The sequence below is a fragment of the Chiloscyllium punctatum genome, chromosome 27, assembly GCF_047496795.1.
Source record: "Chiloscyllium punctatum isolate Juve2018m chromosome 27, sChiPun1.3, whole genome shotgun sequence".
Classification (NCBI taxonomy): Eukaryota; Metazoa; Chordata; class Chondrichthyes; order Orectolobiformes; family Hemiscylliidae; genus Chiloscyllium; species Chiloscyllium punctatum.
The window spans coordinates 38,651,846-38,723,934 of record NC_092765.1 but is presented as its reverse complement, the minus strand read 5'-3'; the positions used below and the strand labels follow the sequence as shown (position 1 = coordinate 38,723,934).

General features: G+C 40.6%; 1 protein-coding gene across 2 annotated transcripts; it reads left to right on the top strand.

The window, feature by feature from the left end:
• The first annotated feature begins 38,195 nt into the window (after nucleotides 1-38,195).
• zc3h12aa (zinc finger CCCH-type containing 12Aa) lies at nucleotides 38,196-65,540 on the top strand. Of its 2 annotated transcripts, none has more exons than XM_072548542.1 (6): nucleotides 38,196-38,326; nucleotides 44,648-45,252; nucleotides 54,404-54,543; nucleotides 56,745-56,979; nucleotides 59,069-59,175; nucleotides 61,599-65,540. In XM_072548542.1, exons 1-6 carry the CDS (start codon nucleotides 38,228-38,230, stop codon nucleotides 62,609-62,611), a joined length of 2,199 nt encoding a protein of 732 aa, XP_072404643.1. In that variant the 5' UTR covers nucleotides 38,196-38,227; the 3' UTR covers nucleotides 62,612-65,540. The 2 variants fall into 2 exon arrangements, with proteins under 2 accessions (XP_072404643.1, XP_072404644.1); XM_072548543.1 differs by lacking the exon at nucleotides 38,196-38,326 and adding an exon at nucleotides 38,454-38,567.
• Nucleotides 65,541-72,089: the final 6,549 nt, after the last annotated feature.

The window sequence follows — 72,089 nt, the reverse complement described above, 5'->3', positions numbered from 1 at the left end:
AAATAATAAGTAGAGAATTTGCTAAGGAAGGTAATTATCAACGGTTGAATCCCAAATCGGTACAGATCTATTAACCCTCTTATTATAAGCCACCAGCAAGTGTATTGACTACACCATTGAACCACACACACTGATGTACTGTGTAGTTTTCTATATTTTAGCCCATATAGCATATACCATATAGAGCTAGATTTCATTGAAACAATTGTCTTGAAGTTTATTAACAACACCATTTACATAACTGGTTTGGATTGGCTGCCAACAGACGTTTTACCTGATGCAGCCATGCCTGCATTATCAGGCATGGATGTTGCAGTGTTGAATAATCTAACAGACAGTTGGTACAGTTATTATGTCCAAACACTACATTTCTCTGGCAAGTAAGTGTCCAGACTAATATTACGCTTTTAGTTTACAACGGAGAAGCATACTTCTCACATAATGTGCTATTTCTGAAGATCCAAGATAAGAGGGAGTATGAGTTCTTCATACCCTCAGATCACGTGCTATGATTCCTAAAGGAACATGAGACATAGTAACAAGTGGCCTTGTTAATTGCTTGTCACATCAATATTCAGTTTTCCATCTTATTGATCTTAACAAAAAAGATCAATATCAGGAAAACTTGACAAGAAGCAAGCACCTGGTGGATTCAGTGCCATGTTGGAAACTGGGTGCCAATGTCTCAAGGAACACTCTAGGCGTACCAATCACACACACCCGACATCCACAGATATTGGCAGCTGATAAGTGCCAACCTATAACAACCCTCATCGTCATAGAAGCGTTCTGCATGGATACAGATCCTTCAGTCCAGTTTGTCCATGCCAATCAGATATCTTAAACTAATCTAATCTCATTTGCCAGCATTTGGCCCATATCCTTCTCAGCCCTTCCTATTCATGTAGTCATCCACATGCTTTTTAAATGTTGTAATCGTACCAGACTCCAACACTTCCTTTGGCAGCTCTTTCCATACACATCCCTGCCGCGTTAAAAAATTGCTGTTTAGGTCCCTTTCAAATCTCAAAACTATGCCCTCTAGTTTTGGACTCTGCTATCAAGGAGAAAAGACATTGGCTGTTCACCCTATTGATGCCCCTCATGATTTTATAAACTTTTATAAGGTCACCCTCAGCCTCCAGCGCTCCAGGGAAAACAGCCCCAGTCTAGTCAGACTCTCCCTATAGCTCAAACACTCCAACCCTGGCAACATCCTTGTAAATCTTTTCTGAATCCTTTCAAGTTTAACAAAATCTTTCCAATAGCAGAAAGACCAGAATTGAATGCTGTATTCCAAATGTGGCCTAACCAACATCTTGTGGTACATCTCTGATCCATGACAAGTCACTCCTGCACTTTAAAGATGCCTCTCAGGATGCTTTATAGGTAATTAATGAGGCAGATTTGGCAAGTTATAGTGCAAGAACTCATCAGGTCTCACTATGACAAGAAACATTACCATAACCCAAACTTAACTAAAACAACATGAGACTCATCCAATTGGTTCCTCTTACAACTTAGAGTGTAGCCTCACTCTGCAATGTGATATCCGTCATCATGGATAGGTATATATCATTTGGTATAGACATGTGGTAAATTCAGTATCCAAATTGCTACCCTTTATGGTTGTTGATGTGTAGTTCAGATATATTGTCTATTTTTTCACAGGTCCTAGCCATTGTTCATAAACACTAAAATAAAACAAAGAACGGTGGATGCTGGAGATCCGTACACCTTAGTCCTTTCATGATATGGGTTGATTTAGCACAGCCAATCCATTCTCACCCATCCTGAGGCCTATTATGACATTTCCTTTCAGCCTACCCATTCTCTCTTACCCCTAGCTCTCATCATCACTTCTCTTCATGGCCTACTATCAATAATCCCCTATTTGCCTAACCCTTTCATCTCTTTCTCTCTCTCTCTCTCTCTTTGTTTCTACCTGTCCACTCATTTCTCCCTCCATCCTCCCCTTCATAAGAACATAAGAACTAGGAGCAGGAGTAGGCCGTCTGGCCCTTCGAGCCTGCTCTGCCATTCAATAAGATCATGGCTGTTCTTTTTGTGGACTCAACTCCAATTACTCGCATTTTCACCATATCCCTTAATTCCTTTCTTTTATCGACCTTAGCTTTAAAAATGATTACTGAAGTAGCGTCAACCATTTCCCTGGACAAGGATTTCCACCCTCTAACCCCACTAACCTTGTCTTCAGCATAAATACCACTTTCTCCTAGCTGTTAATGAAGAGACAATGTTAACATTGTTTTCTCCTCACAGAGGCTGCCAGACCTTTTGAGTTTCAACAGTTTCTGGTTATGTTTCCCAAGACAAAATATGAGCGAGGCTGAACATAATGTGATTTCATCTGTCCATGAACTAGGTAATGGTGCAAAAATCTCTAACTCTGATATTTTGAGTTGGTTCAATATGGAACGATTACCTGCAGGCTCATTGACATGCTCTTGTGCCCTTTCCTCCCTTCTTTCCCAACAATGAGTTGGGCACATTTTGTTGATTGGTGAAAGTATGGGAAAAATGTCTGTGTGGATCTGTCTTCCAGACATGAGAATTAAAATAACTGGGGGATGGGCACCCATAAAAGTGCGGCGCTGGGAAAGTACAGTTGGCCAGGCAGCATCCGAGGAGCAGGAGAGTCGACTTATCGGGCATAAACCCTTCATCAGGAATGTGGGGGAGGGGGAAGGGAGATAAGAGATAAATAGGAGGGTGGGGATGGGCTTGGGATCAAGATAGGTGGGATGGGGATAGGTAGATGCAGGTAGGAGGTGATTGTGATAGGTGAGTGGGGAGGGTGGAGCAGACAAGTGGGAAAGAAGATCGACAGATAGGTCAAATCAAGAGAGCAGTGCCGAGTCGGAGGGTTGGATCTGGAATGAGGTGGGGGGGTTGGGCAGATTTGGAAACTGGTGCAGTCAACGTTGATGCCATGTGGTCATTGGGTCCCAAGGCAGAAGATGAGGTGTTCTTCCTCCAGATCATGGGTGGCTTTGATTTGGCAATGGAGGAGGTCTAGGACTTGCATGTCCTTGGGGGAGCACGAGGAGGAATTGGGCACAGAAAGGTGAGTTTGTTTGGTACGTGCAGACCAGAGATGTTCCCTGAACCACTCCACGAGTTGGCGCTCAGTCTCCCTGATGTAAAGGAGACCACATTGAGAGCAGTGGTTGCATAAAGGTGTCAAAGGTAAGGGAACAAGGGCAAGAACAAAAGGCAGAAAAGGGAATTTAAAAACAGCACGTAGAGAAACCAAGGGCCAGGATCAAACTGGTCCGATGTGGAAAATAATGAGAATCGGACAAGTGATGTTAAAAAGATAAACTTTAAGGTTTTGTACCTCACATATGGAGCATTCACAGCTAAGTGAATGAATTAATTGTGCAAATAGATGGAAGCATATGATATAATTGTGATTACAGAGACATGGCTGTAGGGTGACCAGGATTGGAACTGGATATCCAGGGTATATAGTATTTAAGAAGGATAGATTAAAATCAAGTCAGCAGACAGGAAACTGAATCAGAATAAATAGGTCTTTTTTTCTGAATGGCAGGCAGTGACTTGTAGGATACTGCAGGGTTCAGTGCTTGGACCTCAACAAATCACAGCATCTCTAATGATTTGGATGAAAGAAATGAATGTAATATTTCCACCTTTTCAGCTGACAAAGCTAGATAGGAGAGTGAGCTGTGACGAGGAGTGTAGAGATGCTTCATGTGATTTGGAGAAGCTGAGTGAGTGGGCAATTGCATGACAGATGCAATATAATGTAGGTACATGAAGTCATTCATTTTAAGAGCAAAAACAGAAAGGTAAATTTTTATCTGAATGGCTGTAAATTGAGAAAGGGAATTGTGCAATGAGATCTGGGTATCCTTGTACACTACTCACAGAAGGTACATCTGCAGGTGCAGCAGGTGATGAAGAAGGCAAATGGTATGTTGGCCTTTATAGCAAGAGATTTTGAGTACAAGAACAGTATGTCTTGCTGCAATTACATAGGGCCTTGGTGAGACCACGCCTGGAATACTGTGTGCAGTTTTGTTCTCCTTATCTGAGGAAGGATACTTTTGCTATAAAAGGAGCCCAGCAAAGTTTTACCAGACTGACTCCCAGGATGGCAGGACTAACATAAGAAGAGAGGCTGAATGAGTTAGGCTTATATTTGCTGGGGCTCAGAAGAATGACAGCTGGAGTCTCATTGAAAATTATTAGATTCTAACAGAAGTAGACCAGATAGATGCAGGAAGGACACTACTGATGTCAAGGGAGTCCAGAATCAGGGATCTCAGTCTCAGGTTAGAGAATAAACAAGTTAGGACCGAGATGAGGAGAAATGTCTTCACTCAGAGGGTGGTGAACCCTGCTACCACAGAAAGCAGTCAAGCTCAAAGCTTCATATGATTTCAAGAAGGAGTTAGATATAGCACTTGGGGCTAAAAAGATCAAAACATAAGGAGTCATAGATGTCTGCAGCGAGGAAACAGGCCCTTCAGCACAACTTGCCCATTATGGGAGAAAAGCAGAAATGGTTTGTTAAGTCAAGTGATTAGCCATGACCATAGTGAATAGTAGAGCAGGCTTAAAGGGCCAAATAGCCTACTCCTTTTATTTTCTATGTTTCTACATTAGTCAAGGGAATGTGAGGGCTAGTGGTGATGCAAGAAGTGCACCCACATTTCCCACATTTCCATGAATGTCTCTAGTAGAGTGTAAGAATCTGAGGGAAACTCCTGACAGTGGTATTTGACACCATTAGGCATAACCTCTGTGTATGTCAAGAAATTTGGTGCTGAAAAAGCACAGCCAGTCAGGCAGCATCTGAGGAGCAAGAGGGTCGTGTGTGTGTGTGGGGGGGGTGGGGGGTGGGGGGTGGGGAGTGCGGTTGCCAAGGGGGCTAATAGATGAATGGTAGGCGGTGGGGCTGTGGGGAAGATAGCTGAGAATGCGATTGGTGGATGAAGGTCGATGGCGTGGGGGGAGGGGGTGGGGGGGCCGTGATGGAAGTTGAAACAGGGCAACAGAAATATCAACATCAAAATGTGTGGTTAACTTTGAAAACCAGAAAATCCCAGATGCTGCTCAATCAGCTAGGAGTGTTGTAGTTTGAAATGAAGAGTCATGTTTGTCATTAACAAGCTGTTGCCATCAACCTAAAAAGTTGTTCTGCCTATAACACAAATGGGTAATGTGGCAGATGGATGTTAGTATTGATGACTTTGTACTTTATTCTTCCTAAAGACTGACAAATCATATCAATTAGTATATCCCTTCAGCTGTTTGCAATAAGCAAGGTACTATCTGTACCCTACCAGCCCACACTTGCAAATACTCACAACACATGTTTTTCATGTTTAATGTCTTAGTGTTTGTTAAATAATTCTAAAGGGGTGAAGAAATACACGGGCAAACAATTTAATATTGTCAGTTAGGCTTGCAGTATGATTCCACTTATATCTGCGGCAAGTTTCACATATTAGTACACAGTGGCATGTTCTTTGCCTATAGTTAAAGCACGTATACATATTACTCAACAAAATCATTGACAGCCAGTCACTGTTTCATTTATCAGGTCAATATCCTGATGGTCAGAATAAACTTGCCTGGTTTCACATTTACACAACGCTTGGCATTTAACTGTCAACTATTATTAACTGGTGCATTTTCTGTGCTAAATCTGTTTTCCTTTTACTTTGATACTTGTTGCAAATTGTCCTGATGAGTGCAAGATATAAAAAGCTTTGACAAAATGTACTTATACTGGAATATTCAAATTCAGTCCTACCAAATTATGATTTGAATTTGTTCCATTCAATGTAATGATTTGCTTCGCAAATTTAGCAGATGGACAGAAAGTGACAACTACAATTCTTTGGACACGTACTCAAAGAGAGAGAGAGCGAGAGAGAGAGACTAGAGTATCTGGTAATGACTGGTAAAATTGAAGGCAGCAGAGCAGGAAGAGTTCAATTAGGAAATACACTAAGAAGTTTGAAAGTAGAATGACTACACGTTTAGTGAACAGCATTGAGATATTTATTGCTATCAAGGAATGTGAAAGCTGGGAAACCATTGCTGACATTGCAAAACGTTGTTTCTTAAGAAAGACACACAGTAAGGAAGTTAAAAATGAAGCAATATTTCCTGTTTAACCACAGATATGCATTTAACACAGTCTACATTAAAATGAGCAAACAAAATTACTTACCACTAACACAAAAAGGCATATTTCCCACTTATTTGCATACTTTAATACAGGAAATAAATTGCATAAACTTAGTTCAAGACAACACCTTACTTTGTCGCGATTGCTCAGAGCGCAGGAGTCAGCTTGAGAACCTGTGATTGTGAACATTGAAATCAGTGTGATTGGTGGTTGATATAGGGGAACAGCTTCCGTCAATGTCAGGCTCTCAGTGAGGAACTTCTGCTGACAGACACCACTCCATCCTTGCCTCCAATCTGGAGCTGGAAATGGAGAACTGCCACAATTACACTGAACAGTCAAATAGGCCTGAGCAGCTGAAGAGGCCTATTGATGCTCTGATTTGTTAGTCTTAATACCTTTTATTAAATGAGTCTCCATTCTTTAATAAAATCCAAGGGTGAAAATATCTTTTTGGTTTATTTTCGACCTCAAAATAAGTGTGTTGTTCTGTGTCAAGGGTCACGAGGAAAGGGAAATGAGGAACATTGGTTCAGCTATGATCCTTTTGAAAGGCTTACCCTTGTTCCTCCTTCTTATAGTCTTAAAATTTAGAACCAATTCAGAACCAGGAGGCCCGGACCCATCTAAGGTTCAACCTTTGGCTTTATGATCATGACTCAGGTCTCAATCGGCAGCTCACTTATTTCATAAAGAGGAGTTTCAGACTTGGTGCCTCAGTGCTTTAGCATGTGCATTGACATGAATCCATGATTAAGGGCCAGGAACATGAAATTTGGTTATTATGAGGTCAAAGTGTATTCTTGCTCCCCCTGATTCCACAGGACATTTTGATTTTTTTTCAGAAGTAAATATTTGGTGATGATCAATGTATGGTCAAGAGACTACGGGTCTAAAATTGGACATTTGCAAATTACCCACAGCTGGAGAAATCAGGCCTTACAGAAAATTCAAAAACTAAATTAAACAGTTGCCAGCATCATTCGAATACAGAAAGCAGTGGAAACCTAAGGCAAAGAATTTTCACTTTATACATTAACGATCTAGTTGAAGGAATTGAGGGGATTCTGACTAAGTTTGCAGATGACACAAAGACAGGCAGAAGGACAGGTAGCATTGAGAAGGCAGGGAGGCTGCAGAAGGATTTGGATAGGTTAGGACAGTGGGCAAAGAAGTGGCAGATGGAGAACCATGTGGGAAACTGTTAGGTTGTGCACTTTGATAAGAAGAATAGAGGCATGGACTACTTTCTAAATGGGAAGAAAATTCAGAAGTCTGACATGCAAAGAGACTTGGGAGTTCCAGTCCAGGATTTTCTCAAGGTAACATACAAGTTGAGTCAGTAGTTAGAGCTGAAAATGTGTTGCTGGAAAAGCGCAGCAGGTCAGGCAGCATCCAAGGAACAGGAGAATCGGCGTTTCGGGCATAAGCCATTCTTCAGGAATGAAGAAAGTGTGTCCAGCAGGCTAAGATAAAAGGTAGGGAAGAGGGACTTGGAGGAGGGGCGTTGGAAATGCGATAGGTGGAAGGAGGTCAAGGTGAGGGTGATAGGCCGAAGTGGGGTGGGGGCGGAGAGGTCAGGAAGAAGATTGCAGGTTAGGAAGGCGGTGCTGAGTTCGAGGGATTTGACTGAGACAAGCATGTCCTTGTTGAGCTACGGGGTGGTTGAGTTGGTTGGTCCAGGTGTCCCAGAGGTGTTCTCTGAAACGTTCCGCAAGTTGGCCTACTTGCGGAACGTTTCAGAGAACACCTCTGGGACACCCGGACCAACCAACCCAACCACCCCATAGCTCAACACTTCAACTCCCCCTCCCACTCCACCAAGGACATGCAGGTCCTTGGACTCCTCCATCGCCAGACCATAGCAACACGACGGTTGGAGGAAGAGCGCCACATCTTCCGCCTAGGAACCCTCCAACCACAAGGGATGAACTCAGATTTTTCCAGTTTCCTCATTTCCCCTCCCCCCACCTTGTCTCAGTCAAATCCCTCGAACTCAGCACCGCCTTCCTAACTAGCAATCTTCTTCCTGACCTCTCCGCCCCCACCCCACTCCGGCCTATCACCCTCACCTTGACCTCCTTCCACCTATCGCATTTCCAACACCCCTCCCCCAAGTCCCTCCTCCCTACCTTTTATCTTAGCCTGCTAAATACACTTTCCTCATTCCTGAAGACGGGCTCATGCCTGAAACGTCGATTCTCCTGCTCCTTGGATGCTGCCTGACCTGCTGCGCTTTTCCAGCAACACATTTTCAGCTCTGATCTCCAGCATCTGCAGTCCTCACCTTCTCCCTGAGTCAGTAGTTAGGAAGGCAAATGCCATGATGGCATTTATTTTGAGAGGACCTGAATATAAAAACAGAGATGTACTTATGAGGCTCTACAAGGCTCTGGTCAGACCACATTTGGGATATTGTGCACAGGTTTGGGCCCAATATCTCAGGAAGGATGTACTGACTCTGGAGCATCTTCAGAGGAGGTTCACGAGGATGGTCCCAGGAATGAACAGCTTAACATACGAGGAATGTTTGAGGACTCTGAGTCTATACTCGATGGAGTTTAGAAGGATGAGGGGGGATGTAATTGAAACATAAAGAAACATACCTAATGGCCTGGACAGAGTGGATGTTGGAAAGATGTTTCCATTGGTAGGAGATACTAGTACCTGAAGACACAGCCTTAAAGTAAAGGGAAGACCTTATAGAATGAGGAGATAAGGAGATACTCCTTCAGCCAGAGAGTGGTGAATCTATCGAATTCATTACCACAGAAGGCTGTGGAGGCCAGGTCATTGAGTATATTTAATACTCAGATAGATTTGGTTCTTGAGTATCAAGGGGATCAAAGGTTACAGGGAGAAAGCCGGAGAATGGAGTTGAGAAACTCATCAGTCATGATTGAATGGTGGAGCAAACTCAACAGGCTGAATGGCCTAATTTCTGCTCCTGTGTCTTATAGTCTAAAAGTTTGGGGAAACCAATTACAGCCAGCCTGAGGGTTATGTATCGGAGAAGCATTGATCAGACTCTCTGATACCTTGACTTCCAGCCAGTGCCTGAGGCCGTGCCCTTTCACCTCAAAGCAAGGCAACAGTGAAGGGTATTGGCACAACCCCATTGGACATTTTGAAGACCCTCATGGCCCAAAAGACCACAGAACATTCAGGAAGGTCCGAGGTGAGGGAGGATAAAAGCACATACCTGGACACCGCCCACTCAGTGAAAACTCATGACAAGCCTCACGGCAGAATACCATGTGGCAACTCTAGAAGACCCAGGAGAAAATGCACTCTGACCTGTGAGACCCACCTTCATGGAAGAGAGATGGCCCTATGTCAGAGGTAAAGACAATTCCAATGGCCCAGCTCCAACTCATGAAGCATTGTGGGTAATATCCTTTCACAGAGAGAGCCAGGCAAACAGTACATATTGTGGGAATTTTGGAAATATTCTCAGGATATTTTGCATGACAAATATTTTGTCAATAAAATCAAGTTGAACGCAAATCTGAATTTTGTGTCCCTTTATTCACCGCACTAACAGGAGTGCTTGGGCAAAATATAGTCCAATAGGTTTATTTGGAAGTACAAGATTTTGGAGTGCCACTTCTTCCTCAGGTAGCTAGTGGGGCAGGATCATAGGGCACAGAATTTATAGTTAAATATCAAAGTGTCATACAACTGATGCAATGTATTGAACAAACCTCGATTGCTGTTAAGTCTTTAATCACTTAGAATGGGGATGCAGGTTTTGATCGATTAATAATTAAATCCCAGAACTTCTTTTAAGTCACATTCCCAAGATAAGTTAAGGTTTTATAAAAAAAGGTGACATCTCAGTTCAGACAATGCATTAAAGGTACGAAGTTAGAATCAGTATCCCAACTTTGAGTCAGACTGGTTCTATTTCCAAAGTAAGAAGTTATAAAATGTCACATAGACTCACTGCCTACAGACTGTGTGCTTTTTGAACAAAATAGAATGTATCTGCAAATACAAATCTGCAAATGCAAGCACCAGTCTGACTCAAGGTTGGGATACACACAGACTCTAACCTCACGCATTTAGTATATTGTCTGACCTAAGATATCACCTGTTTTTTTATATGGATAAATTCTCCCCAGAGACTAATATGTGTATGTTGCGTGTGTGTGTGTGTGAAGGAGAGAGAGAGAGAGTGTGTATGTGTGTGTGTGTGTGTGTGTGTGTGTGTGTGTGTGTGTGAGAGAGAGAGAGAGAGAGCGTGTATGAGAGGGTCTGTGTGAGTGTGATTGTCCATAAGAGTGTGCTTCTGTGTGAGAATATATAGTGTAGTGGGGTCACCTGTAGTGGAACATGAACCCAAAGTCCCAGATGAGGCCACTGTCATGGATACCGAACTTGGCTATCAGCCTCTGGTTGGCCGCTGTGCATTGTTGCATTTCACCAAGGACATCCTGGAGGACGGTCACCCAAAAATCCAAGGCTGAATGCCCTTGATCACTGAAGTCTTCCCCAACTGGGAGGGAACATCCCTGTCTGGTGATTGTTACGCTGTGCCCATTCATCTGCAAAGTTGCATTTGCAAATTTGTATTTGTAGGTACATTCCATTTTGTTCAAAAAGCACACAATCTATAGGTAGTCAGTCTCTGCGACATTTTATAAATTCCTACTTTGGAAATAGCACCAGTCCGACTCAAGGTTGGGATACAGACAGCCTCTAGCCTCACAACTTCAATGCATTGTCTGAGCTGAGATGTCACCTTTTTTTTATGCTGATAAAATCTTAAATTATCTTGGAACTGTGAATTGAAAGGAGTTCTGGGATTTACATATTAATCATTCAAAACCTGCTTTCCATTCTAAGTGATTAAAGACTTAACTGAAATCTAGGTTTGTTAAATCCATCACATCTTTTATGATAAATTCTGGAAAAGTTTGAAGTGATTCATTTTGGAAAGTTGAATTTGAATGCAGATTGCAGGGTTAAAGGCAGGATTCTTGGCAGTTTGGAGGAACAGAAGGATCTTGGGGTCCATTGTCCATAAATCCCTCAAAGTTGCCACCCAAGATGATAGCGTTGTTAAGGAGGCTTTCATTAGCAGGGGGATTGAGTTTAAGAGCTGAGTGGTTGCACTCCACCTCTATAGACCCCTAGTTAGACCACACTTGGAATATTGTGTTCTGGTTGCCTCATTATAGGAACTATGTGGAAACTTTAGAGAGGATGCAGAAAAGGTTTACCAAGAATCTGTTTGGACTGGAGGACATCACTTATGAAGAAAGGCTGAGGGAGCTGGGGCTTTCCTCACTGGAGCAAAGAAGGATGAGAGGTGACTTAATAGAGGTGGACAATATGATGAAAGATATAGATAAAGTGAATAGTCAGAGACTTTTTCTGAGGGCAGAAGTGTCTATCACAAAGGGGCATAATTTTAAGGTGATTGGTGGAAGATTTAGGGGAGTTGTTAGGTGGTAGGTTCTTTACACAGAGAGTGGTGGGTGTGTGGAATGCACTGCCATTGCTGGTAGTACAGTACATTCAAGGCATTTAAGGGACACCTGGAGAGGCATATGGATGATAGTAAACTGAAGGGTACATAGGTTAGTCTGATCTTAAAGTAGGATAAAAGTTGGCACAACATCAAGGGCTGAAGACCCTATACTGTGCTACTCTGTTCTGTGTCTTATAATCCTGTCCCATTAGTTATGAAGGACCAGTGCTCCAAAAGCTATTGCTTCCAAATAAACCTATAGGACTATAACCTAGTATTGTCTGATTTTTAACTTTGTCCACCCCAGTACAAAACCAGCACATCCAAAACTCGGGCAAAGTATGCTTAATATATAAACAGGTCAAAGTGTCCAAAGCACAGACAACACTGGCGTCAATTAGAAGCATAAGTTTGCATAACCCCCCAAGTCAAACCCCACCAACCTTGAACTCTCAAACATCCAGCCTGAGCCTGATTTAAGAGGGAAGCTACCCCATGTGATGGCCAGGGTTCAAGTGCGTAAAAGATGATGAAACATTCCAACCAGTGATTAAGCCATAATCCAAGGGCTTCTAATGAGAGGAGCACAACAACCCGAAGTTAGTGCAGGGTCAGGGACCACAGAACGGGAAATCTAGCACAGGCAAGGACAGGGTCAGAGACCTCAAAGGAAACAGAGGGAAGGAAGTTGAATACAGGTAGGGGGGCCTACAAGATGATGAGATGTCAGATATTGGGGTCGGGAACCATGAGGAAACAGAGTAGGGTCAGGGACACATGATGTAAGAGGTAGTGAAAAGGATTAGGGACCTAGAACAGAGAAGCAATGAAGTAGCTAATATAGGGTCAGGCACCCACAAGGAAGAGAGAGATATTGAAAAGTAAATTTAAAGAAAATAACAGGAAAAATGACACAGAGCCCAGAATGGGAGGGGACACTATGGAAGTACCTAAATAAGAAGTAATCCAGGTGGGTCTGCCATTGCATTGAGCAAATATCAGGTCCCGGGACCCTCAGAACAGGAATGCTGGGAGGTGGCACAAAAAGTAGAAGGGACGTGTGATTTAAACCTCAGGGAGTCTGTAGCAATAGCCAGCTGCATGGAGCAGCTGCGAGGTAGAGAATGGGAGGAGGTGAAGCAAAGTAAAGAACTGGAGGAGGTGAAGCAGGAACTGGAGAAAATAAGAGTCAAAACAGCAGAGCAGGACCAGAGGAACCAGATGAGCATGGTACACTGGGACAGTTTCAGATCCAGTGTGATAGAGTCTACCAAGAGGAGCAGCGCATGGCTAGTGATTGAAACGCAGCCAATAAAGCTGAGGCAACCTGACCACGAAATGCAAAAGCCTACAGTTTACATCAGAATTCTGCACCAGGCAAGCAAAAAAAAAACAGTGCCCATGCTGTGGACCATTCAAAATTTCAGTGTGAGATTGAAAAATTAAAGTGCCTACTTTCATGCAAAAGGGAAGGGCAAATGCATTTTTCAGCATCCCTGGAAAATCTCCCTTTCCAGTAGACAGACACACAGGCAACATGTATATCTGCAATACCTGACCTTCTGTAACTGTGGGAAACTAAAGGATCCATCTCTGCAGAGAGGAAGCATTACCTTCTGCAGCCCTTGCTCATATTGATTCTCCAAACAGCCCAAGGCTGTGAATGTGGCATCACTCTGGTTAGACCCCACCACTGATCTTCCTTAACTGGGAATATATGACTGAGCAGATAAGTTGGTGAAATAGGTTGCCCATGAAGGGGGACCATGGCAGTGCCCCATTCCAGAACAAATAGATACGTCACTGGGAGCCAAACCAAGATCAAAGTTCTGTTACAGGCTCAGAGCAGTGACACCAAGTTAAAGCAAATAAAGGAGGGAACCATCCCCGCTTCATACAGGTAGTTCTCCTATAACACCGTAGCTGCTTAATAGAAAATCGCTTGATAGAAATAATGGGGTTAATAGGAAAAGTGGAATTGGGGCAGACCAGCAACAAATATCACTCACAATCACTCAAAAATCATGTTGTGGCTGTACAGGACATTGGATAGGCCATTCTTAGAATACTGTGTTCAATTTTGGTCTCTCTGTGACAGGAAATATGTTGTTAAACTTTAAAGAGTTCAGAAAAGATTTAAAAGGATGTTGCCAGTTTGAGCTTTAGTGAGAGGCTGATTAGGCTGGGGCAATTTTCCCTGGATTGTCAGAGACTGAGGGGTGACCTTATATAGATTTATAAAATCATGAAGGGCATGGGTAGAATGAATAGCCAAGGTCTTTTCATCAGAGTAGACGAGTCCAATACTAGAGGGCATAGGCTTGAGGTGAGAGGAGAAAGATTTAAAAGGAACCTGAGGGGCCATTTTTTCCCACAGGGATGATGCATGTATGGACTGAGCTGCCAGAGAAAATAGAGTCAGAGAGTTATGGAGATGTACAGACCCTTTGGTCCAACTCATCCATGCCAACCAGATATCCTAACCCAAACTAAACCCAGTAGACCACACTTAGCCCATATCCCTCACAACCCTTCTTATTCATATGCCCATCCAGGTGCCTTTTAAATGTTGCAATTGTACCAGCTCCACCACTTCCTCTGGCAACTGATTCCATACACGCACCACCCTCTGCATGAAAGAGTTGCCCCTTATGTCCCTTTTATATCTTTCCCCTCTCAGCCTAAACCTGTGACCTCTTGTTCTGGACTCCTCCACCCCAGAGAAAAAACTTTGTCTATTTATCCTATCCATGCCCCTCATGATTTTATAAACCTCTATAAGGTCACCCCTCAGCCTCTGATGCTCCAAGGAAAAGAGCCCCAGTCTATTCAATTTCTCCCTATAGCTCAAACCCTCCAACCATAGCAACATCCTTGCAAATGTTTTCTGAACCCTTTCAAGTTTCACAACATCCTTCCAAAAGGAAGGAGACCAAAATTGTATTTTTAAATTGCATTTTTTTCAAAGGCTTGGAAAAGTGTTTTAAAGACAAATCATGTTTTTGAACCATAGTCACTGCAGTGTCAACATCTTGAAGCTCACTATCTAACAGCATCTCGGAGCATTGTCACTGTACAGACTCATTATTATCATCATCATCATCATCATCGTCACACAGACAATAGTAGTTTTAAAAAGCCTAACTACAATTTCAGGGCAACTAGGAATTGACAACAAATGCCACCCTTGTCCATAATATCAATATCCCAAGAATGGATGTTTAAAAGAACGTAAGTGACAGTTTCTCCATAGTCAGGTCAACAACAATGCAATAATGGTCAGCCAATCAGCTTTAGTGGTGTTGGTTCAGAAATTAATATTTACCAATTTAACAGAAGAACTTACACTCCTATTCTTAAGAATTCTCTTTTGCAGAGGGTTATGGACATTTCTTTAAGATATTTGAGAATGAGATTAATAGAACTTTGAATTCTAAGCAAATCGAGACATTCAGGGATAAGATGGGAAAGTGTATGCAAGGTCAGAGATCGTCCATGATGTTATCCAATATTTGAGCAGCAGTGAGAAGATGTCTGGTCTATACTTATTCACGTTTCATATGTTCTCTACTGGTCTTGCTTGAATAGTACCAAGAGATGTTTTATGACCATCTGAGAGGGTAAAATTCATCTGAATGAAAACACACCTAATGGTGCAGAAGGTATTCCATAGTCAGAACTGTCATTGTTCCTTTCAGAAGAAACTATTCAGAACTGTTAAAGACATATTTTGCACACCATAGACAAATGAATGTTTCAATACATTCAAACAATTACTGCCCACAAACATGCAAACAAATATGTCTCTGAGTCAGGGGGAGACAATTGCTGTTTTGTGTTTTTCAATTAATATGTCAGTAAACCTTTAAGAAACATGCTTATGATTCATTACTGTGTCGTAGACTGTGACGTAAGGATATAAGTATCCCAGTCAGGAAAAGGAACAGATGTCACAGGCTGTCATGCTGCTCTGAGCTACTGGGCCAAGCACAGCTGCCCTGCCCTAAACCAAGTGCAACAGGCCCCTTGGAGACCTGGGCTTTAGGTATTTGGTCCCTTGTGTACTCCCTGGCTGCAGGTGGCTCTGATCTCTGTCTCTGTCTTAACTCAGGCCACTTGGAGCATGACATGCTGAGAGCAGCACAGTACGCTTTGTCACTATATAGCCAGGCCCAGACACATTGCTGCCTCTAATTTAAAGTTGTATAGAACAGTGAGTTGTAATAAGGGTTTCATTACCTGTATACCCACATCTAATTTCTTATGTTACAGGAGATAATGTAAACATTGCTTTATGAGGAGAAGCAGCCCTGCTAGAAGCAAAATGCACAGTAATCACAGTGTTCACTCCTTAACCAGTTCATAATTTAAACTCCAAATCCTGCCAGCTTCCACTGTCTTTACTTTGTCAAACAATGAAAGGCTTGTTGTGTTTATAAACTTGGTGTACACTAATGAGACATCATTCTTAATCACTCTAGTGATTGGAGGATCAAGCCACTGAAGAGACTTTGCAAAAGAATAATAACTCTTCTGGGTAATGTTGCAGCAGCAGCTAGGATACACTTGGCTACCTGTTTAGCCAATAGATTTATCACAACTCCAATTGACAATATATAATTGTTGAATATGCAATGCCCTGCTGGGAAAATGATTCATTATCCAGAGAGGCTAAGGTGTCAAGGGGTATCAGATTTGGTTGTTCTTGAATAGTAATGCTGTGTGCAATTCCTTATCTGAATTTCCAGTGCTCGATATAATGCAGACAACAATCCTACTGTGAATAAGTAATTGGGAACTTAAGCAGGGGACTCTTGATGAAACAGATTACCAGTCTGACTGTTGCATCAATGTTTCATCCGGTCCTATCGCCCTGAAAATAATTAACCTCCATCATGTTCCATGCACTTGAAGAAATGGTCCTTCTGAATCCATAAGTTTGTATCCATCATCTGGATGACCCTCATAAGACATCGCAGCTCACTAAATGGAACAAACTGAACCTTCAGGAAGGATCATTTTAAAACCAGAAGACTATGATTATTTTGTCTGTGCAGTCACAAACCAAGGCTGAATCATTGAAGTTGTGAATTGATTAAAAGCTAAAGCATGATTGCTTTTAACCTTAGTTTAGATTAGTGTGGTGCTGGAAAAGCACAGCAGGTCAGGCAGCATCCGAGGAGCAGGAAAATCTATGTTTTGGGCAAAAGCCCTTCACTGCTTCACTATTTGTCTAATAGTAAGGATATATACGAGGATTTGTAAAACAAAAATGCCACATTCTAAATTTACTGTTTTCAATGTTCCCTGCCAGAATTCTAACTTCAAGTTATTTTCAGAGATAAAAACTGAAAGTACTGTGAATGTCGTAAATCACAAACAAAAACATAAATTGAGGAAGGATCACTGGACCTGAAACATTAACTCTGATTTTCCTGCACCTCGGATGTTGCCTGACCTGCTGTGCTCTGCCAGCACCACTCTGATCTAAACTCTGGTTTCCAGCATCTGCAGTCCTCACTTTTGCCGAGTTGCTTTTAACCTTATCAAACAGGAGAGAGAATGTACAAGGTAAATCTCACCTCACCCAGGATTGTCAACATTCATAGACGTACAGTATACACAAAAAGATGATCAAGGAAATGTGATTATTTGCATCGTTTTTGGAAACCGTGAAAATTTGACCATTAATACCCACAACAACTTGAGCCCCCCCAACATCCTGCCCTCAGCAGATTGTCCCACATTGCTCACTGGCCCCTGATATAATGTGATTGACTTAAATTGGCTGCCCATTACTTACTATTGAACAGCCAATCTGACCCCAGTCTCTGACAATGAATAAAAACAGAAATTGTTGGAAAAGTTCACCAGGTTTGGCAGCGTGCGTGGAGAAAAATCAGAGTTAATGTTTCAGGTCCAGTGAGCCTTCCTCAATTTATGTTTTTGTTTGTGATTTACAGCATTCACAGTACTTTCAGTTTTTATCTCTGAAAATAACTTGGAGTTAGGATCCTGGCAGGGAACGTTGAAAACAGTAGACTTAGAATGTGGCATTCTTGTTTTACAAATCCTCATATATACCCTTACAATTTGAAAAATAGTGAAGCAATGGAGCTGCTTTGTATTTGGTAGGCATCTATTTTCAGTTTGATAACTTAAAAAAAACATTTGAAGCAATAGAGGAGAAACATCATTAAAGTGCATCACACATGGGTTCTGCTTCAGTGACCCATGACAGAGCACATAGGTGAATTATGAGTCACATGAGCTAATGTAAAAATATTATGGCTTTCCCCCACAGATATAAACACTCAAAGGAAAACAGCATCTATTAAAAATCCCACATGCTGCCTTTGTAACAACGACTGTGGAAAAAGTTTCATTTTACTGCCTGCATTTTGCTAGAAGCATTCAATTGTCTGAGGTAGGGATTCCCTCCCCTTCCTCATGCAAATCAATGATTGATTAGCCAAGTTGTCACTTATGAAACTGGGGGATTTTGAACAATAACCAACACTTAGTTTGAGGCTCTGTAAATCCAGTCAGTCCTGAGAGCATAGACTACCCATGCTGGTTACTTTTAGTGCAGGCAGCATGCTCCTTCCTTGTTAGTTTTAATGATTTATGCTTGCTGTCGAGAGGGTTTTCCAGTTTGGGAGTATGATGATACATGTGGTTTATGGAAAATGTATTTTCTTTTTTGTGCATTGCCCACTTGCAATTAAAATCAGTTTGCGAACACTTTGAAGAGGGTTCATTTGTATCCTGACTGTCAGATCATTAGGCGCTAAGAATACCCATGTAACCTTGGTCTGGCAAGTAGAGGAACAGTACATAGTGTGTGCTGCCTGTTTGTAGAAAACACAAGAGAAATTGTGAAAGAGGAAGCAAGAAGGATTTTCACCAAATAGAACAGTTTTCTGCTTGGCAGCTTTTGTATAAATATTGATATTGAAGCAAGTCTCTCCAAATATTCGATTTGGAATTAGGTTTATTTCGCAAGTATTCAGCTACAGAGACACATGAGTGCAATGAAAAGTGTACAGATTCGCCATTTCCAGCACCATCTTACATACAAAGATATCTTGGTACAAAATCTTGAGTATAAATTAGAAAATGAAGAAATAAAGTCAAAAGTTCAGCATTACAGTCTTTATAAGGCTAGGCACAAAGATACTAGGTACAAAATCTTAGCTGCAAATTCAAAAAATGAAGCAATAAAGCTAAGAGTTCAGCATTACAGTCCTTCTAAAGCAAGGAGTCCATATTGGGCTTCACCTCAACTGGAAGTCCACGCTGGGCCTCCACAAGGCTGGGAGTCAATCGAGACCATCCAAGGAATGGAGGTAAATAGAGAGGGAAAATAAGTACAAATTTTTAAAAACATGAAGGAGGAGAAAGAAGAAATGGATGGAGCAAACCATCTCCAGCTTAGGAATTCTACTCCACTGACACCTCTCAGCCCAGCTCCACAGCTTATCCCTGTCCCTCTGTAACCTGCAACATCCTTCAACATTGTCCACAACTTTACCAACCTTAGTTTCATCCACAAATTTACGAACCCATCCTTCTATACCCTCATCCAGGTCATTTCTAAAAATGACAAACAGCAATGGACCCAAAAAAAATCCTTGCAGTACATCACTAGTAATTGAACTCCAGGATGAACATTTCCCATCAACCACTATTCACTGTCTTCTTTCAACTAGCCACTTTCTGATCCAAACTGCTAAATCATGCTCAATCGCATGTCTCCATATTTTGTGCAATAGCCTACCATGGGGAACGTTATCAAATGCCTTCCTGAAATCCATATGCACCACCTGAACTACTTTACCCTCATTCACCCGTTTGGTTACCTTCTCAAAAAATTCACTAAGGTTTGTGAGGCACAACCTACCCTTCACAAAACTGTGTTGACTATGCCTAATCAACTTATTTCTTTCCAGATGATTATAAACCTATCTGTTATAACCTTTTCCAATATTTTACCCACAACCAAAGTAAGGCTCACTGGTCTATAATTACCAGGGTTTTCTGTACTCCCCTTCTTGAACAAAAGAACAACATTTGCTATCCTCCAGTTTTCTGGCACTATTCCCATAGCAATGATGACATCAAGATCAAAGCCAATGGCTCTTCAATCTCCTCCCTGGCTTCCCAGAGAATCCTAGATTAAATCCCTTCCAGCCCAGGGAACTTATCTATTTTCACACTTTTCAGAATTGCTAACACGTCCTCCTTGTGAACCTCAATCCCATCTAATCTAGTAGCCTGTAGCTCAGTATTCTCCTCGACAACATTGCTTTTTTCAAGTGTGAATACTGATGAAAAATATTCATTTAGTGCTTCTCTTGTCTCCTCGGACTCTACGCACAACTTCCCACTACTGTCCTTGACTGGCACTAATCTTACTCTTGTCATTCTTTCATTCCTGATATACCTGTAGAAAGCCTTAGGGTTTTCCTTGATCCTATCTGCCAATGACTCTGTATGTCCCCTCCTGGCTCTTCTTAGTTCTCTCTGTAGGTCTTCCCTGGCTAGTTTGTAACTCTCAAGCACCTTAACTGAGCCTTCATTAGCTGCTGTTTTAGTGTGTTGGTGGGTTTGTGGGCTACCATGATGCCAAAGGGTCTGAGTAGTCTGGCAGTCATTTCCGAGATGTCTTTGATGTCAGGGAGAGTGGCTAGGGTTTCTGGACGTGTTTTGTCTGCTTGTTTGGGCTTGTTGCTGAGAAGTTGACAGACTGTGTTCATTGGGTACCTATTCTTTTTGAATACATGGTAAAGGTGATTTTCTTCTGCTTTGCAGCTAATGAACTTGAAAGACCCTATACAGACAACAAGCAAAACTAATGTCACTTACAAAATACCGCACAAGGAATGTAACAAACAATACATTGGACAAACAGGCAGAAAACTAGTCGCCAGGATACATGAGCATCAACTAGCCACAAAAAGACATGACCCTCTCTCACTAGTATCCTCACATACGAATGAGGAAGGACACCACTTCGACTGGGAGAACACATCCATCCTAGGACAAGCCAAACAAAGACATGCACAAGAATTCCTAGAAGCATGGCATTCCAACGGGAACTCTATTAACAAACACATCGAGTTCATCCCCATCTACCACCCCCCTGAGAAAAGGAACAGGAAGTGACTTCACCACAGGAAATAACATCACCACAGGAAATGACATTACCAACCCAAAGAAACCCAAACATATAAATAGAAAGCAGGAATTTTCAGCATTGCTTCGCCTGAAGCCCACTGAAAATGTTACCTAGTAGGGTAACGAAACATCTGGAATGAACCTTCCAGCTCAGCGAGCAAACCTACATCCAAAACCTCAACCTGAGCTACAAATCTTCTCAAAACTCGCTGAGCCTTCATGTCTCATCCTAACATAAGCTTTCTTCTTCTTGACAAGAGATTCAACTTCTTTAGTAAACCACGGCTCCCTTGCTCAACCACTTCCTCCCTGCCTTATCAAGGACGCACAGTAACTATTCCTTGAATAAGCTCCACATTTCAATTGTGCCCATCCCCTGTAATTTCCTGCCCCATCCTATGCATCCTAAATCTTGCCTAATCACATCATAATTGCTTTTCCCCCAGCTATAACTCTTGCCCTGCAGTATATACCTATCTCTTTCCATCTCTAAAGTAAACATAACCAAATTGTGTTCACTATTACCAAAGTGCTCACCTACCTCCAAATCTAACACCTGACCGGGTTCATTACCCAGTATCAAATCCACTGTGGCCTCACCTCTTCTTGACCTGTCTACATACTGTGTCAGGAAACCCTCCTGCAGACATTGGATGAAAACTGAGCCATCTAAATTACTCAAACGATACTATTTCCAGACAATATTTGGAAAGTTAAAGGCCCCATAACAACTACCCTATTAGTCTCGCTCCTATCTAGAATCATCTTTGCTCTCCTTTCCTCTATATCTGTGGAACTATTCAGACGCCTATAAAAAGCTCCCAACAGGGTGACATCTTCTTTCCTGTTTCTAACTTCAGCCAATGCTAACTCAGTAGACGTTTCCTCAAATGTTCTTTCTGCCACTGTAATACTGTCCTTGACTAACAATGCCACACCTCCCCCTCTTTTACTATCTTCTGTTTTTACTAAAACATTTAAATCCTGGAACTTGCAACAATGATTCATGTCCCTGCTCTATCTATTTCTCTGAAATGGCCACAACATTGAAGTCCAGGTACCAACCCATGCTACAAGTTCATCCCTTATTCTGGATGCTCCTGGCACTTCAAACCACCCTCTTGCTTGACGGTGCACTCTTGCGAGCTTGAAACCATATTTCTGACCTCACTACTCTCAGCCTCCTGGACACTAGAACTACAATTTAGGTTCCCATCGCCCTGCTGAATTAGTTTAAACCCTCCTGAAGAGAATTAGAAAACTCCCCAGGATATTGATACCCCACTGGTTCAAGTGTAGACCATTCTGTTTGTAGAGGTCCCACCTACCCCAGAATGAGGTCATGAAGGGTCAACCACTTAAATTATTCAAGTTTCAATCTTTAGTGAAGATATCAATCCTAATCATTTTTACAAATGCTGATGTGGTCAGAGTGCACTCAGAAACAGGATGACAGCAAATGCTATGTAATGTTCATTAGACATTGTATTTGGTGCATCTGATATTGTGATAGACTTGGATGTGTATGTCACTGAGATGATATTGATCAATGCTGTAGCAAATGGAAATATTGTCTGATAACGCAACTGTGGCCACAACACAGGTTGTTGTGCAATTAAAAAGATAAAAAAAGGACGTGTCTTCATACAATGACTCTAATGACCTAAGTCCCAAGAATGCTAAAGCTAATCAAATATTTTTAAAATGTTGTCTTTTATTCACTCTTTCGTGAGGCTTTGGGTACTGTTGTAATGGCCATAATTTGTTCTTATTCTATATTTTGTCCTTGAACCAAGTGGCAGTTAAGAGTCAACCACAATACTGTGGATGGTGCCGTTGAAATAATATCTTTGCACTCATAATTTGGCACCCAGATTAATGTTCAGAGACTAGAACCCTTACTGTGCAGAAAGAGGTCATTCAGCCCATCAAGTCTGCAATGACTCTCTGAAAAGCATCCCACACAGATGCACCACATCCCTGTAACCCACATTTCCCATGACAAATCCACATAACCTGCACATCTTTGGAGTGTGGCAGGAAACTGCAGGGAATATAATCTAAAATTAGTCTCTCAAAGCAGAGGGGAATGGGTCTGGTTACTCTTCGGAGGGTCAGTGTGGGCTTGTTGGGCTGAAGGGCCTGTTTCCACACTGTAGGGAATATATATAATCTAAACTGGAGCACCCAAAAGAAACCCATGCAGATACAGGGGAAATTGTGCAAACCCCACACAGATGGTGACCCAAAGTTGGAATTGAACCTGGGTCCCTGGTGCTGTAAGGCAGCAGTGCTAATCAATGAGCCACCATTTCTGTGGAGGCAGGTTTGAGATCCAGTATGGCAACTGGTGGAATTTAAATTCAATTAATACATCTGCAGTGTAAAACTAGTCTCAGTAATTGATGATTGATGCCATTATCATCATTTTGAGAATGAAATTTGCCATCCTTAACTGGTCTGACCAACATGTGACTCCTAATCCACTTGCTGTTTTCCCTAAAGTTATGTGACCATCTCCCACATATATGTTACAATGTATGAAAAATGGCAGGTAATTAACACAGGAACACAGTAAAATCTCATATATATCTGATCATGGAATTTTTTATTGTAACATCAAGTTCATTCTGCCTTCTTTTGGTGGCTTCAGTCCATTGGTTATGCTTATATGAGAATTGCCAATTGTGAAATTTTTATTTAAAGCCAGTTAGCGTTATTGGGTTCTGCTAATTATACCTCTATTGTTCTCCCACCCCCTCCCCGCCTTATTTGTTTACCATCATTGTCCAGCATCTGATGGGACACTTCATTTTTCTACTGCAGAACAAGGGAGCAGAACTGCATGTTTAATTGGAACCCATCTTGATGATAATTGCAATGGTCACCGTTACTGAGAACTCTAATTGAATTCCCCATTTCTAAAACTAAACCGGTTATTGTTAATTTTTTAGGCAAGTGAGTTTTACCAGAAATTTGTGCATAATTCTAGCTCAATAACTTATTACCAAAGTGGCACAGTTAGCAGAATGCCACCAGTCTTTGAGAAGTTGAAGATAATCCTAATAAATTGCAAGTGTTGGTCACTCCTCACTTTTCTAAATCTTTGACAATGGTAATAGATGCGAGTGACTTGTTGCAGTCTTGGAGATGAAAAATTGGAATCCAGTGGGATAGCTTTCTAAGAAACTAAACCAGTTTCATAGCAAATATTCTACTGTAGGGAAAGAGACTTTTGGATTATTGGCTGTTCAACACTTTGAAGACTTTTCCAACTGTACAAACGTATGAACAAGAAACAAGTGTAGGCCATTTGTCCTGCTCTGCCATTCAGTAAGATCACAGCTGATCTGAGTTTAACCTCAAGTTTAGATTCCTGCATATGCTGAAAATCTTCTATCCTCTTTGTAATTAAGAATCAATCTATCTCTACCTTAAAAAGCATTTAAAGATTCTGCATCCACTGCCTTTTGAGAATGGGAATTCCAAAGATTTACAAACTTCTGAGGGAATTTTATTTTTCTCATCTCTGTCTCAAATGGACAACCCCTTATTTTTAAACTATTTAGCTAAGAATCTGTGCATTTTTCAATAACAACAATAATAATAATAATAATAATAATCAATAATGATCAATAATAAGATTCTGGAAATCCAAAGCAAAAACAGAAAGTGCTGGAGAAGCTCAGCAGCATCAGTGGAGACAAAAATAGACTTAATGTTTTGTATCCGGTGACCCCTCTTCAGAACTGACAAAGAGTCATTGGACACAAAACATGCACTTTTCAGCACTGCCATAACTCTTTTGAATTTCCCTCTGCATTTATCCCACTAACATAAAGTCACAAAAAAAAAGTATTGGCTTTTAATGTGACCCTCTGTCGGTAAAGGCTGGGTAAATCCATGGTGATTTAGATTCACCAGCAAGAGGAAACATTCTTTCCACATCCACCCTGTCAAGTCCCTCCAGGGTCTTATATGTTTCAATGAAGTCACCTTTGACTCTTCTGAACTCCAGAAGATGCAGGCACAGCTGGTCTAGCCTGTCCTCATCAGACGATTTGCTCATTACAGGTGTCAGTTCAGTAAACATTCTCTGAACTGCTTCCAACACGTTAACATACTTCTGTGAGTACAGTGACCTGTCCTGTAACCAGTCTCACCAATGCCCTGTATAACTGAAGAATAACCTCACTATTCTTCCATTCACTTCTCTTTGCAATAAAACACAATATTTTATTAGCATTTATGATTACTTTCTATGCCTACATACCAACCCTCTATCAGGACACCCAGACCTCTCTGCATCTCAGAACTCTATAACCTCTCACCATTTAGATAAGATGCCTCCTTTTATTCTTTCTGCCAAAATGGAAAATGTAACATTTCCATCAAGTTCTATTTCAGATGTTGCTCACTCAATCTATCTGTATCTTTTTGCTCAAAACAGTAACAGAGAAACATTGAACTATACTGACCATAATCTATTGGGATTCACCAAAATTTTTATTTTTAAAATTCAAAGTAAAATTCAAAATTCAAATTCAGATTATTCAGATGGAATCTTTTGTTTCATACATTTGATATAAATGATGTTCACATTACTGAAAAAGATAATGTAATTACACATGCACTGCCCTCAGTGTAAAATGCTGGAATAAACTACATTTTTAAGGAATGATCGCATAAATATGTATAGGGAAAAGGAAAGGTAAGTGGATGTAAGTCTTGAGCTTTATTGTTTGTGCATGGCAAACCTTGTATGAAATGCATTTTTGATATGGTGTTTATTCTTATAAGAATGAGGCAGATAAAGACTGTATCTTGTTATTTTATTTTTAATTGTGGCATGCATTGAGAAATGACTCTTTTACAACAAAGGAAGGAATTGCTGTACTTTTAAAAAAACAGGTTACTGAAACTCATTGTAAATTGTGTTTGCACTCTTGCTTTGCAAGCAGTTGGAGAAGGTGTAAATAGATGGCACAGTAATCATGTGTATAAAGAGAGATTTTGCCAGCAACAAGTAACTGATTAGTTTGGGCAATTGTGACCAGTCATGGATGCCAATGGTCAGCAGCCTGACAGTGAATCTCTGATTGGATGCTGGATAGTTGAAAGCTTGTGGATGAGAAACCCTCAGACCTTAGGAGGTGCGATGCTGTTTCTTTCTCCCTAGTAAAATACTAGAAAGCTAGCTGTTTTTATGAATTGCTGTAAGGACTTGTTTTTAATGAATAAGTTAGAGACGTTATCACTTGTGACTCCTGGGAAGAAGACAAAGAACCCAAAGGACAGGCTCAAGGAAATAAAGGACTTGGGAAAGTAAAGGAACCTCTCCATCAAATCCTGAGGACTGGTGCTAATGTATAGCTTCCCCAGGTCATTTTGCTCTCCATTCAAAATACCGTTTTTATTGTCTAACTGTCCATCTGTCTGTGTGTGCAGCAGGGTTTTAAAAAGAGTAAGAGGTTTATTTTGTGGAGTTACATGCCAACAGTTCACAGTTAATCACCTGTGGTTAGAATCCATTTAGTTGAAACAAATATTAGCTCTTGTTAGGTCGAGAAATCTGGTTCATGTTTTCATAAAAACAGCTAGCTTTCTAGTATTTTACTATGGAGAAAGAAACAGCATCGCACCTCCTAAGGTCTGAGGGTTTCTCATCCACAAGTCTATAAAACAGGAAAATTGGGATTCTCCTTACTTTGATACTTTTTAAAAAAAATTTATGATGACTCTAGGAATAGCAAGGCTTGATTGGCAGAATGCGACAATAATGAGGCATAACACTTGCATGATGCATTACAGTACCTCACCAATGACAGCATCTTCCAAACCTGCAATATCTACCACCTAGAAAGAGAATGGCAGCAGACAGCAATACAACCACCTAAAATTTGCCCTCCAAGCCTCAGAACATTTTGTCTCAGAACTATGTCACCATTCCCTTACTGTCACTTGGTAAAATTGTGGAACAAACTCTCTAATAGCACTGTGGGTGTCTTTTTACCCTATAGACTGCAGTGGTTCAGGAAAATAGCTCACTGCCATCTTCCCCAAGGTATTGAAGAATGAGCAATGAATGCTGGCTGAGCCAGAAGCCCATCTAGTTAAAGAGCAAAAAGAATGTTTATGCCTTCCTTTTCTGCTAATACTGATGCAAAGAATTATTCAATATGTCTACCATTTACTTATTAGATCACAAGGTAAGGTATAGGACCAGAATTAGGCAAATCAGCCCATCAAGTCCACTCTACTATTCAATGATACCTGATTCTCTTGCTTTCTCTCCATACTTGTTGACACCCTTACCCATCAGCAATCCATCTATCTCCATCTTAAGTACACTCAATGACATGGCTTCCACAGCTCACTGTGACAATGTGTTCCACAGGTTAATCACCTTCTGGCTAAAATGTATTTCATTAATGATATCACCATGAGCAATTTTTACTGGGCTCAAATTGTTCTTAGATAGCTTTTCTTTTATTCATGATGTAATTGTGAAAATATGTTGTACTGCTTTTGACAGCACCTGTTCAGTCAATCAAGTGTCCTTTACAACTCCCTGTGCAGGAACTGATGTATCATCGTGTTTGTTAGTCATGCTTCATTTTGAATTCTCTCCCCAAGCTTCTCCACATCTCTATTTGTCTTTCCTCCTTAAAACCTACCTCTGACTGAGTTGCTCCCTAAAAGACTCCATGTCACCTCGACTTTTTAAAATCACATTGTAATGTTTCAGTAGATGAAGGATGTTGTGTAAGTACACATCTCTGTGATCAATCCACTCTACTCACCCACCCTTTATCCAATCTTGCAGATCTTTTTAAAATGTGTCTGTTTAAAAAAGTAACAGTCAAGTCAAGAAAGGCCAAAAGCATCTCTATCCATTAGCATGTGAAAGTGTTGCATACATAAAATATTGAAAGTATTGCCTGCTGTAGGTAAGAAAGTCTACAGTTCTGTTATAGGAAATATAGATAGAGTCATAGAGATGTACAGCATGGAAACAGACCCTTCAGTCCAACCCATCCATGCCGACCACATATCCCAACCCAACCTAGTCCCAACTGCCAGCACCAGGCCTATATCCCCCCAAACCCTTCCTATTCATATGCCCATCCAAATGTCTCTTAAATGTTGCAATTCTACCAGCCTTCACCATTTCCTTTGGCAGCTCATTCCATACACATACCACCCTCTATGTGGAAAAGTTGCCCTTAAGTCTCTTTTATATCTTTCCCCTCTAAACCTATACCATCTAGTTCTGGACTCCTCAACCCCAAGAAAAAGACTGTCTATTCATCCGATCCATGCCCCTCATGATTTTGTAAACCTCTATAAGATCATCCCTCAGCCTCTGACACTCCAGGGAAAACAGCCCCAGCCTGTTCAGCCTCCCCCTATAGCTCAAATCCTCCAACCCTGGCAACATCCTTGTAAATCTTTTCTGAACCCTTTCAAGTTTCACAACATCTTTCTGATAGGATGGAGACGTGAATTGCACGCAATATTCCAACAGTGGCCTAATCAATGTCCTGTACAGCCGCAACATGGCCTCCCAACTCCTGTACTCAGTGCTCTGACTAATAAAGGAAAGCATGCCAAACACCTTCTTCACTATCCTATCTAGCTGCGACGCCACTTTCAAGGAGCTATGAACCTGCATTCCAAGATCTCTTTGTTCAGCAACACTCCCTAGGATATTACCATTAAGTGTATAGGTCCTGCTAAGATTTGCTTTTCCAAAATGCAGCACCTCGCATTTATCTGAATTAAACTCCATCTGCCACTTCTTGGCCCATTGGCCCATTTGATCAAAATCCTGTTGTAATCTGAGGTAACCTTCTTCGCTGTCCACTACGTCTCCAATTTTGATGTCATCAGCAAACTTACTAACTGTACCTCTTATGCTCGCATCCAAATCATTTATGTAAATGACAATAAGTAGAGGATCCAGCACCGATCCTTGTGGCACTCCACTGGTCACAGGCCTCCAGTCTGAAATACAATCCTGGCACTACATTAGCCAACCTCCAGTCTTTCGGCACCTTACCTGTGACTATCGATGATACAAATATTTCAGCAAGAGGTCCAGCAATCACTTCTCTAGCTTCCCACAGTGTTCTAGGGTACACCTAATCAGGTCCTGAGGATTTATCCACCTTAATGCATTTCAAGACATCCAGCACTTTCTCCTCTGTAAATGGACATTTTGCAAGGTGTCACCATTTATTTCCCTACATTCTATACCTTCCATATCCTTTTTCACAGTAAATACTAATGCAAAATACTCGTTTAGTATCTCCCCCATTTTCTGCAGCTCCACACAAAGGCCACCTTGCTGAACTTTGAGGGGCCCTATTCTCTCCCTAGTTATCCTTTTGTCCTTAATATATTTGTAAAAACCCTTTGAATTCTTCATTATTCTATTTGCCAAAGCTATCTCATGTCCCCTTTTTTCCCTCCTGATTTCCCTCTTAAGTATACTCCTACTGCCTTTATACTCTTCTAAGGATTCACTTGATCTATCCTGTCTATACCTTACATATGCTTCCTTCTTTTTCTTAACCAAATCCTCAATTTCTTTTGTCATCCAGCATTCCCTTTCCCTACCAGCCTTTCCTTTCACCCTAACAGGAATATACTTTCTCTGGATTCTCGTTATGTCATTTCTGAAGGCTTCCCATTTTCCAGCCATCCCTTTACCTGCGAACATCTGCCCCCAATCGGCTGTTGAAGGTTCTTGCCTAATACCGTCAAAATTGGCCTTTCTCCAATTTAGAACTTCAACTTTTAGATCTTGACAATTTACAAGCAGCAATATGCTGATTTTACAAATCATTCTCATTAGGTGTTGGCTGAGAGACAAGTCTGAGGCAGAAGTATTTTTAGCTTCACCTGCCACTTAAATTTGTATGATCACACCTCTTTAATTGGAACTCACAGCTATTTCATATCTAAATTACACATGTCAATGTTATTTATTGTCCTTCTTCATATCTTGGTCTGTCTCGAGGACACCAGTTCTAATGTGAGCTGTGAGCTTGCCAACACATACTTGTCTAGTGTTAACGTGGAAAGAAAAAACAGTAATTCTTGGAAATGACCAGTACTAGTCCAAACTGATCTCATACTCCAGGTCACACCAATGTAGTCTCTCATACATTTGAGTAGTATCTTTTCTTATGGTTAACTTGGCATGGTTTTAACAAATGTAAAGCCACAGTCCTCCTGCTTCAGAATTGAGCATGACAAACAAATGATACATCAGTTCCTGCACAGGAAGCTGTAAAAGGCACTTGAGTTACCAACTCTGGTTGGGTTATTCCTAGAGACTTGATCCATCACATGACCTCCTATGGCTGTTGTATGAGGTAATTTCCATGTTGTGTTGGCTCTACCATCACATCATCTGTGAGTGGAGAAAGGGAGTTTGACTCTTTTGGATGGAGCTGATGTATCTATGGGTGTATCCTAAAGTCCCAGTTATAATGCCTGACCAAACATATTTGTACTTCTTGCTACAATGTCATAAACCTTCTTGTTACCTGAAAATAGTGCCTTTTCTTTAGATACTCTAAGGTGGTTTGTATTCAAACAATAATCATTCAGTCGCCCCTAATAAAGCAAAGGCAAAGGAGCATTGGTGGAATGATGCAAGACACATGTGACTGTGAATGTGACTGAAAGAGCCAAAAGCTGAGTGAGTATAGGTGGGAATTTGGTTCAAAATTGGAATTCAGTGCAGAGGGATCAGAGCTGCATTAACTAAGGATTACTGAAAGAAGTACACTCTCCAGAATAAGAGCTAAGAGGAAGAAGATAAAAGTATGGCTTGAGCAGTGAGACCATTGGAGGAGTGACGTTATGAACCATAGTATGTTATGATTGCAGAGAAAGAAGCTGTTTCTTAAAATAAAGATGGTCAAGTATAAGATTTATACTGGTCATTTTTTAGATAAAGAGCAGTGAATCTAGAGAAATTAATTAATAAGTTCTATCTATACAGAATAGTGATAACAGAATGCTTGATGCTTTGTTGCTGCAACATGTGGGAGCTGCTAGACACTAAGGTGAACCAGAGTGAACACATCCATATTAAGTGCAGCTCGAGGAACTTTGGATCAGAGTGAAGAAGCTGGAGTTCAATCTACAGACATTGCACCATACCAGTGAAGGGAAAAGGTACTTGGATACTTTGCTCCAGAGGGCAGGCACATCCCTCAGACTAGGGAATTTAAATCTGGTCTGTGATCTGGGACATGAGGGTGTGACTGCAGGGAGGCAGGTTTGGAAATCCAAAGGTTGCAGTTAAAGAGCCTTGCCCACTGCAATTATCCAATACCTAGGAGGTTCCTACAAACATTGCAGATATGATTGGGCACTGCAGGGGAGATGAGTGAACCGACCATGACTGCTTTATACAGGGAGCCATTCAAGTTGAGGAAGATAATAGGAATGTAGCCATGGTAAAGAACAATATAATTCAGGGACTATAGAAGCCCTACAGTGTGGAAGCAGGTCATTCAGCCCATTGAATCCACATCAATCCTTCAAAGTGCATCCCAAACCATTCCACACCTCCCCCCCTCCCTAACCCATTCTTGTAATCCCACATTTCTCATGGCAAATCCACCTAGCCTGCAGTTCTCTAGACACTGTGCACAATTTAGCATGGCCAATCCACCAAACCTGCACAGCTTTGGCCTGTGAGTGGAAACTGAAGCACCCACAGGAAACACCAGACACAGGGTGAATGTGCAAACTCCACACAGACAGTCACCCAAGACTGGAATCAAACTTGAGTCCCTGACACTGTGAGGCAGCAGTGCAAACCACTGCACTTCCCTAAATATACACTGTTCTCTCAAGTCGTGAGTATAAATCTGAAGCTGTGTTGCCTGTCCAGTGTCAGTGTTAAAGACATTCTCGAGAGGCTAAAGAAAATCTTATAGTGAGAGTCGACGAATCCAGTTATTGTTGTTCATGCTGGTACCAACCACATTCATAAGACTTGAAAGGGAGTTCTGCTAAAAGTACGTGAACAGTTATAAGATGAATTATAAAGCAGACAGTCCAAGCTAATAATCCCTGGTTTACTACCTGAGTCACAAGCAAATCGCTGTAGGTAAAATAAAATCATGGAGTTAAATGTGTGGCTTAAAGTTTGGTGTGAGTGGTATGGATTTCACTTAATGGAGGACTAACACCAGTACTGAAGGAGAAAGGAACTGTTCCAGTTGGAGGGCTCCACTTGAATTCTTCTCGGAACAATATACTGTTCAACCAAATAACCAAGGCTGTAGAGGGGCCTTTATTAACACTCTTTTCTATGTTTAATCACTCTGTTCCTTTCCATTCCACCCTGGGTATCATTACCCAAATGGCTGTCGTGAAATACTGTCATATCATTTTGCTTTGTAAGACTACATTTCACCTGTCCCAAACCTTTCCCCCTAACAGTAGCTACACTGTAAGTCACAGATTAAACCAGGAGATAATAAGATGTGAAAAACACAATACGTTAATCATTTGTGCTTTAACCTTCATGGAGATTGGGAAAGTCAGATTGGCAGAGGTAGCCACAAGGAACAATTCATGGTATCAAATTTCCAAGGAAAATATGTTGTGGATCCAAAGAGGGATCATACTATTTTAGATTTGGTGATATTTAATGAGACAGGTTTAAAATCGCCTACAAAACTGTGACCATAAAATGACAAAGTTTCACAAAATGACAAGGTTTTAGAGGCAGAAATGTATTAGAAACAACTGTGCTAAACTTAAATGATGGCAATTACAAAGTAATGAAGGCAGAGCTAGCTGGAGTGGACTGGGAAAGGAGTTTAGCAGCAAAGATGTTTATAAAAATCAGTAATTGCTCAAAGCAAAAATATATCACAGTAAGAAAGAAGGATTCATGGAAGGCAATAAGCCAACCATAGTTAGCATTACGGATCAGACTAAATCCCCTCAAGATATATTAAGAAGATAGTCTAGACCATTCATTCTTCTTATTTAAAAGTTAAGCATAAGGCATTGTGTTCCAAATGCAATTCATTTGGTGAAACTACTCAATTTTAAGCAAAACACAGTTTATTTTTACACTACAGTTAAAATACAGAACAAATAAAAATAAAAGAATTGGCTTAATTGTAACTCTATCAAAATGCTTAACTATATATATATATATATATATATATGTGTGTGTGTGTGTATATATATATATATATATATATTAACTACTACTAATTAACTGTTCCTATGTAATAACATCCCATAAATATACCCTTGGCAAAGACAAATCCAGTAAAATAGATTGTCTTACATGCAATTCTTGCAGCAGGAAGAGGACCCCAGCTTTTAGCTTAACAGAGAGAGGATTAAGAGCTTCCACATCCAATTAAAGACCCTAACAACTACGAGAAGCTAAAACTAAAAATACTGGGTCTGTAGAATGCACTTCGGTTGCTTCTATTGTTCCAACTAAAAAAAAACCCAATGTGTCACAAGCTGTTTACTCACTGACTTTGACCAGACCACTTGATACCGCTGTCTCAACCTTTCTTCAAGAAAAAAAGCGCAAAATATACCTTAAAAAGCCATAGAGTCATCACAGAAGTTAAGGGTAATATCAAATTGTGAAAGAAAAACTTTCAATGTCACAAAGAATAGTTGTAAGCCAGAAGATTGGGCAGGTTTTACAGACCAACAAATGATGGCAAAAGGAATAATAAAGAGCAAGATAATAAATTTTGAGGTAATCTTGCGAGTAATATTGAGACAGACAGCTTCTTTAAATGTACAGAGGGAGGTGCCAAAGTGAAAATTCTTAAGAGAATGAAGCTGGGAAAATGATAATGAGGAGCCAGGAAATGGCAGAGGAGCTGAATAAATACTTTGCATCAATTTTTCATAGTAGAAGACACTAACATCACTCCAAAAATACTGAATAGTCTAGAGGCAAAATAGGGGAGAGGAAATAAACACAATAACTTACACCACAGAAATTGTGTTAAGGGAATAATGTGGCTAAAGACCCAACTTCCTGTTGAACAGATAGTATCCATCTTAAGATAGTGAAAGACATAGCTGCAGAGGTAATGAACGCAACTAATTGTAGTCCACCAAGAATTCTCAGATTCTGGAAGAGTGCGGAGGGGTTGGAAAACTTCCTATATAATACCTTTGTTCAAGTGAAGGAGACAAAAAATATAGATAATTTTAGACCAGTTAGCTTAACATCCTTTGAAATAAAGGCAAACATTCCAATTGTCTTGAAGATAGTGAGGTCTGCTACTACCCACTGAACTTGTGTGCCAGCTTTCTGAGATTCATGCACGAAGAATCACAAGTGTGCGACCTTCTTCAGTCTTTCTACATTTGAGTAGTATTTAGCTCTTTTGTTTTTCCCACGACATGCATGACTTCACATTTTGCAACACTGCATTCCATTTGACAAGTTTTTACCTACAACTTTCCTTATCTTGCATCCCTCTGCAGACTCGCTGTGTCATCCACACTAATATAAAACACTGAGCACTAGTGTTTATTGTATGAAGTAACTGTATATGCTGCACCTTATTAAACACATCTGGAAATCCAAATATATTACATCTGCTGGTACCTTTATCAATCTTGCTTGTCATTTCAAAGAATTCTAATAAATTTGTCAAGCATAAATTTCTCTTTGTGCAAACTCTGCTTGTTTCTATAATTTTTAAATGCTCTCATTATATCCTTTATAATTAGATTTATTTATTTTGATTTGATTTATTACTGTTACATGTACCAAGGTACAGTGAAATGTTTTGTTTTACGAATCTTACAGGCACGTCATGCTATACAGGATCATCATGGTAACAGAACAGAGTGCAGGATATAGTGTTATAGCTGCTGAGAAGGTGTAGAGAGAGGTCAATGTTAACACTAAAAACATTCTACATCATGGGAACAGTGCCTTACCAGAGTAGCCACATCTGAGCACCAGGAGGTGTTGATTAGGAGGCAGACCCCATTGTCCCTTCCCTTGCCTGAGGATGCTGAGGCATCTATTCAGGGAACTGAGAACTTGTTGTAAGGGATGATTGGGTGTAGCAGAAGTGAGCCTTGTCTCTGTAAAACATAGCACACAGCAGTCTCTCAATTCTCTTTAGAAAGTGTAACGAGCTTCAAATTCATCCATTTTATTCTCAATGGTTTGGATGTCTGCCAGGAATATATTAGAAGGAGGGGTCTTGAAACCTTGGAGTTTCAGTCTCACCTGAAATCCAGTGCATCTCCCTAGACCCTAATATTTACCCACAAAATCAGCATTCAGAGTTAAGGTTAGACTTTAACTTTGTTTTACCTGCATTTCAGGTATATTAAACATGGCATTCTCAAAATTGTAGCCCTAACAGAACTCTTATCCAGTATAAAACATAGAACATAGAACATTACAGCGCAGTACAGGCCCTTCATCCCTCGATGTTGCCCTGATTTGTGGAACCAATCTGAAGCCTATCTATCCTACACTGTTTATCCAATGACATTTGAATGCCATTAAAGTGGGCAAGTCCACTATTGTTGCAGGCAGGGCGCTCCATCCCCTTACTACTCTCTGAGTAAAGAAACTACCTCTGACTTCTGTCCTCTATCTATCACCCCTCAATTTAAAGCTATGTCCCCTCATGCTAGCCATCACTATCAGAGGAAAAAGGCTGTTACTGTTCACCTTATCTAACCCTCTAATTATCTTATATGTCTCAATTAAATCACGTCTCAAGCTTCTTCTCTCTAATGAAAACAGCCTTAAGTCCCTCAGCCTTTCCTCATAAGATCTTCCTTCCATACCAGACAACATCCTAGTAAGTTTTCTCTGAACCCTTTCCAAACCTTCCACGTCTTTTTTATAATGCAGTGACCAGAACTGTACGCAATACTGCAAGTGCAGCTGCTCCAAAGTTTTGTACAGCTGCAACATGACCTCATGGCTCTGAAACTCAATCCCTCCACCAATAAAACACTGTATGCCTTCTTAACAACCCTATCAATCTGGGTGGCAATGTTCAGGGATCTACGTACATGGACACCAAGATCTCTCTGCTCATCTACACTGCCATGAACCTTACCATTAGCTCAGTACTCTGTATTCCTGTTGCTCCTTCCAAAGTGAATCACCTCACACTTTTCCACATTAAACTCCATTTGCCACCTCTCAGCCCAGCTCTGCAATTTATCTCTGTCCCTCTGTAACTGCAACATCCTTTGGCACTGTCCACATCTCCAATGACCTTCGTTTCATCGACAAATTTACTAACCCATCCTTCAACGCCCTCATCCAGGTCGTTTATAAAAATGACAAATAGCAGTGGACTCAAAACAGATCCTTGCAGTACAGCACTAGTAACTGAACTCCAGGATGAATGTTTCCCATCAACCACCAACCTCTGTCTTCTTTCACCTAGCCAGTTTCTGATCCTATTAAATTTGACAGATAGGAATACACTTAGACTTATGTTACAATCAGTTTTTAATCTTTAAATTTATTCATATATTATATATAAAATGTAAAAGTAAAGTTGACAATAAATGTTTATTCTATTCTATTTCTGTTCTATTCTATATTCTTGGGAGGTAAAACAGATATGTTGCAAGAGGTGATGTTTGCTGAGATGGGTGATAACCAGCTCCCCATTATGTCTTATTTATATGTGTCTCCTGAATAAAGGTTCCAGATGCATGGGCTTCACAGTCGACTTTGCCCAACAGTCACCAAATATACATTTGCAGTTTACCTTTCTACAATAATGCTCAGTAAGAAAAATCACAAGCTGAAATTTAAAGTTCAATAAATATTTTTAATATGAATTGTGTAGCACCTGTATGAATCCTCTACCCAATTACTCACATCAAACAGTATCCAATTATGACATAAACCACAACTCCAAGAAGTTGGCAGGGCTGGGGGCATTAGAAACCAGACAGGAAGCTCAATTGCCTAATATGGTATTAAAAACAGAAAGCACTCGAAATACTCAGCATGTCTGGCAGCATCAGTGATGAGTTAATGGCTTGAGTTGAATATAACTCTTTCTCAGAACTGAGACCTTCTTCAAAATTGAGGAGATGGTTGTGGGGGCAATAATGATGGTATGATATAGTCACTGGATTAGTAGTCCAGAAGCTCAGGCTATAGTTCTGAGGATGCGGATTCAAAATTCAACTATGACAGCAAGTGGAATTTAAATTCAATTAATATATTGGAAATATGTAAACAGTCTCAGTGATAGTGTCCATTGACTATTATTCATTTTTATAAAAACTCATTGAGTTCATTCATGTCTGTTAGGGACAAAAATCTGCAATTCTGACTTAAATATGTGAGTCGAGAGCATAGTGCTGGAAAAGCACAACAGGTCAGGCAGCATCTGAAGAGCAGGAAAGTCGACGTTTCGGGTAAGAGCCTTTTATCAGGAATGAGGCTTGTGAACCGAGGGGGCGGAGAGATAAATGGGGGGGGTGGGGCTGGGGGCAAGGGAGCTGAGAGTGCATTAGGTAGATGGAGGTCAGGGTAATGGTGATAGGTTGGAGAGGAGGGTGGAGCAGATAGGTGGGAAGGAAGATGGACTGATAGGACAGTTCATGAGGGCTATGCTGAGTTCAGAGGTTGGATATCAGATAAGGTGGAGGGGGAGGGGAAATGAGGAAACTGGTGAAATCCATATTGATGCCGTGGGGTTAGAGAGTACCGAGGCAGAATATGAGGTTTCTTCCTCCAGACATCGGGTGGTTAGGGTGTGGTGATGGCCTGATGCCTGGAGGAAACATGCCTCATCTTCCACATTGGGACCCTCCAATGCCACGGCATCAATGTGGGGAATTCACCAGTTTCCTCATTTCCCTTCCCTCTGCAATGCTCACTCTCCCCACTAGATATGTGACTCCAGACCTACAGCAATGGGGTCCTGGAATTAACTGCCCAGTGCAATGCTTGGGCAAGGACAATTAAGAATGGGCAATAAATTATGGTGTTGCCAATGGTGCCTACATTTCACTAATGAATAAAAATAAAGCACATTCAACCCAAAACATCTACTCATGTTTCTTTCTGCACAGATGCTGCCTGGTTCCCTGAGTGTTTCTGCTCTTTCTGCAGATACATAGTGTATTACTTAAAACTGTATAAGTAGACTCAGCAAATTATGTGTGAAAAGTGGAGCAGGTCCGATCAGCCCAGGCAGATTTCCTAATCGCTTTCAGCTATTTGCACTGGTGAGAATCAGGAAGTACAAGTGCTTGGCGGGGAGCGGGGTGGATTCTGCATGTATTTAAGTTGTTTCCTGGCAACAAAACAATTTCATGACATCACAAGCGGAGAGATATAAGCTATGACTCCGGGCCAGCAATCAGTTGAACGCACAGACTTAGGTGTGATTGGAATGCACCTTTTGGGACTAGTAAATGGAGAACCGTGCAAACAGAGTCTGGTAAGTATATTTCCCCTCTTGCTTTTCTCACATTCAAGGCTAGGTAACGGATCTAAAGTCCTTTGAAGGGTTCTTTCAATGCTCTGAGGAGCATTTTTACACCACTTTGTGTAGAGTGGGAGGACGTATACAGTAAGACTGAACTTGCTGAGACTTAACTCATCAGTCGGGACTAAGCTGTTCGGCAGAATCCGGGACTGTTCTGTTCTGGCATTACTGTAAAAATGTCAATGCTTTTCTGGTGAGTATATCAGTGTGACGTTCAGATAGGAAATGATGAGCATAATAATTCCTGGGGACGAGAAAGGGAATGTAAACTAGTTGATAATGTCACGAACATGTTTTGTTTGCCATGTTGTTTAAACTGTGGCAGTGGGGGTCCGGTTAAAGATTAAAGAGAGCGCGTGAGACATGTTAAAGTGAGCCGCTGATTTAAAATAAAGTTTGGTGACAACATCCCGGCTGAAAGGAAGTAAAGTTGATTTGTTTGTAGCTCCATCTTCAGTTATACAAAGCTGTAGAGTGGCTCAGTGGCCTCTCGGTATTTGGTATGATCGTTCGTAGTGAAGCACATGCCGTGTCTTGTGCCCATAAGGGTGGGTGTTCATTCCAAGAAGAGTCAGAAATGATATAGGCGGCTTGTTGTTCTTGCACAACCGGTATGTGTAACCTTAAAAAATGAAAGAGAGCAGTGTTGGAACAAACGAACCTTGAAAATGTATCATGAGTACGGAAATGACAGAATCAAGGAAACCACCGTCCCGCTGAACCCTCAATTCGTCTCATGGTGTAGCTTTGAGAATTAATGTTCGTGTGTGTGTGTGTGTTTCACGCCTTATTTTTATCTGCTTTTTAAAGCCAAAAGGGTCACGTTGTCAATTATTTTTCTGTAGTAACCATTTTTTGTAATATCTGGCGTGTCTCGGTATAGTTATTGTGGTGAATTCTACATTGAAGGTGAAAAATAGTAACTGAGGGAAAAAGGAGAGTGACATGGCTAGGATGCAACTAGCATAAACACCAATACAGACTTTTTGGTTGAGTTTCTGCAATTGTGCTGTGGAATTCCGTGATTCAGGTGCTCACAAAACAGTTCTGAAGAATTCCTATGTCCTTTACCCATGACAAAGTTTCTGGTAGCCCCTCCTGAAATAGAGGATGTAATGTGGAGGCTTGAATAAGTTACTCAGAATTGAATCAAAAAAGATTAATTTTTTTTCACGAGGATTTCATTAGTTTGAGTTGTCCTGATATATCGTAGAAATCATTTCAGAAAATGATCATGTTTTGCCGTGCTACCTAATGAAGAAACTCCTACCAGCAATATCTCCCTTACCCCCACCTTCCACAGATTTTTTAGAGGAAAAATGAAGAATAGAAGGAGTTGAGAACCCTACAATTCAATGTGTTTTGTGATGTCACATTAACATTCCATGTCTAGAAACACTACAAAAATGTTCAGTTCAAATGTATAAGGAAGATTTTAAATATTCATCACAGCATATAGACACCCTAGGACATTCTACTATGTTAAACACTCTTTAAATGTCAGCTGTCTTCATTCATCTGACAAACCTTTGAACTGTATGTTCCAGAAAATGTAAATTTTGAGAGAAAAAAATAGATTGGATGAAACACTCAGTTTTCTTGGTTCTAACCTTTAGTTTCTATTCAATGGAAAAGGGAAATGGAATTCTTAATCGTTAAAGGTCGACATTAAGAACTGTGTTTTTACTTCAGGCTCTTGTATTAATTTTAAAAATTGTCTCTAAGTTTAATGGAGGACTTAGCTGAAGCAGGGAATTGAAATGTTATTGACAAATATTCAGTCTTGGATCCAGGACAGAGTCAGAGAGGCACTAGAAGCCCATAATAAACTAACATTATGAGATACAGATGACACTGGCAAGGCCAGCATTTGTTACCAATTCCTAACTGCCATTAAAGAGGTGATAAGCTACATTTATGAAGTATAGGTAGACCCATAATGCTACCATGGATGAAATTTCAGGATTTAGATCCAGTGACCATGAAGGAATAGAGATACAGTTCCAAGCGAAAATGATACGTAACTTGGAGGGGAGCTGACAGCTCAATGTGTATTCATGTAGAACACTTTGCACCTCAAGGCTGTAGCCTGAGGAAGGTGTTGATGAATTAACCTTGACAAACTACAGACACTGGGTGAATGTGCAAACTCCACACAGACAGTCATCTGAAGTTGGAATCAAACCTGGGTCCCTGGTACTGTGAGGCAGCAGTGCTAACCACTGAGCCACCATGCTGCCCCTAGCATAGTGATTTACCAGTTGATGGTTATAGTATGGCAGTCTTCTATTTATGAATGAGACATGCTGATGGGAGAGCTCCCATCTCCTGTCATCCCCTATCTCACTTTCTTTTCAATGATTGTGGGTAGGTCTCAGGCAGTCTACAATTGAAATGATGGAAAGCTCATGAACTGAGCCAATAACTGGAAAGTGGATTTCGTCGCCATGTTGAATGGCTTTGTTTCCTCCTCTTTCTGGGGAACCGCTTACATCCAATCTTCACATCACCATAAGTTAAACTGACATAAATTAAATTTCCTCGGATGGTGATGGCTAGCACGAGGGGACATAGCTTTAAATTGAGGGATGATAGATATAGAACAGATGTCAGAGGTAGGTGTTCTTTACTCAGAGAATGGTAGAGGCATGGAATGCCCTGCCTGCAACAGTAGTAGACTCACCAACTTTAAGGGCATTTAAATGGTTATTGGATAAACATATGGATGATAATTGCTTAGATGGGCTTAAGATTGGTTTCACAGATTGGCACAACATTGAGAGCTGAAGGGCCTGTACTGCACTGTAATGTTCTATGTTCTATAATCATTTCAACAGAGGGCTTTGGCTTCTAAACAATGTAAATATTTTTAAAATTTTCAGCAAGTTTGTCTCCTGTTCAAGTCTTTTTATAATTATATATTGATCCATGCAGCATCAGAAGTACAGCCTGACTACCCTGTATCTTTTTCGCTGTTGTGCAGGCTGCCACATTTGGCTTAGCAACAGTCACTGCACTGAAAGAAAGGACTTTAGACATTTCAACATGTTACACGAGCGTTTATCATGCAGCACTGGGCAAAGATTGCTTTTGTAAACATGTTTTGCAGCTTGGAATAATTGGGAAGATAAGAGCACAGGGCAGTCACATGGTCAATTAATGATGAGAGAAGGTACGAAGTTTAAATCACTCAAAAGGGCAATTCCGTGAATCAGTTACAGTCACGATAAGTTATAAATAAGATATGCAGATCCACTTAAATCATACAGGTATGGCCAGGAGGCCTTACTTGCATGATCTATTAAACCACAGTTTGACAAGGGGCAGATAAATTGGCATGAGTTATGTTTCATAAAAAATATTATTGCAAAAAAAAGCCACTAAAATTTTTGAAAAGAATGTTGGCTAAATAGCTGCAATTATGATTATGAAAATGTTGATTATAACATGTTGATTCCAGGCTGTAGACCATAATTTAGAAATATACATGAGGTTACGTTATTAGGAGCTACAAGATTTGTTTTCACATGTTGAAAACTATAAGGAACGTTTGCATCTGTGATCCCAATGAATTGATGTTTGTAAAAATTATGGATACACCACAGATGATGAAAACTGTCAGATGAGATTTAGAAGCAGATCTGAGTGCTTTGTATCCAGTTATGATTTATTATTTTACGATATCCAATATAGTATAAGAAAACCTTTGCAATGTAAGGTTTAATTGGAAACACACTAGCTTTCGGAGTGACGCTCCTTCATCAGGTGATAGTGGAGGGCTCGATCGAGCCCTCCACTATCACCTGATGAAGGAGCAACGCTCCGAAAGCTAGTGTGCTTCCAATTAAACCTGTTGGACTACAACCTGGTGTTGTGTGATTTTTAACTTTGTACACCCCAGTCCAACACCGGCATCTCCAAATTTTGCAATGTAAAATGTCTTTCAGAACCACAGGACACCCCAAACTGCTTAAAACAAAGAAGCCCCTAGAAGGGCAGTTTGGTGTGATACAGGAAATTTAGTAACCAAATTGCACGCATCAAGGTTCCATACTATCTGAACCAGCTAGATATGCAGTACATCTCTGTGTTATTACAGAGTAAGTAAATGCCCTCAAGTAAATGTCCGGTCACGAGTGGTGTGCCCACAAGGATCTGTTTGTTATTTTTATTAATGACTTGGACACAGACATAGGTGGATGGGTTAGTAAGTTTGCAGATGATTCTAAAGTCAGTGGAGTGGTGAACAGTGTGGAATAATGTTGCAGGTTGCAGGGGGACTTAGATAAACTGCAGAACTGGGCTGAAAGGTGGCAAATGGAGTTCAGTGCAGTTAAATGTGAGGTGATTCACTTTGGGAAGAATAACAAGAAGGCAGAATACTGGGTCAATGGAAAGATTCTTGGTAATGTGGATGTGCAGAAGGATCTTGGTGTCTATGTACATAGATCTCTGGAAGTTGTCACCCAGGTTAATTGTGCTCTTAAGAAGGCATTCAGTGTGTTAGGTTTTATTGGTAGAGGGATTGAGTTCTGGAACCATGATATCATGCCGCAACCGTATAAAACACTAATGCAACCTCACTTGGAATATTGTATACAGTTCTGGTAGCCCCACTACAGGAAGGCTTTTGAAGCATTGGAAAGGTGCAGAGGAGATTTACCAGGATGTTGTTTGTTCTGGAGAGAAGGTCTTATGATGAAAGGCTGAAGGACTTGGGTCGGTTCTCATTGGAAAGAAGAAGGTTAAGAGGCAATTTAATAGAGATATACAAGATGATCAGAGGATTAGATAGGGTGGACAGTGAAAGTCTTTTTCCTAGGATGATGGCATCTGCTTGTACGAGGGGGCATAGCTGCAAATTGAGGGGTGATAAATTTAAGACAGATGTTTGAGGCAGGTTCTTTACTCAGTGGTAAGGGCGTGGAATGCCCTGCCTGCCAATGTAGTTAACTCAGCCACATTAGGGGCATTTAAACAGTCCTTGGATAAGCACATGGATGATGATGGGAAAATCTAAGGTGATGGGCTTAGATTAGTTCATGGGTTGGCATAACATGAAGGGACAAAGGGCCTGTCCTGTGCTGTATTGTTCTATGTACTTCTATGCAGAGCTTACTGAAAAAAAAGTGCATATTGTGATGAAATGTCATCAGATATTATCAGCAAACCTATTATGTGCCCCCATTTTGGTTTGTTCTCCTTTCAGTGATGTTGGTCAAGTCCAAACGAATTGAGTAGAATGGCTGAGGTCATTCCAGCTACCCCCAATGTTTGTCATTTATTTGTACTGGCTTTTGTCAGCCATTGAGAGGGACAGTGGTGAGAACAAGAACCATAGATGTGTAAAGTACGTAGGTCTGCATGTACAGCCTTCAGTCCATTTGCTGTGGAGGTTATCTTGCAGTGTAGATGAGTAGCTTATACAGGCAAATATAAATGGGTCAATTAAATGATTCATTTAAATCTCTAATTTAGTCTCAGTTAGGAAACACAGAAGCTATTAAACTAAGAGAAAGTGCTGAAAATACTCAGAATGTCAATCAGCATCAGTGGAGAGAGAAACACCTTTTCTCAGAAATTCAATCCTGTTCTCCATTCTAATCCAGCACAAACCTCTCCATCAGAAATTTGAACATGCCTGGTATTTACTGCTCCCATGCACAGGACATTCTCAGGGTCCCAACAGTTAACAAGAACTCAAGTTCAGCACGTCATATTTCCTGATATCAGAAGATTTTGCAAATTAACTCTGTTTCACCTTGTAAAGAAACTGTCATCCCTGGTTAACATTCCTAGCAGTTATGATGTTTAGATTTCCAGTATCTACAGCTTTTCTATTATGAGTAACTTCATCATTGCCAAACATCATTGTGACTAAACACTAAAGGGGTTCATTCACAATGTAAATTAGCTTTTTGCATGCTTCTGACATAGAATATGAGACAAATATTGAAAATTTATTCGCAGTCAATGTCTGTTTATTCTGTGTACTTGCAATTTTTGAATAGTTTTGGAACAGAACCTCAGTTTCATGTTAGAACAACAGGTTAAAATTTAACCTTAATTTGCAAAAGTTTCAGGAATTTGCTATTTTCTACAACAAAGCTGCGCTTGTAATTGAGAGGTTCATTTTATAAACTCAGTGCCCTCTTCCTATTTCAATTTGGGTGAAGTAAGACTTTGTGCTGTGAATAATAGTTGTGACTGCTTTTAAAACATCAAGCTTTCTTTATTAGTAATGAAAATGTACTACTATTTACCTCTTCCCAGGATTCAGATTTAAAAGAACGTGGGATCTCTCTGCAAGAGAACATGAATTTGGCGGAACATGCACAATACAGCCATAAACCTTCCTTGGATTTCCCTAACTGGACAAATAATTTCCTGGTTGATTCTTCCCATCCATCAAGGACTAATCCTACCAAGCAGAAACTGACTTTGAGTGAAGTCCAGTCAAATGATGAATGTAAAAGTAACAGTTCAAAAGAATCCAGAATGAGTAATAAACTAGAGGCAGAGTTTGGGAGAAAGCAAGAGGTTGAGGAATCCCCAGCACAGAATTCCCCGGACTCCTCCGAATTGCAGATGAAAGTGGACTTCTTTCGTAAGTTGGGTTACTCAGCAGAGCAGATTCATATGGTTTTCCAAAAAGTGGACAGTAGCGCCGATACCAACACCATACTCGGAGAACTAGTGAAGGCACAAGGCACGATGGAAAAGGAGCACGCACCAGAGGAAGTGCCTGTACCTATCCTGGTGTCTCGTGGAGGTCCTTCAGCCAAAGTCCCAGCTGGTGGACCAGTGACCGAAGAGCTGCAGGAGCAGAAAGTCAACTTGCGAGCAATTGTTATAGATGGCAGCAATGTTGCTATGAGGTATGTTATTGTTATTGGGTTTTTAGCCTGTTCGTGCTCAGAGTGTGTAGGAACATATTGTTAACCATTAACACTCTATTGCTGCAAGAGGAAATACAGGTACATTCCCCACTATCTTCTGATCTACTGTAAGTGTTTCAATTTCAATTCACCACAAGGTCAAGAATTAAAAAACAATAGGGTTTTTTTTTCATAGAGGAAGTCTTGTGTCTTACCATCTTGTGTCTTAACCTACACCTTTAGATAGTATGGCCATTCTGTAATCACATCCCACTGCTGTGATACGTGGTTTTAGCTCTGACGTAAGGAAGGGGAACTGGAAGTCTTCATGGGGCCTCACATGGAAAGTTATGGCCTTTCTGTTATCGTTTTGTGCTGGTCCTCCTCACCCTTCCCTGCCTCGCCCACACCTCTCTCAACAGAACCCCAGTCACCACATGTACCTGAAAAACCAGCTGTTGGCCACGCCTGACCCAACTTCAAGACAAAGGTCGTAGCCCACTCACTTCCTACCTGTCCCATGTGAAGAGTTAAACACTAGCATGTTAATGAGGCAAATTATCATGGCCTCATTCACTGGTGGAAATTATAATATTCTATTGGCTGTCATATTGATTCCACACAGCACTCTCCTGCCTTCCCTGTTCCCAGGAGAGAGGTCCATATATGTGGTCAATAGTATATGTGTCAGGAGTCATAATAGTGTTTCTGTGTCAGGAGCTCTAATACCTGAAATCCAAAGTCCTTACTATGATGAGGCTGAGAATGTGGAAAGGAATTACAATGGTTGTAAAATAATTCTGCCTATAAACTTTGCGCAAACTTCAAGCTAATGAGCCAATTCCTGGAACCATTTGACATTCTGGGAATCTAGTCCTTGTTTCCTGTATTGATTTTGTACCCTTGACCCTCTGCTGACTCACCAGCTGCACATGTTTTCATGTATAAATCTTTCATTAACTATATGCAAATTGGCTGCACTTCCTGCTGAGGGGAATTTTCGGCTTGGCATGGCTAGCAGAAGTGAACTTACTGTGTGTCTGTTACCAGGCTGTGAATTAAACAATGAAGGATTCCAGACACAGTCACTGCCCATGCACTGAATTATTTACCATAGTGTCACAGGATGGTGGGATTGACACATCTATAACCAGACAGACAGAGAGCAAGAGGATCCACTGGCAGATTAGATTGTTAAGTATGCAAAATCTGACCTCAACCTGTGACAGATATGCCTGTGTTTGAGGGGATTGACTCCAGTGGCTAATTGCAGATCTCTAATTATCAAATTTAAATATGGTTCCACTCATTATATTTTGCTTGTTTAATATTATTTAACTATTCAATTGTCCCATGTCTCATGAAAGCATGCACTTAATGAATGGTTCTTTTAGTAGCCTTGCTTTTGGGTCAGGAGTACAATGTCTTCACATTTGTCTCCTCAAACAAATTTTCTGCTGCCCATTCTCCAGCACCTCTATCCCTAAAAGTTCTGAGTAGCTGTGGATTTGGGAGGCTTTTCCAGCAGCACCTTATTATTACTATTTTGAATGCTATGACAGGGACATCAAGCATTCCGTCAGATGAGCTGTAGTCAAAGCAGCTGCTTTTAAGCATTGTTCTAATGGGTGTTGCCATGAAGAACAGAACAAATCTGGACAGGCTGGGATTTAACTCTTCTACAAGCAAGAGTATTTTCTGTTCTGTGAGATACCGACCTAAAACAGTGTAACTCTTGGAAGTAGAGCTCAGGCTTAAGGTATCCAATTTTGACAATGAAAGTAATCCTCATGCTTACTAAAGTTTTGCAATAAGAGCTACAAGGTGAAATTCTAAATGGAAATAAACTCACCCTATCCTTTCTTGTTCATCAAAACTAATGATGATAATTGAATAATCACAGCTCAGAAACCAATTTTGGCAAGATTGGAGAACGGTTTAGAACAAATACAGAGATTAAATTGTATCTTATCCTCAATTTATGTGTTTGAAATCTGAAGGACTAATGTAATCATGTTCATTTGATCCTTTATAGGATTTGTTTCCCATTGAACAACGTCCACATTTTCAACTTAATATTTTAAATTTAGAAAATACAAACTTGCAAATGAAAATATATCCTTAAGTTTAATTGTGTTCTTATATACCATCTATGAAACAAAGTTGTGACCTTGTAAGAACAACCTCCCGAAACACCACTCCTTGAAGAAAAATATCATAATGAAGAAAAGTTTCGCAAATCTTTCAGGAAACATATGAAGCAATGGGGTTAATTTAAACTAAAATGTATCGAATTGCCTCTAACATAATTCATTTCCAATTACAATATAGACACACCTTCTTGAAGGAAGAAAATCATTTGCAAAACAGAGAATAACAAAGGCAGCATTAAATAATTACAAAACTATGACAAGACATTTAACAATGTAGAGTGCACAATTCAGTCCAACAAATATGGAGGAAGTAATCAAAGCTAGCACTTAAGTAAGATTAACAATGGTAATATATAGCAACAAATTTAGATGCTGCATTTATTCAGTAATACTGCACAGTTATGGTTCTGAATATGTTCTCAAACCATTAACCTGTGGTCAGTTTTGGCTTGGCTAAGCATTTGTCAAACTCACATGGGCACACTGGTTTGATAGCTATACCATATTGACAACCCAAATTCATTAGAATGTGCAGAATGAATCTGCTGCCTGATTCCATTGAGCAGGAATGGGAATTGAGGATCCATGGGAAGAGTCCTTGTCAGTGAGACAGGAACAGCCTGAGGTGACCATACAGGACGTTATGGGGGTGGCAGCAGGAAACATAATGCATGGGAGGCCTTGATTTCCTATTGTGAGCTCGTTGCTACTCCTGATTCACAGGGAACACAGTAACATTTTATAGAAATTAACTTCCAGTCCCTAAGTTTCACTCGGTTCTGTTCCTTTTTTTTCAGCCTAGTGCCTGAATGTGATTGAACAGGAAGATTGGTTCTGAATCCTTTCTGGGTGATAGGATACAGTCTTAATTTTAACCCTATTACCCCATTCTCATTAGACTGAGAAGGGCAAGCTTTGCACCATTCTCGATTTTCATGAATGACACAGTAGGTTGCGAAGGTCTCTCCCAGTGTCTGCAGGTAAACTCAAAAGTATTTGCCAATTCATTGTAGGGGCTTTCCTTCAATTAGAAAAAAACTTATTCTTATCAATGATCTTGCTGATATCATAACTGTAATAATTTGGGAAACTCATTTAAACAAAAATAAAAAAAAGGATTAGCTGTTTCCTTGTTACTCACCTGCCTGTAAGTTGCACAGCTTATCAGATATGTTAGCTGTTGTTCTTGACTCCATCCAGAACATTTTAATATAACTGCATGGTGTTTCCCTGAGGAAACATGTTACCATTCTGACATCAAATCCATTTCAGGACTAGGTGGTTTGAGTATCCTTAATTCAGGGACTGCACAGTAAGTACAATAGTTGGAGTTCAGGAAATTATTATGCTTGGAAAACAAGTATAACTGATGGAAGCTATTTTGACTTCCTGACGTGGATACTGTTTCATGTGTCATAAAACATCAGAGGAAATTGTTCGGTATCACAGAGCATCACGTTGTTTCAGCTGTGGCTTAATGGCTTGCGTCTAATTCAGGAAGTCATGGCTTTAAGTCTGCTTTCAGACATTGAACACAAAATCTAGGTTAACACTGCAGCTAACGTTGAGGGAGTGCTAGACCGTCAAAGTTCTTTGACTCAATCCTGTCCAAGACATTTTAATATAATTGCATGATTTTTCCCCTCAGGAAACATGTTACCAATCTAACATCAAATCCATTTCAGAACATGGGATTTGAGTATCCTAAAGTTGCTCACTTATGGTTGAGATATTAAAATGAGGTCCTGCCTGCCACCTCAGGTGGACGTAAAAGATCTCATTTGTACAATTATGAAAAAGGAGTTTAGGTAACATCATCACTGTTCCAAAGTCACGGATCTGACAGGAAAAATAGATTAGATTAGATTAGATTAGATTACTTACAGTGTGGAAACAGGCCCTTCGGCCCAACAAGTCCACACCGACCCGCCGAAGCGCAACCCACCCATACCCCTAACCTAACACTAGGGGCAGTTTAGCATGGCCAATTCACCTGACCTGCACATCTTTGGACTGTGGGAGGAAACCGGAGCACCCGGAGGAAACCCACGCAGACACGGGGAGAATGTGCAAACTCCACACAGTCAGTCACCTGAGGTGGGAATTGAACCCAGGTCTCTGGCGCTGTGAGGCAGCAGTGCTAACCACTGTGATCTGAGAGAAAATTATTCTTTGTGCAATCTTGTGTGCATAATGTGGTCACTATGTTTTCTCATATCACAAGGGCGTACCTCCTAGAAATGTTTCATTAGCTAGAAAGATGTCTCCAGTCACAATCATCTATAAACACAATGCTTTTTAAAATTATGCTTGACCTTGAATTGTACAAAATAATTACTCCTTTCCATATATTACAGGTTGATGCTTGCATTATTTTTGATATTTACACAAGCAAGCAATGCTTTTGAAGTTTCATTGTAAATTAGCATGTTGAAAATATTCCAAGAAGAGATCACAAATCGTCCTAGCCCTCACGAGAACTTTTAAAATGTGACAAACTTAAATATAAAAATATGTCATAATATCTGAGTGATTTAGAATATTAATCCAATTGTTATTATTAGTCACCTTCTGAGACCAACAGTTAATATTTATTTGAGTCAAGTTGCATCTATGATCTGTTCTCAGAACTTCATATAAAAATGTTGTGGTGATCTTTTAATTATTTTCCTGTTTACTTATTTTGGTCCAAGTTCATAGTAATACTCGACTAGTCAGATCTCAGTGTGAAAATTGGCTTGACAGGCCATACATTTTAGTTTTGTAACTTGGTTTCCACAGTGGTCAGTCGCTGAAATTATTTACACAAGGTTGCCAGTTTTTAACAAAAAAACACAAGTTATTGCACAAAATATAAAGATATTTATATATAATTTATAAAGTTCTTATTATAAACAGCAAAAGGAAAAATCCAACCCTTTCCCAGACAGTCACCCCAAGTGAAGTTTCACTCCTATCTGAAATGGCTTATTTAACTGATGACGGAGCAAATATTTCCTTTCGGTGACTTTCTATACAATGACCAGATGTGATTCTCTTTCCATTGCTGTGTCTCCCTGAGTGACGCAGAAGCCAGCAACTTCACTGACTTTTCCTTACAGAGTTCTAAAAAAAAACTGTGCGTAAACTGTGCAAACAGTTTGAAAACTTCTTTTTAGCTATGAAACCCCAAACTACCACAAACCAAACCTCCTGCTGGTATGAAACTGTGCTTCTCAAATGAAACCTGGTTATGTACAGAAATCAGATTAGGGAACGTCATTAAAGTTCAACCACACAACCATTTCATTAATTAAATCCCCAGGTAGTTTATTTAAGCACTTAGCTTCAGATGCATATTTTATTGGAAATAATGTTTGAACTCACTGTTCAGAAACTATTTTCTGATCATTATATTAAAGCAAAGCCACTTTTTCAGAATCAAAACTAAAATCTTTTTCCTTTCACTTTCCATTCAAATTCACAAATAATAAAAAATACTACAAATCTGCAACTCAAAATCTCTTCATCATTTGACAAGAGTTCTTAATGCTTGACAGGACTTCTAGAAATAACAATGTTTTCTTTGTACTGTGCAGGTTACAAACTCTCTGAGCAGTTATTATTCTGTCTACAGCCATTTTACACAATAAGGTTCATGACTTATATTTCTTCCCCTCATCAAGTTGTCACTGGCTTGGTTATTTTAATAAATTAAACCTTCAAAAACTCATGCCTTGCAGAAAATGTTGCTTTTTAGATCAAATTTCACCAGCCTTTTGTTACCTCAACTGGATTACGAGAAATTTCTTTCATTCTGAATTGAGTCAGGGATTAGTGCAATGTACTTTCCTTCTCGATTACAGTAAGCACCTCTAATGTCAGATTTGCAACATATCTCTATGATTATTTTATTTCCTCCTTCATATGATCGCACATTGATCTCAGGTGATTCATTCAGATTGAGGGAGATAAGGCATTGATACTTGGCCAATTCATAACTTTGCAGTCATATGGCTCAAACTTATTGAATGGCTGTGACACACACACAGTTGGGTGGCACAGTGGCTCAGTAGTTAGCACTGCTGCCTCACAGCACCAGGGGCCCAGGTTCAATCCCTGCCTTGGGTGACTGTCTGTGTGGAGTTTGCACATTCTCCCTGTGTCTGCGTGGGTTTTCTTTGGATGCTCCAGTTTCCTCCCACAATCCAAAGATGTGAATTGGCCATGCTAAACTGCCCATAGTGTTAGGTGCATTAGTCAGACGGAAATGCGTGTGGGTGGGTTACTCTTCAGAGGGTCAGTACAGACTTGTTGGGCCGAATTGTCTGTTTCCACTCTGTAGGGAATCTAAACTAAACATGCATATACATCAAACTATATGCATTATGAATATATCTATAAACAAACACACATACACAGAATCTTCTGCTCCAAAGGGGGAGTGCTTAGAATTAGAAATGATACTCAATTAAACAGGATGTTAACTTTCTAACCAAAGGCCGATTGAGTGTCTAAAGGGGTGAATTAAGACTGCAATTAATACAGTCTGAGCAGATCTGGAATCGTACAACAAACACATCAGGTAAACCAGTCAGGACAGTTTGGCTGTTGAGGGCAAGGTAATGTGCCTGATCAAGGAATGGATGTAGGGTAAGGGAGTCTGCTCATTGCCTTTGCTTCTGATTTTTCCTGCCCTCTTCTGTGATGTTCAACCCAAGAATCTCTTCCACCACAAACATTTCCTGTAGCCCTGGCTCCACCAAAATGCCGGGACTTCAAGGGTGTTCTTCCAGTATCAGTCACAGCCCCTTCGAATAGACGCCTGCCATCTCTACAAAATTCTGACCTCCTCATTTGGCCTTATGAATGGTGCCTTTCCTTGTCATCGAACTGTATGTTTCTTTCATGTGACCGAAAGACCAATATTGCGTGAGCTCATGTCCGATTTCAACAGATAAGGATGTCAAACTGGTAGTAATGTCAGAAAAATAAGATATAGAAATTCAATAATTGCATTATTGAATTCAGAAAGAATTTCCTTGTCCAAAAATGATACTAATATGAACTTGCTACCACAGGGAGTGGTTGAGGCAAGTCATATCGAAGTACCAAGGGGAATCAAGACAAATATATCAGGGAGAAAAGAATAGATAGAAACAATGATAAATTTAGATGAGGACAGATGGGAGGAAGCTTGAATATAGCATGAAAAACAAGCATGGACTAGTTATGCTGAATTACCTGTTCCTATCCTGTATGCCCTATACAGTGTATTACGTGATTGAATTGATGAACCAAATTGTAATATGATCTCCAAGTGGCAGAATCATAAACTTCAAATATTCCTATTTTAATTTGTTATGTATCATGTATTGAGACTTAGAGTTGTCATTCTACATTAGGCACCCACTCTTCCCAATAATGTTGTCACACATCCCCAATTACATAACACCAGTTATATGACCCAAATTTCTTTTGAAATTTGAAGCATTCCACACCTCTCAGGACTGAGCATTGTCTGCATTAAGTGGCCAAATAAAGCCACGATTGTGCTGTTACTGAGCACTTCAGTGCCTTTACTGCTGAGGTTGCTCGAATTTATATGCAGTTGCATACTTCTGGTTGTGTTACTCAGCAAATTGATACGTTGGCATTTAGAGCCATGGGCTTCATGGAGACAATTTCTCAATTGTCATTTCCTGCAAGGTAAGTTTCCAAACCTCAAACCAGCTATCAGACTGAGGCAACTGAGCAATCGAGAAGAAAACTCAAGATTTCATGAGAAGAAGAGGGGAGCAATGCTGGGTGGGAGTATGTCATTTTTACGCTGAAATTGTAGTACAACAGAAGAGTCATTAGCACTGTAATGCAGTGTTAGTTAGCAGCCTGCTCAGTTTACATGTTAGTTTTATTTTGCCTGTCTTTTACACTCAGCTCATACATTTGTACTGGATTAGTGGTGCTGGAAGAGCACAGCAGTTCAGGCAGCATCCAACGAGCAGCGAAATCGACGTTTCGGGCAAAAGCCCTTCATCAGGAATAAAGGCAGTGAGCCTGAAGCATGGAGAGATAAGCTAGAGGAGGGTGGGGGTGGGGAGAGAGTAGCATAGAGTACAATGGGTGAGTGGGGGAGGAGATGAAGGTGATAGGTCAAGGAGGAGAGGGTGGAGTGGATAGGTGGAAAAGAAGATAGGCAGGTCGGACAAGTCCGGACAAGTCAAGGAGACTTGTTACTGAGCTGGAAGTTTGAAACTAGGATGAGGTGGGGGAAGGGGAAATGAGGAAGCTGTTGAAGTCCACATTGTTGCCCTGGGGTTGAAGTGTTCCGAGGCGGAAGATGAGGCGTTCTTCCTCCAGGCGTCTGGTGGTGAGGGAGCGGCGGTGAAGGAGGCCCAGGATCTCCATGTCCTCGGCAGAGTGGGAGGGGGAGTTGAAATGTTGGGCCACGGGGCGGTTTGGTTGATTGGTGCGGGTGTCTCGGAGATGTTCCCTAAAGCGCTCTGCTAGGAGGCGCCCAGTCTCCCCAATGTAGATGAGACCACATCGGGAGCAACGGATACAAGAAATGATATTGGTGGATGTGCAGGTGAAACTTTGATGGATGTGGAAGGCTCCTTTAGGGCCTTGGATAGAGGTGTGGGCACAGGTTTTACAGTTCCCGTGGCAGGGGAAAGTGCCAGAATGGGAGGGCGGGTCATAGGGGGGTGTGGACCTGACCAGGTAGTCACGGAGGGAATGGTCTTTGCGGAAAGCGGAAAGGGGTGGGGAGGGAAATATATCCCTGGTGGTGGGGTCTTTTTGGAGGTGGCGGAAATGTCGGTGGATGATTTGGTTGATGCGAAGGTTTGTAGGGTGGAAGGTGAGCACCAGGGGCGTTCTGTCCATACATTTGTAGCTGACCAATGTAAAATTCAGAGTGGATTGGTTTAATGCCTTCAATTATAAGTGCTGTCAGAATTTTAAGATGCAGCATGCAGTGAACACTAACTCCTAGTTTATCTGCTCTTATGTTTCAGTCACGGGAATAAAGAGGTATTCTCCTGTCATGGCATTCAGCTGGCTGTGAACTGGTTCCTGGAAAGAGGTCACAAAGATATCACTGTATTTGTCCCATCTTGGAGGAAGGAGCAACCAAGGCCCGATGTGCCAATCACAGGTACACAAGTGTTTCGATTGATTTGCCATTAATCCCATTGTACTGAAAACACTATCTCTATTATCATTGTTCAGGACCATTGTGAAAAGAGCAAAATAAAGCAATAACTTTTAAGGAAATGTTGGGCTCTCCCTTCAGTCAGTGCTTGCTGCATGCTGAGTCAATAATTTTTTAAACAAGACCCCACTAAGCTCAGTTTTTTGGGGGACAATTAACTGCAGTCTATCCATCTGCACCTTGAGCTTTCCCGTTACTAAAATGAAATGTGAGTTTCTTTAAATGGTAAATGAAATGCTTGTGACTGCAGAAATTCACCAACGATCCTTAGACTGCAACATCTAAACCCACAACCACTCCCATCTAGAAGGACAAGGGCAGCAGGTCCAGCCCATACTATAGGGTGCGAAACTAAATCGACAAAATCTGATTGCTTCTTGGTTGCCTTGTGATTCGGCAGTAAGTAACATACAATGATCTCGGTAATTTCTGCAGCCCGTATTCTTGTATGATCTAGGCGTGTACCTTATTGCCATTTATAGGAGCAACATAGATGCTGCATTTCAAACATAACAACAGCTCATAAAATGCTTTGGCTGTGGAGCACTTTTCAATGCCCTGAGATTGAAAAAGATATTATATAAATTTTAATTTTTGCAACATTGTGGATAGCGTATTAGTGCATATTCTACTCCAAAAGTGTGCCACTTGTCATGTTGATAGAGTCCTCTAGGACATTTGTTTTGATTCAGTTGGGGATTGTTGGCTGGACCAGCATTTATTGCTTCTCCCTAGCTGCCCTTCAGAATGGTGAGCTGCCTTCTGATTCGCTGCAGTCTGTGTGCTATAGGTTGACCACAATGGCCTTAGGAACGAATGCCATTATTTTGACCCAGGGACAGTGAAGGAACAGCAATATATTTCCAAGTCAGCATGGTAAGTGGCTTAAAGGGGAACTTGCAGCTGGTAGTGTTCCAATGTAGCTGCTGCCCCCGTCCTTCTCGATGGGAGTAGTTGTGTGTTTGGAAGGTGCAATCTAAGGATCACTGGTGAATTTCTGCAATGCATCTTCTAAGTAGTACACAAGGATGCTACTGAGTGTCAGTGATGAAGGGAGTGGATGCTTGTGGATGTTGTGCCAATTAAGCAGGCTGCTTTGTCCTAGAAGGCTTCCTGCTTATTGAATGTTGGAGTTTCACCCAACAAGGCAGGAGGGAAATATTCCATCACACACCTGACATGTTTGAAATGGTATGTGCACATGTGAAACAGCAGGTCTGTCGTATGTCTGTGTCCCCCTTTTCAAAAAATGTGAGCAACTACCTCATGCATTCTGCAGTCAGTATACTGTGCTGCTTTGGAGGCAAATCAGCAGTTTTATTTCATACAATTTAGCTTCCACTACCAACCATCAAGTACTTTCTCCTCACCATCTTTGTCAACCCCCCATCCTCTCCAAATCATAACTCCACTGATCACCTTGGTCAATGTCCAATCTGACCCTTCTTCCTTCTCATTCTCCCTGGTAACTCGACTAATTTTAATCTTAGCTTTCACTTCCAGGTGACAGTCCTGACAACTAATCCCAGCATTCTAATTAATCGCAGTCTTGGTTGAAATCAGCTATCTTGGTACAAACCTGAAATTGACATTCCCATTTACATGGGCATTCATCTTCATCAGAGAGAACTTAACAACAAACGTCAACATAGCTTCAAATTGTCTTCTTTCTGAGAGTTTAAACATGCCGAGTGCTCATTATCTATTGATGTCCAATTAGCAGTCGCAAAATACTCTGCATCCTGAGAATGAGTGAAACTCAAAACACACTTTTAGCAAATCATAACCAAATTATTTAATGAAATATTTATTGTATTTGACGCTGCATAGCTTCACAGGTCCTAGCAGCTCCTCACAAATGAGTTACCTTCATGGAAGAACAAGATTAATTACAATATCATCTGATAAGTATTTCCAACTTCATAAATATTTAGAATTCTAAAGCTGTCAGCTGCTTTCTGGAGAGGCATGTTCTATTAACGGAAGTCTTCATAAATAAGCATTCAATTAGAGAATTAATGGGTGGATTATGGTAATTTCTGCACAGTGAATCATAGTTCTGTTAATGAAGAGTGTCAGGAAAACCACATTAGTTTATTTTTACTGTCACTTTAATTGCTAATCCATCATCAATTCCCATTTAGACCAGCACATCCTTCGAGAGCTTGAAAAGAGAAAGATACTTGTCTTCACGCCATCGCGGCGAGTTGGTGGGAAAAGGATCGTCTGTTATGATGATCGTTTTATTGTCAAGCTGGCATACGAGACGGATGGTATCATTGTTTCAAATGATACCTACCGGGACCTGCAGAATGAAAAACCTGAGTGGAAGAAGTTCATTGAAGAGCGTCTGCTGATGTACTCATTTGTGAATGACAAGTAAGTCTTTAGTAGAAAGCATTCCTCTTAATGCATTTCTGCCAATTATTTCAGACCGACATCCAGATATATCAACAGCCTTAACTTTAAAACCTATAATTATAATTATAATTATAACCTATAATTAACTGACCGCAACTTCCATTTTTGTTTCATCACCTTGTCTAATAATTTAAACCATGACGGTGCTCTGGATCATCACCTAACTTAATCATTTTATCAGAAGTTTATTAAGCATTAACCAAGCTTTAACATATACCTAACCCAGACTTGGTAAGAACAGCAGGTTACTCTCTCTAAAGGAAATTCCTGAGTTTATGCAACAATCTGAGTTTTATCATTACAGCTTTTTATATTTTTTAAACTGAATCCAAATTCTCAAACCACCATAGCAAGATTTCAGCTCTCAATCTCTATTATTAGCCAATGAGCAAAGCCACCAAACCACTCTAAATTAATTCATATAAGACTAAATATTTCCATAAATATCAGTTCAAAGAAGATTAAATACATACGTAACATGATTGAATAGTTCGCACATGGCAAGCATGTAATGAGATTTATAATCAGTAAGTCGGAGAGCAAACCCAATAGATTGGTGTCCATTTGCAATGAGAACTGCTTTTAAATGAGCCACCCTTTAAAACTAAAATGCGTGAATTCTACTCCTAAAAGTGAGCACTGTATCGGGCAATGCAAAGCATTTTAAACCCTAAAACGGGGATGTGACCTATTTGAGGTTGAGGTCACTCCAAGCTTGCAATGGAGACTTGGAACCAGTTCAACCCTCTTTGGACTTAATAACCAATCCTTTAACAATGTGAGGCATAAAATCAAAGGAGAAAAATGCTTACTGTCATTAATTGGTAATGACCGCAAAAAAATCTGTGTTGAGTTAATTGTTCTCATTAAGTGGGAAAGAGGTGGGCCTGGGTAAATTGAAAGGAAAATCAGACAAAGGTATCAAGTTGGGGGTCAGACCCATTATCACCAATCACATGTCTGGGTTAACGAGTGATCCCAGCACATTCTGTTTGCACTCAGCAGGTCTTGCATTGACATTGTGAAGCAACTTTGATTCCCAGCCAACACTGAACCAGTGACTGAAGTTGGCTCTCAGTCTCCATGGTGCATGTTCTGGACATTGTGCTGGCCCCAGACACGAACAAATTGGAAAAAAATAAAAAGCTTTACAGGTGCAAAAAGGGCAAGCCTGCTCAGCTTATCTAATTGATTATTGCTTCTTTTTTCTCGTTACAAGGAAACAAATAATTTTTTTAAAAACTTGGTAAATGTAACTGAATTCAGAGTCCACTGCACAGTGGTGGAGAAATTGTCCATGTTGTAAAATGTGGGAAAAGAGAGCAGTATTGGCATTGCGCCAGTGATCAGTTTTGGAAATGACCAGTGACTGCATTATAGTTTTGAAAATTGACCTGATTATTTCAACCAGGCAGAGAAAGCAAAGTTATCACTTAAAGTGCCGCATGTGTCCAAGAGTGACTCACAGAACAGTTTTTCCTTCTACCTTTGATCTTTCTTCCAACTGTTTCTTTATTTGATGAATATTTGAGTTCATCATGATGACATGTCACAATTACAGAATGGAAAGTACCTCCAGCTTTTGCAATTAACTCCATTTGAGCCACTCCCAGGTTCATTGCTCTTTCTACAAATTATCACCAAGTTAATTTAGCCTTGAAGAACAACCAGTACATCATTTTGGCATTCCATTTTTGATCATCTCTGCTGCCTTCATCTTGAAGCTTCACAACGTTGAGAGAACTGTAAAAGAATTACTGACTGTCTTTCACCAGTTGGGACTAGATTCAAAGCAATGTGCTGGGGCTAACATTGTCTGTGGGTCACAGTTTCTCTCAATAGTTCCATGACCACTAAACCCATTTGTGAAATTGGGCACCACTGAGTGTATTAAGTATAATGGGTGTAGTGATCTTAACCATGTTTGATCATTTCAATCTGACTTTGTCCTGTGGAACTTTCTCTTTATTGCAAAATGTTTGGATTAACTAATGTTGATGGTTACTTAGTTTCCCCTTACTAATAATGGATTTCTCCTGGTCTGCAGGTTCATGCCCCCTGATGACCCCCTTGGGCGTCATGGTCCTAGTTTAGATAATTTCTTACGTATCAAGCCTGTAATACCAGAGCACAAGCGACAACACTGCCCCTACGGTGAGTACTTTGATTGGCAATATACAATGGTTTGGTCTCAGGTAATCTAATCAGCCTACCTCTCCATGAGTGAGCCACAGTGTGGTTAAATTGCTATGGGATATGGGCAGTTCCCACTTGACTGGAAATAAAATTTCAACCGAATACTTGGATGCTGTGTGGCATAACCTGGTTCGATTTCAGCAGCTCTCTATGGGTATTTGACTTCTGTTGAATCTCTGTGGATTTAGCTAACTGAAGTGCTTTACAATGGGAAAGGTATCTTCACATTAAATTATTTAGTTGAACCTTGCAATAGTTCGGTGCAGAAAAATGGAGAGGGTCTAAGACAAGTTTGGGAAGTTCTAGAAGGAAGTAGGGAGAGGGTGGAATCCTTCACCCAAGGTGGAAACCCAGATACCAGGGGGCTAAGGTTTAAGGCAGAGGGGGAATGTTTAAAGGAGTTTTCTCAGGAATGATTTTCACACAGAGGATGGTAGGTGCCTGGAGCGTGCTGCTAGAGGAGGTGTTAGAATTGGACATGTTAGCAAAGTTTAAGAGGCATGTACACAGATACATGAACAGGCAGGGAATAGGGGGATACCACCATGTACAAGCAGATGGGATTAGTCTAGAATGGCATCATGGTCGGCACAGACTTGGTAGGATGAAGGGCCAGCTGTAGTGTTCCACATTCTATGACCTGTTGTTTTGGTTGAGCTGGAAAGCCAATGACAAAATAATGTGGCTGGCTCAATAAGGCAATTTTGGCAGATCGTTTTGGGATACTTTGGAAGGGATTTGTTTTTATCATATTACAAAATTACTAACAATTATATAGGACCTTTCACAAAAACAGGATATTGTCAGTCACAGAAGTGCTGTTGCAATGTAGGAAACACATCACATGCTATGTACAACAAACTCCCACTAAACAAAATCATGACTGTGAAATTTGTTTTGGTAACATTAACTAGGGGATAATTTTTTGACTGGAGGCTGAGGATAACTCTCCTACTGATCGTCATATTAATGTCTTCCAATTTCTTCCAAGTTGTTTCACTGTAAGAATTAAAACCCTGCATTGTTTACACTGGAATTAAGAAAGTCACCTAAGCCTGATGTCATTAATAAAAATAGAAACTGCTGAAGCGACTCAGCAAGTATCTGTGGAGAGAAAGAAGGGTTAACTTTTTGAGTCTAACTTCAGAACTGCAGAAAAGTCACTGAACACAAAATGTCAATGCTGTTTTCTCTCCACAGAGCCTCCTGCACCTGCTGAGTTTCTCCTACTATTTCTGTTTTTCTTTCAGATTTCCAACATCTGCAATTTTTTCAGTTTATTTCCTTGATGTTACTAAACTGTTCTGAAGTCAGTACCTGCTATTTGTGGCTTAAAATCCAATTTAAAGAAGATAGTTTTTCCTTTTCTCAAATTTTTCAATTGGATCATTGTCAATATGTTCCAATAGTCATAGCTGGCTTAAGGGTTGTATCATGTTCATGGCTATATGGCAATTGCTGCATTTGGCATATTCACTTGTGACTATAGCTTCTAGGATACTTCCTCACAACAACAGAGATTGACCATGCAGGAATACAGAGGCACAAAGCCAAGTATCATCCAGTTGTTTAAGCCAACATGGTAGTTCTTCAACAGAATTCAATTAGTCTTTGTTGTTCATCGATTGTCAGAGATTACAAATCAGGCTTATGAGTTTTCAAACTTGAATTTTAAGTATCTTATTTAATGTCCAAGAAAATGAACCCAGTAACTCACTGCCATTAGCCACTTAGCCATCTGAATGAAGAAGACCAGAGATACAATCTTTTATAATTGGCTGGACTAACTCATCAGGCCTAACAATTGCTCGCTGTATTGCCAAGTTAAAATAAGAAGGTGTCAGCTCGAGTTCAGCCTTCTCACCCTGTCCACGCTGCCTCTTTGAAGTTTGTAATGTATTTGATGGTTGAGAATGGAATCAATTTTGGCCTTTTATGGTGCAACAGTACCCATGGCCGAAGGACCAGGGAGCAGTGGTTCCATTAAAGGTGCATGTTGGCATGAATCCTCATTGCCAAGGAGGTGCAGGGCAAAAGGCAAAATATAAATACATTGTGACATTTTAATAAAATGTCTCAACAAAACATGAGATTGTATTTATATAATAGCTCTAACATTGTAAAACGCCCCAGAGTACTTTATAGATCCACCATTAAAGAAAAATTGACGCCAGCCACATAAACTGGTACTATAACCTGAAACACTTGGTCAAAGATGTAGGTATTAAACCTTACAAAATGGAGAGAACTGAAGAGATGAAGATTTAGAGAAGGAATTCCAAAGCTTAATATCTATATTTTGATGCCACATATGTAGCAAATTGTTTTACAAAGGATTTAAAGAAAAGCTTATATTTTTCTTTTCATTTTCTTTACTACAGGCAAAAAGTGTACTTATGGCATCAAATGTAAATTCTACCACCCGGAGCGAATTAACCAGCCCCAACGTTCATTAGCAGATGAGCTCCGTGCTACAGCCAGGTCCTCTCCAACTAAGAGCCTCAATTCTGCAAGCCCACACAAAGAAGAGAAAAAGGCAAGTGTGCCAAAGCGGCCGACATATACCGAAAGTGGTCCAGCCACTTTTAATCAAACTGACAATATCTCAGGGAAGAGGCTCAGCCCAGAAAGACAACACGCAGCACAGATTGCAAACCTGTCTGAGAGCAGTGCAATGTTAAAAGGAATTGCACAAACCAAGCAATCATCAAATGCAAACACTGAGTGGTTTAACCATACAGCCTTTGACAACACCTCAACCAATTCAGTATGTTCAAACGCACATAAAAGTTACGATGAAGGCTTTGTGTCATTTGAGAAAGAATTCTCTGACATCTGGCCTTCTAGATCTCAAAGTCACAGTGAGCCATACTCTATAAACAATGGACAGTATTATTTACCAACCCACAGTTTAGACCATCATCAATACAGCTATCATTCCCATGAGTCAATGCCATCAATCGGAGCTTGTGGTTACCCTCCTCATAATCCACCCAGTAGCTCGCACTGTTGCATGGCCATGGGAAGAATGTCAATCCATCCACAGTTCAGTCTACCAAGTGACTTTAATTCGCCAGGCTCGCAGAGACCACGAAGCTGTTGGCCTGATCCACACCAGGTCTCATCAAACAGCAGGTCAAGCAGTCTTCCAGATCCTCATGGGTGGGCAGTGAAAAGATGTGACCCACAGCTCATGGATCCCTACTGGAAAAATAGCCAATGGCCATCACATGACCACTGCAGAGAGGAGCGGGAGACTGTCCGCATGAAGCTATGTGCCATCTTCCAACCCCACCTCGTGGATACTGTTATGAAACAATACCCACACCTTTTAGACCCCCAAGAGTTAGCTGCCACAATTCTAGCTTATAAATCCCAAAACCCTAATATTTAAGTTACCACAGCACTAAGAGTTCACGAGTTTATCCAAACAAATTGTTCACTGTTAATGTGATAATTAATCCGAATCAAATGGATTGTAATGCACAAATTTTACTTGCATTAGTATATAACATTTATAGGTGTATTCATAAAATTCCTTGGTAGTTGAATTGGTTTTATTGCAGTGTCTGTAGAAAACAGTTCAAGATACTTTAAGACCAATTTCTAATCAATAGTGTTTCAGAATATGACTCTTGCATTACAGTCTCATTTTACTGTAGGTGATATGAGAAGAGTAACTTTATGTCCACAAGCTCAAAATAGCTTTTACATAAGCAGCTGGGATTTTCTAAATTTTAATGATTTTTACTGTAATCTGTACATATTGTACATTAATCATCCTTAACTGTACATATTGTAATCTGTGCATGCTGTAATTGGCTTATATATGTATGTATAATGCAATCAATATGTATTGTCTAATATGTTAAACTGTGTATACTGTACATATTGTAATACATATATACTGTACATACTGAATTCCATACATTTCATGTCACAGTTTTGACTCCTGTATAAGTGCTGTTCTCACAACTGATACCTTTAGTTTTGTGGGATGGGAGTTTATACCTATTTTGGAAGCACTGCTCTACTTGAGGAGTGCAGAACATGTAAACTTTTCTGCACATGTATGTGAACTCAGTGCAATCAAATTGTCAAAAAAGAATTGTCTTGTGGGCTTTGTATAAAGCTACAGTTTCGTTATCAATATGAAACAAAAGCATTACTCAGCCCACAAACTGGATGTGTTGATACATATTGTATCTTTACTAAGTTGTCGCTTTGATTGTGTCTTAGAAATGTCTCGGAGAAAGATTTGTTTCAGTGGTGAATGCAGTTGGCTCATTTCGATCATGGAAAATTAACTTCATGTTACTGCTTGAAGTAACATCAGCCATTAAATTTGTTACACGTTCAGGAGCAGCTTGTTAGCTAAGTGAAACTGTCAATTCAGTTAGTCCTCACAAAGTGGGATATGTACCTAGGAAGAAGAATGGTGTTTTAATAATGCTTTCTTAATTGGCTGTCTTAACCTGCAGAAAATAGAAAGATGTTTGTTGTAGCAAATGAAGAGTCAAAAGGAGGCTGCAAGCTTGCATCTAAACTGTGCTTTAACCTATTTGTAAATATTTGACAATGTCAGTAGGCCTAACATCATTCATTTTGATGAATACAAATTCAAGCATCTTACCAAATATGAAACTTAGCATGTAAGTTAGCTCGCTGAGCTGGAAGGTTTGATATCAGACGTTTTGTCACCATGACTAGGTAACATCATCAGTGAGAGTCTCCGGTGAAGCATTAGTGATATGTCCCACTCTCTATTTATAGGTCTTGCTTTCTTAAGGTGGGTGATGTCGTTTCCAGTTCTTTTTTTTTTCAAGGGAAGGTAGATGGGATCGAAATCGATTTGTTTATTAATGGACTTCTAGTTAGAATGCCGAAACATCTGAAAACAACCTTCCAGCTCAGCAAGATAACTTACATACTTATCATCAACCTGAACTATAAATCTTCACAAAAATTGCTATAAAACTTAGTCTTTTGGATTTTAGTTTAAATTGGTTTGCCCCAATGACGTCCTTTGCAACTGATTTAAATAGCTGTCAGACTGGCTGTTTTTGATTGAATAGTTGCTCATGAAGTCAATTCTGCAGTCACCACTGAAGGGAAATTGAAATTGGCTGCATTGGCACCATGTGCCAGTCCACAGATTGTAGGGATTGCTAATCTGGTGTATTTGACTCCTATGCAAGAGACACCTGAAAAAATCAGAACTACAAAATCATTTGTAATGGTTTTGTTCTAGTTAAGCAAACTGCTTACATTAAAAAAATTATGTTAAGACTTTGTATTTTTGACTTTTTATAAACAGTTTATCTTTGTGCTAAGTAAACTATAAGATATGAGCTTGTGTTTGAAGCTGAACTATTTGGTATGACTGCTTGATACCAAAAGTGATGAATCTTAAAAGGGCTAAGTGTCCAGGTGAAGTATTTTGCAACTTATTGGGCTTTAATTGCAGAGGCACAACAATGTGAGGTGAGATTTCATTTCCCTGCGTGTTGGACACAAGGAAAAATCTTCCCAGTTTTCTGGTATTGAGGTCACATTATTATCTCACCAATGAACAATGCAAACTTTGTTTATACAGTGACAAGTACAATTGTGCTATTATGAACAGTAGTGTGGATTTTGGAAATTTTCTGTGCCCAGAATGGAATATCCCTGGACCTGAGCCCCAACCTTATGTTTCTCTTTCATTTATCCTGCTACTGCACAGGCAGCAACTTCCAGAACGGTGTGTTTGCCTGCCAATTACTGTGTACAGGCCCTTCTGTGCAGCTTGGAGAGAACGTTGGTCCCAACCGTTCCAATCCTCCAATATAAGAAGGACTTTCTTATATTCTGTTTATAATCGTATGTTGCCTAACATCATAAGGTGCTCAAATAAATTAGGACACGTCCATGACAGCACATTTTATTGGTGAGTTGTTGACAAGAGTAAATCTAGGGGAGAATCAACCTACCATTTTGTAAGTTTTGAAACGTTGCGAAGTATCTTGCAAAAGAACTATATTTTTAGCATTAATCATATTAGATAATCAATGATTCCATAATTATTAAAGCAAGAAAATCTGTAGCCAAAATGTTTCAGTAAACTGGAGGTCAAGGAAGATCCATGAATAGTATTACATGTTTCTTGTGCTCATTTTTTTCTTTCTGGTTACTAAAATGCTTTCCTGTATTTCCTGAGTTGTGACATTATTTTGCAGTCTATGGTTATGAGTGTTTTTCCTGTTCAGAAAAGAACTGTAAATGACAAAAAAAATGCGTAAATCTATCAAAAAGCAATAAAGTACTAGCATGATGCAAAGACATCCTGTGACGTAGTGTTGTTTCTCTCAGTTATTTTCCTATTTACAAACATACATCTCAATAAAGGTGTTATTTGTAATGAAGTTAGTAGTGCTTTTATCACTGTGTCAGAAGGTTTTTGGGTCTAGTGCTGTTGTTGTGTCACCATACTCTTACCAGACCGTAGGGGCTGCTCTCTCATGAGAGAGAGAAGCAATTGGTGCTGATTTAACCTGAGGACCAGCAGACCTCAAACGAAGAGTCCTTCATGGTAACTTCAAACCGGTGATGGGAATTGAATCCACGCTGTTGGCATCACACTGTTCTGTAAACCAACAATCCAGCCAACTGGGCTAAACTGATTCCCCAGGTCTAGTGCTATACTGTTGAGATTTGAGCATAAAATCAAAGCTGACACTTCGGCGCAGTACTGAAGGAGTCCTGCACAGTGGAGGGTGCAGGCTGTTGGATGGGATGTAGAAGTTTCTATCTGCTCTCCAATCATAGAATCTCTACAGTGTAGAAACAGGCCCTTCAGCCCGCAAGTCCAAGCTGACCCTCCATAGAGTAACTGACCCAGAACCATTGCCGTAATCCTATATTTACCCCTGACTAATACACCTAACCTGCAAATCCCTGAACACTATGGGCAATTTAGCACAGCCAGTTCACCTAACTTGCACACTTCAATTGTGGGAGGAAACCCACACAGACGGGGCCAGGGCAGGGGGGAGTAAAAACTCCATACAGCCAGTCACCCAAGGCTGGAATTGAACCCAGGTCCTTGGTGCTGTGAAATAGTAGTGCAAGCCACTGTCCCACCCCAAAAGATCATAGGAAGTTGCAAGACAATATAAGTATGATGATCAGGAGGAGAGTTATCATCCACATCCAGACTACTAATAATCCTTTAATTAACATTACCAAAACAAATTTCATGGTCAAAATCGCAATGCTGTTTGTAGGAGCTTGTTGTACACAGCATGCTACTGTGTTTCCGACATTTGCAACAGTGAATACACTTCAACTACACTTCAGTGGTTGACAACAGTTCTGGAACATCCTGTATTTGGGAAAGGTGCCATATAATTGTTACAAAGGCAAATCCATCTGTTGATTGGCAGGGCTCTTCTGGATGATGGGCGATAATTGGCTAGTTAAGGCATTCAGTTGATGATCAAACAATGGTCTCAAAAAGTAGTAAAAGGCTAGTCCGATGTAGTTGAGCAAATAACTGTGGATTGGGTTGCAATACTTCCTTTGCAGCACTCCTTCATCTAATGATATGAGCCTGCCCACACAGGGATGGGAGTCCAAAGGTGATTGCTATTTACCAAGGAATGATGACTTTGGAAAGTGTTAACCCACATAAAATTTACTCTAATCTACTCTAAAATGACTACTCTCAATGAGAACATTGCTGCAAATGTATTCATTTGTGAAATGCAAATTAGGTTGCAAAATACTCAATGACAAAGCAATGGGAGTATCCCATGTGTTACGTGTCCCAGCTTGTGGTGCCAGAATTTCATACTCTGCCTCCAAGTACCTAACCAGTTCCAGTTAAGGCAAGAAATGGCAGCCAGGAGTGAAATATGCTGGATTGAAGGCAGAAACACTTGACCTTATAAAGAAAGAGATATAGAAAAAGTTGAAAATACTCAGTGGCTCATGCAGCATCAAATAAACAGGTTTAGTATTTCAGGCCCTAATGACATGAAATTTTCAGCAACAACTTATATCGACATAGGATTTTTAACATAGCAATAGGTCCCAAGACGCAGATTGTAAAAGTGACACTGAGTTGCTAATATTTGACCAGATAAGCAAAAGCTTGGTCAAAGAGGTGAGATTGAAGGAAATGTTTTATGAAGGAAAGAAATAAGGCAGATAGGTGTTCGGAGGGAGTATTCCAGAACAACTGAAGATAGGCACTCGACAATTGAAGACAGTTGCAAATGGTGGAGAACATATAGTTTAGATTGAACAAGGGACCAGAAGTAGAGGGATGCAGGTATCTCAGAGGGTTGTCGGTTGAAGGAGGTTACAGAGATAGTGTGGGCTGAGACCATGAGGAATTTGAAAACAAGGACAAAAATTTTAAAACCTGGGAACAAATTTGGGTCAGCAAATAGGGATGATAGGGAAAAGTGGCATGCACAGAGTTAATTCATAGAATCCCTGCAGTATGGATAGAGCCTTTCAGCCCAATAAGCCTTTCAGCATCGACACTCCAAAGAGTAATCCACCCAGACCTATTCCCCCTACTGGATGACTGTACATTTACCCCGACAAATGCACCTAACCTACACATCCCAGAACACTATGGGCAAACTAACATAGTCAATTCACCTGATCTGCACTTCTTTGGATTGTGGGAGGAAACCGGAACACCCGGAGGGAATCCGTGCAGACACAGGAGAATGTACAAACTCCACACAGTCACCCAAGGCTGGAATCAAAGGTCCCAGGAATTTTGAAGCAGCAGTGCTAATCACTGAGCCACTGTGAGGCTAAAATGGCAGAGTTTTAGAGAACCATTTTACCTGGAGTAGGTAACCAGCCATGAGAGTGTAGGAATAGCTGAGTTTTGCAATCACAAGGTAAAGAAGGCATGGATAAAGATTTCAGCAGCAGATGAGCTGAGGAAGAGCCAAAATCAACTAGGCAAAAGTGAGGACTGCAGATGTTGGAGATTAGAGTCGAGAGTGTGGTGCTGGAAAAGCACAGCAGGTCAGGCAGGATCCGAGGAGCAGGAGAATTGGTTTCAGGCAAAAAAACTTTATCAGGAATGAGGTTTTGAGCTGAGGGGTTAGAGAGATAAATGGGAGGGGTTTAGGGCTGGGGGTTTGGTGGCTGAGAGTGCTATAGGTGGATGGAGATGGGGGTAAGGGTGATAGGTCAGAGAGGAGGGTGGAGCAGATAGGTGGGAGGGAAGATGGACAGTAGGACAGGTCATGAGGGTGATACCGAATTGAAAGGTTGGAACTAGGATAAGTTTGGGGGAGGGGAAATGAGGAAACTGGTGAAATCCACATTGATGCCGTGTGGCTGGAGGGTCCTGAGGCGGAAGATGACATTCTTCCTCCAGGCATCAGGTGGTTAGGGAGTGGCGATGGAGGAGGCCCAGGACCTATATGTCCTTGGCAGAGTGGGGGAGTGAGTTGAAGTGTTCGGCCATGGGGTGGTGGGGTTGGTTGGTGCGGGTGTCCCGGAGATGTTCTCTGAAGCGCTCTGCGAGTAGCTGAGGAAGGGCCAACATTCAGTCATGCTACAAAGGTGGAAAATTGTGGCAATTTTCACTGACACAAATATGAAGTTGGCAGAATCACATGCACCACCAAGATTACAAACAGAATCACAGAATTGTTCTGGTGCAGAAGGAAGTCATTCAGCTCATCTTGTCCATACCAGCTCTTCAAACAAGCATCATTACTCAGTACAAAACCTCTATTCCTGTTTACCAACCCCTTGCATATTATTTCAAATCCCTTGTATATTATTTCCACACAAATAATCATCCAATGCCGTCTTGAATACCTCAATTCAACCTGCCTCCACCACATTTTCAGTCAGTGTGTTCGAGGCCCTAACTATGCACTGAGTGAAAAGTGTTTTCTTTACACCACACGTTCTTCTTTTGTGTATCACTTTAAATCTATGCCCTCACATTCTTGCTCCATTTATGAGTGGGAACAACTCCTCCTTGTCTGCTCTATCCAGGCCCATTCATGCTTTTGAAAACCTCTATCAAATCTCCTCTCAGCCTTCTCCCCAAAGAGGACAGTTCCAATTTCTTCATCCCATACTCATCACTGAAGTGTCTCAGTCCTGGAGCCATTCTTGTTAATTGCTCCCGCAGTCTCTACAATACCTTTGGCACTTTTCCATAATAGAGCATAGAACATAGAACAATATAACGCAGAACAGGCCCTTTGGCCCTCGGTGTTGCAACGACCTGTGAACTATTCTCAGCTCATCCTCCTACACTATCCCAAAATCATCCATGTGCTTATCTAGGGATTGTTTAAATCTCCCTAATGTGGCTGAGTTGACTACATTAGCAGCTCTTACCACTCTCAGTGTAAAGAACTTTCCTCTAACATCTGGCTTAAATCTATCACCACTCAATTTGTAGTTATGCCCTCTTGTACAAGCTGACGTCATCATCCTAAGAAAAAGTATTTCACTGTCTACCCTATCTAATCCTCTGATCAGCTTGTATGTATCTATCAAATCCCCCCTTAGCCTTCTTCTTTCCAATGAGAACAGACCCAAGTCTCTCAGCCTTTCCTCATAAGACCTTCCCTCCAGCGCAGGCAGCATCCTGGTAAATCTCCTCTGCGCCTTTTCCAATGCTTCCACATCCTTCCTGTAATGGGGCGATCAGAACTGTACACAATACTCCAAGTGTGGCCACACCAGCGTTTTGTATAGTTGCAGCATGATATTGCAGTTCCGGAACTCAATCCCTCCACCAATGAAATCTAACACACCGTATGCCTTCTTAACAGCACTATCAACCTGAGTGGCAACTTTCAGGGATCTATGTACATGGACTCCAAGATCCCTCTGCACATCCATACTACCAAGAATCATTCCATTGATCCAGTACTCTGCCTTCCTGTTATTCTTCCCAAAGTGCATCATCTCACATTTAGCTGCATTGAACTCCATTTGCCACCTCTCAGCCCAGTTCTGCAGTTTACCCAAGTCCCCCTGCAACCTGTAACATTCTTCCAAACTGTCCACTACTCTATCGACTTTAGTGTCGTCTGCAAATTTACTAATCCATTCACCTATGCCTGCGTCTAAGTCATTTATAAAAATGACAAACAGCAGTGGTCCCAAAACAGATCCTTGTGGCACACCACTAGTAACTGGACTCCAGACTGAATATTTCCCATCAACCACCACTCGCTGCCTTCTTCCAGAAAGCCAGTTTCTAATCCAAACTGCTAAATCACCCTCAATTCCATGCCTTTGCATTTTCTACATCAGCCTACCATGTGGAACCTTATCAAAGGCTTTACTGAAGTCCCTGTATACAACGTCAACTGCCCTACCCTCATCTACGTGCTTTGTCACCTTCTCAAAAACCTCAATGAGGTTTGTGAGACATGACCTGCCCTTGATGAAACCATGTTGACTATCTGAAATCAAATTGTTGCTTGCTAGATGATTATAAATGTTGCACACATAAATACTCTAGCAGCAATCTAACAAGTGTCTTGTACAAGTTCAACAGCAATATACTCTATGCCCCTGTGAATAAAGCCAAGGACACTGTATCCTTTATTAATTGCTCTATCCACCTGTCTTGGAACCTTCAAAGATCTGTTCACATATACAGCCAGATACCTCTATTTTTGCATCTCTTTTAGAATTGTAGCCCCTATTTTATACTGTCTTTCAATTCATCCCAATCAAAATAAATGAATATGTATTTAAACAAATTAATCTTGAAATGTTACTAGGTAGAGAAGTGGCGTAATAAATTTAGGAACAGAGTTTGCAACGAAACATTCAAACAATGGTTTCAATCTTTCCTCTATTTATTTGGAGAAGATTTTTGCTCATCCATATGGAATGGTGGATAAGCAGTCAGATAATTCACTAACAACACAGGAGTCAAATGACGGGGTGGTGAGGTAGGTGTCATCAGCATTAATGCTTGGGAACATCGGAAGTAGGAGCAGGTGTCAGCAATTTAGCCCCTTGCCCCTCCATTCAACTATAGCTAATGTTTTCCCTCAATGCCATTTTCACGCATTAATGCTGGATACCTTTAAAATGTAGAAGCCTATTGATTGATCTCAGTGTTGGACATATTCAATGACTGACCGACCAGAGACTTCAGGGGTCAAGAATTCCAAAGGTTCACCATGCAATGAGTGAAGAAATTGCTCCACATCTCCACGAAAACCAGACTTACTGATTCTGGATAACATCACCAGTGTCAGATATTTCTGTCTCCACAGGGGCTGTCAGACATGGTGGGTATTCCCCACAACTTTTGTTTCAGATTTCTAGCATCTATAGTATTTTAGTTTATAAATGTAACATTTTTTATGACCTTAAGTTATCCCAAAGTGCTTTACAGCCACTTTTGAAATATTTTTAAATTCCTAATTAGAAAATTAACTTATTGATATTTTCACAATCATCAAGTCTCTTCATTATGCAGAGTATAGTGAAATATTGCTTCCTTCCAATTCTTTTTTTTCATTATGAATGATTGAATGCACTGATTTTGTTATGTTTTAGTCTGTGACTTTTATCATTAATAGTACCACAGAAATTTTCTCTCCGCTATTCCTGGAGCTGCATTTATTGTAAACACCATCACTAGGTGGTGAAGCCACTGTGCGCAGGCTCTAACACAGCTTTACAGGCAAGCTCCTGACTGTCGGCTCACTAAAATAAAAGGCCATTGCATTCTGGCAGAATTGACTTACCAAGTTGTGCTTTTATTATCTCAACACACTGTGTTGTTAAAACATGCATCCAAGAGGTGCCCCTAAAATGACTTTGAAAACTACTGACCCAGAGGCATGCCCAGAAAGTGCCCT

Excerpts from the sequence above, each read along its gene's own strand:
- zc3h12aa (XM_072548542.1), top strand. The coding sequence starts at position 38,228 with ATGACTCCGGGCCAGCAATCAGTTGAACGCACAGACTTAGGTGTGATT. Across the intron at positions 45,253-54,403 it reads GGCAGCAATGTTGCTATGAG|TCACGGGAATAAAGAGGTAT; the intron begins GTATGTTATTGT and ends CTTATGTTTCAG. Across the intron at positions 59,176-61,598 it reads GCGACAACACTGCCCCTACG|GCAAAAAGTGTACTTATGGC; the intron begins GTGAGTACTTTG and ends TCTTTACTACAG.